At 38.0% G+C, this 72089-nt stretch overlaps 3 protein-coding genes and 1 pseudogene across 3 annotated transcripts; all 4 read right to left on the minus strand.

Moving 5' to 3' along the window:
* Positions 1-12028: 12028 nt before the first annotated feature.
* LOC126067648 (olfactory receptor 2T11) lies at positions 12029-17501 on the minus strand. Its single transcript, XM_049869751.1, has 3 exons — positions 17431-17501; positions 15487-15592; positions 12029-12991 (listed from the first exon to the last, which is right to left on the minus strand). Exons 1-3 carry the CDS (start codon positions 17499-17501, stop codon positions 12029-12031), a joined length of 1140 nt encoding a protein of 379 aa, XP_049725708.1.
* Positions 17502-21891: 4390 nt separating this feature from the next.
* On the minus strand, positions 21892-22830 carry LOC126067656 (olfactory receptor 2T35-like; annotated as a pseudogene).
* A 12442-nt stretch (positions 22831-35272) lies between these two features.
* On the minus strand, positions 35273-36208 carry LOC126067667 (olfactory receptor 2T27). Its single transcript, XM_049869774.1, has one exon. It carries the CDS (start codon positions 36206-36208, stop codon positions 35273-35275), a length of 936 nt encoding a protein of 311 aa, XP_049725731.1.
* Positions 36209-58721: 22513 nt separating this feature from the next.
* On the minus strand, positions 58722-59885 carry LOC126067674 (olfactory receptor 2T1-like). The gene has a single exon (XM_049869785.1). It carries the CDS (start codon positions 59778-59780, stop codon positions 58722-58724), a length of 1059 nt encoding a protein of 352 aa, XP_049725742.1. The 5' UTR covers positions 59781-59885.
* Positions 59886-72089: the final 12204 nt, after the last annotated feature.

A 72089-nucleotide genomic window follows, 5' to 3' on the forward strand; every position in this document is an offset into this window, starting at 1 on the left:
TTTAAACACTTTTAGAAAAGCCATTCTTTTGAATATAATTTAGTGCTTTGTAACTTTCCACCTTAGTAACAAAATGTATACAAGTTTTATTTAAATGTAGGCACCCTGTAATTTTTTTTCTAATTTAAAATAACTTAGATAAATATCTGTGTAATGAATTACATGATTCTATAAGGTTGCTATGAGTCGGAATAGACTGGACAGAAGTGGGTTTGGTTTTTTATCTGTGATCACAATTTTTATTTTTTAAAATAAAATACCGGTAGTCCCTGACTTACAAGGTATTCGAGTTATAATGAACTGCACTTAACGACTATCTTTTTTTTTAATACGACTCATCATTAGTAATATGTACTACATACAATGTTGCAGTTTGTAATTTGCTGATGTTATTTTAAGACGTTCACTCCTTGATGTTCAATGTTCCATTTTATTGTTAAAAAAAAAAAGAAAAAAAACTGCCATATAGCAGGCAACAACGACAACTTAAAAAACAGCAGCAGCAACAACAACAACAACAACAACAAAATGAGTTATGCGACTTATGTCAGAACAGACTTACCATGGAGTTGCCTGAAGGGAACCCCATCACGAGTGGGGGACTACCAGTAGTGTACATTTGGGTTCTTGTATTCAGGTTGCTTTCTGTAAAGAATCTGCGACTGACCTGGGAGCGTCCTTTTAGTTTACTTGCAACACCAGTGATAACCATCCACTTTTCTTCTCTGCAATTCATTAAGTCAAACAGTGGGGACTCATTGAGGATTTAATTTTCATTTTTATCATTCAAGTATTCATTTGCATTTACTGGTCATCTACAAATACTTCTTCCCTGAAATGTCTACTTGTGCCAATTTTCTCTTTTTAGTTGATAGGCTTATCTTCTTCGCACTGATTTGTAAGAAATCATTATACATTACCGAACTTTAGCCTTTGATTTCTCCTGTCACCCACATAAATTTCCCCATTAAAAAAATTATTTTAATATGGTTTATCTTTACATATTCTCTTCAGAGATTTTTTCCCTTTTTTTCAAATCCTTATTTATTTTCCATCACATTTTCTTTATTGTATCGTTCATAATTTAGATAGCTCTTTATTCATACCTTTGTCTTATTATTTTTTGGTTTTATTTTGTGCATCTAAACCTTTAATCAATTTGAATTTTGGTTTTGTTTTTTCAGTGTGAGAACAGGATAGAAAATTTATTCCTAATTTGTTTCTAAGCTTTCATAGTTATTTAATGAAGAATCCTTTCTCAGTTCAACAAACGGAAATGTCAGTTTTGCTTCTTGTCATATTCAAATGTTAGAATTCTGCTAGATGCAAGGCAATATGTTACAAAACAATCCACTCCTTGACCTTTTACGTCTTTCAATATGAGAAGTTTTTAAGTTTCACTGCTGTGATATGGGAAATGAAATGGTTTGCAGTAAAATTCTATAATAAAACAGTCATAAAAACATTTGTATGTGTGTGTTCTAACATACATATTCTACAACCAATTAATAGCTCTGGGTCCTTGAGGCTAAACAGAGAACAATGATAACTTGCGCTTCATAAAATACATTCGGCTTCATGAAGTTCCAAAGAATTTAACAGAAATTCTCCTCAAGTCAGGGAAATATAATACCTAATGAACTTATGAATTACTGACCTTTTAAATAAAACCTTTTTGGCCTTTCCACCTTAGAAATATAAATAGCTTATCTGGTTTGAAAAGCTGGTCAGTGCCAGAGTTGGCAAAACCTAAATTCACCTCCCCAGGGGTCATTTATAGAGTGACATTTGTGTCTGCTCTGCAATGGCAGTTTTATGTCAGGATCTCCCACCTACAGTGACTTCCCAGTTAAATGCATGGTGTTGTGTAGACTTGAGGAGATGGGCAAAAAGGCATGACCATTTTTATTCCATTGAGGGAAAGGGCATAAAGGGCACAGATGGAATTGGGCTTCTCAGGAGATCCTTGGGGCTTTCTATCCTTGTAGAAAATTAGCTGCCAAACTTGGAATGTCACAAAGTTCCTAGGGAATGAAAAAAATGCTTCTTTTATTTTTAATAAATGAAGTGAGCTATCACTTTTTTTCAGTTGACTCTTTTAAATAGCTTCCCAAATTAACATAATTAAACAATCAATGTATTGATTATATAAGCTAAAACTTTTGTCAGTTATTGGTTTATTTATCATTGCACAAATGTTTGCTGACCCCCTGCTGCCTAACTATCCCTGTTCTAACCATTGGAGATACAATAAGGACAAAGGAAAAATCAGAAAAACTTAAGACAAACATTTTCTTTGTCAACTTTGAAGAACTCAAAGCAATGTTTACAAAAGAGAAAAGAGATTCTTAAAATGAGGTTTTCATGCTGAAAGATGAACAGAAGATAAAAACCACTAAGTTTTATCTCAGGCATGCAACTATGGATCATGTAAGTGTATACAGGACTATAAGTCAGAATCAACTCAATGGCAGTGGGTTTGGTTTTGGTTTGGGTAGAACATTTCACTAATTCTGTTCTACGAAAATCTGTGTAACAAATATGAATGATCTAAAAGGCTTTAAACACAATTCAAAACTAATTTCTGAATTAAAAAAAATTGATAACAAGGGATAGAAACACACTTCTTTAAGTTATTTCACTTGAGCCATCATCAAACATCACAAGTAAAAATAAATAAATAGAAAATGACAAGAAACAGAGAAAAAAGTACAATAGTAAAACTATACCATGATATCTACAAAGATCATTAAATGAAGTAAAAATGTAATCAAACGTATTTCTGTAAAAGGGAATTCAACTACTAAATATGAGGTGTCAAAGGAGTAAATATAAAACAAAAATAGAAATTAGCAGTTAGCAGACAAAGCCCAGGTAATAAATAGAGGTGAAAAATAAGAAAATCATATTAGTAACCAGTAAAGAGGAAAAACCAAAAAATTAAACCCATTACCATCAAGTCAATTCCAACTCATAGCAAAGAACAGAAATAGCTAAAAATGGTTAAAGACTTGAAAAAATATTGAGGAAAATAAAACAGGAAAAATTAAAAGATTAAAAAATTTGGAAACCAATGAAAGATGTTAAACATAAGATATAGTTACCATTATTGAAATATATCACTAAGTGAACAGACCAAAAAATATACTCAGATATCATTTTCAAAATATGATCTGAAAGACAGCAGGAAAATCTCTAAGCACATGGGAATTAAACAATAGGAAGACTCAAAGAAAATTTTTGATAGATTAAAACTATCAATTCCTAATTTCAAACCCAGCTAAGCTATTATTCAAAAATTAGGGCAAAATAATTTATTTTTTTAAATAAGTAGGAAACAGAGCCACTTTCAGATACAAAGACTGAGTGTTCACTGCTCATTGAAAAAGGTGTAATTTTAAAACATACATACACAAAGACCAAGACGTTGGGAGAGACGACAGCAATAAAATTTTGGAACCTGGAAATTAAATGAGTAACCACTTTCGACTTACTAGGACCTAAAAAAGCTGAAAACTAAGTTGCAATGGAGAAGCTCAGTGACAAGAAGAATCATGGTGAAGAACAGCTCCAAGGCTCAAAGTAGGATTTACTAGGTATTTCTAAAAGAGGGGTTGCAAGCGGAACTGCAAACAGAAGGCTTGTTTGAAAATCTGTATGAAAAGCTGATAGACCCCTAATCTTTTCACCCGGTTCAGATAGCTAGACAACCCCTCCACCCATATCTGGCAAAACAGTAGAACTTTACTTTATGGAGATATTGAGCCTCAGGGCTCCGGACTTGGAAAAATAGGCATAGCAAAAAGAATAGAGTTGGAAAGCATACATACTGACTTGTGGGACACCTCAGCCCTTTCCCTGCTACTTTGGCTCTCAGAAAGCTGGCAGACAGTCTCATTTTCCCACTGCAGATAGATTCCATTAGGAGGAAACAGACCACACCAAATAAAATGCCTATAGATACTGAGAATTAGGGGTTCTCAAGTGAATGAACCAGTTACATTACAGTACAGTAAAGCCTACCAGTTATTAAGCCTTGTTTGTGCCCAGAAATCTTCCCTTCAGTAGATAGCCAAGTGTCACTAGACTCTTGAGGAAAGTTTTGAAAGTAGAAGACAGAAACCAAGATAATACAGCTGGGGAGAGGGGGGTGAGAGAGAGAGAAGTATAGTGTACAGGTAACAAAAGAACATTTTCCAAAAAAGAACTGTAATTTATCTTCTCAGAGAGATAAGAATATAAAAACAGATATTAAATTAGAATATGATGCTATAAAAGGAGCATTAGTAGAATAAGAAAGAGTTCTTAAGCATATAAACATAATATTCCACAATATTACAGTGGAAGCATAAAGCAGAACAAACAGACAGAGATGGGAAATAAGGTACAAAAGACAATAAACCGAGAAGTTCAGGTTTGGAGAGCCAAGTTTCAGATGGTATGAATACCAGAGGAAAATAGTAGAAAAAATTGAAATGGAGAAAAATATTTAAGTACTATTTCAATAAAATGTTCTGGAATTGAAAGACTTGAGCTTCAAGATTGAAAGTCCCCTCAAGTGTCCAGCGCAATTATTAAGAACCTATATTGACATGTCGATACGCAACTTAAAAAAAATTTTTTTTTTTTAAAGCACATGCAAATTGAAGAACTTAAAAGCCTCCAGAGGAGGTCCTAGCCAGAGCAATTAGGCTAGATAAAGAAATAAAGGGCATCCAGATTGGCAAGGAAGAAGCAAAAGAATCTGTAGTTGCAAATGACATGATCTTATACACAGAAAACCCTAAGGAATTCTCCAGAAAACTACTGAAACTAATAGAAGAGTTTGGCAGAGTCTCAGGTTATAAGATAAACATACAAAAATCAGTTGGACTCCTCTACACCAACAAAAAGAACATCAAAGAGGAAACCACCAAATCAAAAACATTTACACTAACCCCCAAGAAGATAAAATACTTAGGAATAAATCTTACCAAAGATGTAGAAGGCATAGACAAAGAAAACTACAAGACACTAGTGCAAAAAACCAAAAGAGAACTACTTAAGTGGAAAAACATACCTTGCTCATAGCTAGGAAGACTTAACATTATAAAAATGTCTATTCTATCAAAAGCGATCTACACATTTAATGCAATTCTGATCCAAATTCCAATGACATTTTTTAATGAGATGCAGAAACAAATCACCAACTTCATATGGAAGGGAAAGAGGCCCCGGATAAATAAAGCATTACCGAAAAAGAAGAACAAAGTGGGAGGCCTCACTCTACCTGATTTTAGAACATATTATACCGCCACAGCCGTCAAAACACCCTGGTACTGACAACAACAGATACAAAGACCAATGGAACAGAACTGAGAATCCAGACATAAATCCATCCACATATGAGCAGTTGATATTTGACAAACGCCCCAAAAGAGTTAAATGGGGAAAAGACAGTCTTTTTAATAAATGGTGCTGGCATAACTGGATATCCATCTGCAAAAAAATGAAACAAGACCCATACCTCACTCCATGCACAAAAATGAGCTCAAAACGGATCAAAGGCCTAAATATAAAATCTAAAACCATAAAGATCATGGAAGAAAAAATAGGGACAACATTAGAAGCCCTAAAACATGGCATAAACAGTATACGAAACATTACTATCAATGCAGAAGAAAAACTAGATAACTGGGAGCTACCAAAAATCAGACACCTATGCTCATCCAAAGACTTCGAGAGAAGAGTAAAAAAAAATTACCTACAGACTAGGAAAAAGTTTTTAGCTATGACATTTCTGATCAGTGCCTGAGCTCTAAAATCTACATGATACTGCAAAAACTCAAATACAAAAAGACAAATAACCCAATTAAAAAATGGACAAAAGATAGACATTTCACTAAAGAAGACATTCAAGTAGCAAACAGACACATGAGGAAATGCTCACGATCATTAGCCATTAGAGAAATGCAAATCAAAACTACAATGAGATTCCATCTCACTCCAACAAGGCTGGTTGCTAGATTAGTGATTTTTTGAGTGTTTGCTTTGTGATGATTATTAAGCTGTAAGTTTTTATTCTGGTACTCATATGTTTTATGTCACATGTCATAACATAAAGGGATAATCAAAACTGTTAGAAACAATGTGATCATTTCTGTCTGAAGCTCTGCTTTTGCCTCTCTCCTTAAAGGATCAAAGTCAATTAGCTTCCTAAAATCCCAATAAAATAATTGTTGGCCTCAAGGAACCTGGGCTGTCAAGCTAAAAGGGCCTTTGCACACCTGACCTGGTTGGCCCTGTCAGTTGAGCCTTAACAGGTGCATCTTGTCCTCAGCCCATCCCTACATACCCGTTTCTGGAAGCCATTGTCCTGATCCTGGAACTCTTGTAGCATCAGGGACAAGAAACTCGGGGACCGAGGCGCTTGCTGTACAGTATTGTGCTTAAGTATGATATATTAATTCATGAAAAAATATTTTATAATTTAAAAGGATCATAAAAAAATCTGTGATATTTTAATGAAGTAGACTTTGTCATGAAATGGAGTAATACGCATCCACGTGAATAATTATAAAAATGTTTAATGGCAGCTTAAATTTACTTGCAGTTTGTTCTTGACTACCAACCCACCCAGCAGTGTTACAAAAGAAAGCCTGGGGATCTGCTTCCATAAAAATTATAGCCAAGAACAGTCTATGGAGCAGTTCGACTTTATAACATATGGGGTTGCCAAGAGTTGGAATCAACTCAAGAGAAACTTCTTTTTAATATACTTGCTAGAAAAATAAACAGGAAAAAAGCACGTGAAGCATTTATATGTATGTGTATATATATATAATATATATTTTTTTTATATATATAATAGCTACAAAGAAATGTGCCCAAAGAATTCCTTCGGTATAGTAGCATTTTGGATAAATATCTTCCTTCAGTTTTATAAGGTAAAAGGAAGAAAAATTGCCTAAGAAATACATTTAAGGCAATAAGCTTCTATTCCTTGATAATTATAAAAATGTATCTGGAGACAAATGGGAAAATCTACATTAGGTAAATTTTATTTTAGCAACAAAACAAATCGAATAATGATATCTATGGGATTTTCATATGGTTTACTGTGTTTTTCTATTCTTTTCTAGAGTGGTTGCCGAGTATAAATGAGATACAGCATGAAAAGTACTGTATCTGGTAGATTGAGGGTAGTGCCAAACAAAGCGGCTCAGAGGTCTTACCCAAAGCCAGGGGAGAACATCAATGTTTCCAGTACCATCCAATTAAATAGACACTATAATGACCCAAATTGCATATATGAGAAACCCAGGCACTGTGATGGTAACCTGCCCATGTACCATGGAATTGACACTCATGTGCTGTGATTCTCAACACTGACGCCTTAATCAGGAATGTACCCCCGGTGATGGGGTTGATAATAATGAACGTGCTGACAATAACTATCACAAAGAACTAAAACCAATTGAGTTGACTGACCACAAAGAACTAGGATCCAGGATAGAGCTGTGCATATATTAACATAGTGAACGCTCACACAAGTGAAGAAGCTGTGGCACAAAGAGGTTCAGTGAATTGCCTGAGGCAGTAAATGCTGGAGCTCGGGATGAAAAACAAACAAAAAAATGAGACCCAGCTAATTCGTGCTCTTAAACACAGCACAACTCTACCTCTGATAACGATGTTTTTGTTGTTAGCTACCCTTGAGTCAGTCGCCCCCATGACTGATTTTGTGAATCAGGTTTGTGATTCATAGTGTTTTCATTGACTCCTGGGTGCAGTGGTTAAGTGTTTGGCTGCTAACCAAAAGGTTGGGAGTTCAGTCCATCAGCCACTCCTTGGAAACCCTATGGGGGCAGTTCTACTTTGTCCCATAGGGTCACTATGAGTTGAAATCAACTCCAGGGCAATGATGTTTTTCTTTTTGGTGGGGGGGCGGGGGGGGGGGGGGACTAGGGTTTATCCGAATCAGATCACCGGGCCTTTCTTCTTTGTCTTAGTCTGGAAGCTCCACTGAGACTTTGTCAGCATCATAACACACACGTCTCCACTCATAGAGGGGTAGTAGCTGTGCCTGAAGCGCATTGGCTGGGAATGGAACCTGGGTCTCCCACAGAGAAGGCGAGAATTCTACCACTGAACAATCATTGCCCCTACTCAATACAGAAGTTGAAAAGAAAAACTAAAACCATCAGCCATCCTTCACAGGTACCCCCAATAATATTTCGGTGTATACCTATCTTTTTGTTGTTGTTGTTTTTGTTTGCTGTTTTATTTCCCTAATAATACATATTGTTTCAGAAAATATAGCTGCTTTAGGAGTCTGTCATTTCAGCCATTAGCCACAAGGTGGCAGAAGGAAGCAAGTAAAATAGCCCCATAGCAATTCTTGAAACCCTGATCGCCCAGCGATTAAGAGCTAAGGCTGCTAACTTAAAGGTCAGCAGCTGGAATCCACCAGGAGCTCCTTGAAAACCCTATGGGGCAGTTCTACTCTGTCCTATAGGGGCGCTATGAGTCGGAATCAACTTGACGGCAATGTTTTTAGCAATTCCTATAGATAGAATCTCGAAATTATCACTTAGGTGTTTGTTTTTGTTTTTATTTTAATGGACTTTTCTTCCTCAAAGAGACACAGAGTCCTTATGAGTCGGAATTCCAAGGATACTGTTTCCCCAGGTTGCTAACCGGGGACCTTTCACGTGTGAGGTGAACATGATAACCACTACACTATGGAGACTAGTTTTTAATTATTTCTACTTTGTTTCCCCTTAACACCAAGTCTTAAAACCACTCTAATTTGACTATTTCAGAGTCAAATTAGAGTGGTTTTAAGACTTGGTGTTAAGCCCACTGGAGTTTGAATCCTGGTTCTGCTATTTCCATGCTGTGTGGCCTTGGGCATGTTACCATCGAGTCCTTGGCAACAGGTTTGGTTTTTTATTCTGGCTCATAGCGACCCTATAAGAGAGAGTAGAACTGCCCCATAGGGTTTCCAAGGAGCTCCTGGTGGATTCGAATTGCCAACCTTTTAGTTAGCAGCTGTAGCTCTTAACTACTACACCACAAGGGTTTCCTGTAATTAAATATAATAGAAAAAAATGTATAAAAGCCAGTTTATCCAACAACTGAAAAATCATTTAGTGAGTTTACACAAAGATAGGAGATGAAGCATTTTAATAATATTTATTGTAACATAATAGGGTATTATAACAAACTCAGTGAGTCCACCTTTGGGTTCAGAGCAAAGAGCAAATAGAAACTCAGCTTCTTACCAGAGAAGCAATCACAAAGCTCACATTAGAAGCATGATGTGCAAGATGTCCGGGTGCCTCAGGAGGACCTAACCAGTCTTCGATTCCTAATTTGTCACCTTATGATGCCAAGTGACACCACACTATACATGAAACTTCACAATGGTAGTAATAATGCTGGTTCTACTGCCTTTAACTGTCCGAATAGACCAATTCATTTAAACAAACAGCTTTAGAATACATATTACATGCTGCAAAGTACAACCCAAACAAAAAAATCAACCCGTTGCCTTCAGGTTGATTCCAACTCTTAGTGACTCTATAGGACCCTGTGAAACTACCCTACTGGATTTCCAAGGAGCTGCTGGTGGATTCAAACTGCAACATTTTGGTTAGCAGCCGAGCTCTTAACCACTACAACACCAAGGCATAAATGAGTATGACATGTTTTCCTCACATAAATAATGATAAATCTGTAATATTAGCCATAGTAGTTGCTGTTGTCATTGTTGTTGCCATAATTAATTGTAGTTAATATGTGGAGTGTTTTCTATTTGCTAGGCATTGTGTTAAGTATACTTCATGGATTATCTCAAAAACATTCTTTTATTAAATTCATATGTTCTGTCCCAAGGGGGTCAAAGATCTGTCCTACAATCCTAACATTTCTACATATTCAACTCTCCTGCTTTCTAACTATTCAAGCCTTTCCTCTCTTCTGAAACTTTAAACAATTCCTCCCTCCTCCTAACTCACAGGTGTTCCCCTAGCTTCTTGCTGAACTGCGAAAGTAGACTCTGCCAGAATCGAATCTACTTGTATCTGTTTTAGCTCCTGTTTCCTCCTCCTACAGTTGACAAACTCATCATGCTTGACATTTTCACAACCAGTCTCAAAGGCCATTCCTTTTGAAGTTCCCTCCATTTCTCATCCATCATCAATTTTCACTTTAGATTGAAATGTTTCCTTGAACATACAAACATATGCAATATCTCACAACTAAAAAAAAATAATAAGCACCAGTGATACCATGTCATCCCAGCTCTTGCCCCATTTCTCTGTTCCTTTTTGCAAATATACCATTCTAAAACTTTTTTTAATACTCTATGTCAACTTCCTATCCCTCCATTTTCCCCTGATTGCTTTCCAAGCACAATTCCATTAAAATTGTTGTTAGTAGAGGTCACACCTTATCTCCATGTTGCCAAATTAAATTGTCAAGTCTCATTTCTCACCTTAGTACAACTATAAATTGTGTTTGTTGTGGTTGATTATCCCCTCTTTCTTTCAACATTTTATTCACTTGTGTCTGAGGTGCCACCTCTTCTTACCTCATCAGATCCTCTTTCTTATCTCATTTGCCTCCCTGACTGCCCCAAGGCTCAGTCTGAAACCTTTCCTCTTACCTAAGTAATTTCAACTAATCTTATCTGTTTAAATACTTTTCTACTCCGAAGACTACCAAATTTGTACCTAAGCCTAGAACTATAATCTGAACTCCTGGCTGCTGACTTTTTGAAGTATCAGTTAATTATATAACAAACATTTAAAACTTGCCTTGTTAACAACTGAATTCTTGATTTCTCCCACTCAAATCTGCCACTCTAACAGTCTTCCAAATCTCAGTAAATAGCAATTTTTTTTTCCATCCACTTGGATACAAACCATTGAGTTATCCTTCATTCCACCTTCTCTCCCAACATACTTGCAATCCATGAGCTAAATCCTGTTAGCTAGTCCTCCAGATCATTTCTAGAATCTGCCTCTACTACTCTACTCTACTCCATGCCATCTTAATTTTTCACCTTGGAAATCTCTTACGTTGTTTTCCTTTATCCACCATGCTCCCTCCTCTATTCTTCACACAATAGCCACAGTGATCCTTTAAAAAATGAAGATCTCATCATGTCACACCTCATCTGAAAATTCTTCAATGACTTCCCATCTCACTCAACAAAAAGTCAAAGTGCCTTCAAGTGTGTTGTGGGATTACACAGAGCTGTGAAATAATGAAGTCCTTTTCCAGGGTGGGCCCTTGCTTCATCTGCTCTCCTACTGTTATAGTAACACAGAAGGTGGCACAGTGCTTCTCTCTGATGTTAAATATTAGACAGAGTTTATCCCTTTGAGTAGGTGTCTGATGCTTGGTCACCCATACATTCAGTAGGTTCAGTTCAATTTGTCCACTACTTATTGTGGTCTGGCATTTGTCAGTTGCTATATTCAGATCAGGAAATGCAAAGACGGTCTCAGAGGTTTGCAAAATTTCAACAATAAAAGAAGTGATTAAAATTTGTGTGGTTCCTGTTCTTTGTTACACGCAGGTTGCTATGTTATACTTTATTGCTATTATAACAATCACATAGATTTTGGCACCAAAAATTCAGTAGTGTTGGAGGGGATTTCTGTTTGTACGTTTAATGCTGAGTCAACTATGAAGGAGACATGGTTCGGTATAAAATGTGATTCTATAAATTCTAATATTTGTTTTGTGTATGTGTGTGTTTTGCTTTTTCCTCCTGAAGGCAAGAATCAACACCAGATTAATCCTTTAACTTACTAAGTGGGAAACAATTTTTTATAATTATCCAAAAAAAGTCCCTGCATAACTGATGAAACATCTTTCTACCCTAGGATAATCCAGACAGGATGAATTGTCTTAATTTCCAATACTAAGTACTCTTTGATAAATGCCCAAATAATCTGTGAAGAAACAGGGTACATGGAGGTGATTCTTGGGGGAAAAAAAATCATGATGAAAGACCATCCCTCTTGTTGAATCTCTAAGCATCACTTGTTGCTACTTTCTGAGCAGCTGAGCATCGCACAAATACCTTTTTAAATGCCTCCATGACATCCTTGTTCCTGAGGCTGTAGATCAGGGGGTTGAGCACGGGTGTGATGATGGTATAGAAGGCTGACACTACCTTGTCCTGCTCGGGGGTGTGGAATGACTGGGGCAGCACATACGTGTAGAAGGCAGCCCCATAGAAAATGCTGACAACAGTCAAGTGGGATGAGCAAGTGGTAAAGGCTTTTCTCTGGCCTTCTGCAGAGCGCACGCGGTGGACAGTTAACAAGATGAGAGAGTAGGAAGCGGAGATGATGGAGATGGGGATGAGCAGCATGAGTACACAGCAGATGTACATCAGGGTCTCATACAAGGATGTGTCGGCACAAGCCAGCTTGAGAACAGCAGGGATCTCACAGAAGAAATGGTTGACACTGCGGGGGCCACAATAGTTGACATTCATAGTGATGGGGGTGAGCAGAAAGCCATCAAGAGAGCCACCAAACCAGGCACCAGCAGCCAGAAGGAGACACACCTTGCGATTCATCAAGACTGGGTACCTAAGGGGGTTACAGACAGCCACATAGCGATCATAGGCCATGAGGCCCAGAAGAAAGAACTCTGAGCCAATCATGGTCAGGTAGAGAAAGATCTGGATGCCACAGGCCACAAAGGAAATGGTCTTCTCTTGGGACACCATGTCAGCCAGAAGCTTTGGGACAGTGGTACAAATGAAAAGGGTGTCCATGATGGACAACTGGCTGAGCAGAAAGTACATGGGGGTGTGGAGGTGGGAATCCACCTGAATCAAAAATATCATGACCAAATTTGCAATTACAGCCACCATGAAAATAGCAAGGATAACTGTGAAGACAATCCCTGCAGCCTGACTGTTCACTAGAAGCCCCAGCAGGATAAAGTCAGAGGATGAAGTGCTGTTCTTCATTGCCAGAACCTAGGACAAATTCAGGTGAACAGGAAGTCACAAAATTCAGGAAACAAAGTGGGATATTCAGCATGGAAGAAATGCCCAATAGAAACGACACCTCAGAAGATACTGGTCAAGATAAAATTTTCCAGGGCAGAATGCTAGAGAAATCGAACAGACTAACAAACACTCGCGTCATAAAACTGACGATGGTTCAAGTTCTCCTTATTGGGGAAGGACCATTTTTATAGTGTTTTTATATTCATTCTTTTGAAAGTAGGTTATGATGATGGTGTTTTCTATAGGTGCAATAAAGACTATATCTGTCCCGTTCACTCAGCAGTTCTAGAATTGAGAAAGCTGCCCAACCCACAGTAGGTCTTAGTATATACTGGTTGGAGAAAAGAATGAATGATTGATTCATTGATTGGTTGAATAAAGGTGAGTGAAATGAATAAATTAGGAAATGAACAGTTTTGATATTTGTTGTGGCTTCATCAATAAAATTTTTCTTCTCTTTCCATTCTTTTTTTGTTTTGCTAGCACCTAAATTTGGATCATTTAACTGTTGCTTGCACTGCTTAGTTATTCTCCTAGCTTATCTTTCTACAAATAGTTTCTTTACTCTCTCATTTACTTGTAACACGCTTCCAGAATAAAATTCCTTCAACGAAAGATATGATCATGCCACTAAGCTGATTCTCTGCATTGTTCCCATTGCTATAGTGTGTTTGGGGATGGAGACAGAGAAGCAGTTAGAAATAAAACTTTTTCAACTTAAAACCATTTAACCAAAAGACATACAAGAAGAAAAAATTAGCCAAGCCTGCCTGTCAATATTTATCTGTACTTTTAGGCCAAAGTTAACCACAGGATTAAGATTCTGTGGAGTAGATTATAAAATGGAAATAATGTGGCCACAATAGGCCACAATTTAGGAAGTGATTTTCATCCCTATTCATACCAGATGGACTAAAGATTTAAATGTTTACAAAGAATCATAAATACAATAATGCACACCCCCCTAAAGGTAGATCTTACTGACCTGAGCATTTAACATTTATGTGTGTAAAAAGGAAAGTCCCATCAAGGGGCAAGCCCAGAGGAACACTGCAATTTAATTTTCTGTGCCATTCCTAGAATGACTGCTAAATACTGTATGCCTCGCTATGTAGGGTTGCCATCTACAGCAAATAAAAATACAGTGTGTAAGGTTTGTTTTTATTTATTTTATTTTTGTATAACTATGGCCTTGAAAGACTGGCAGCACGCTTACAGTGAAAAAAAAAATACTGTTTATACAAAATCCAAATTTAGCTAATACCATAATAGAAAGTCATGCTCGCTTTCACAAAGATAAAAGAATAGTAACAACAGTGAATAGTGACCAATAGAAGCAGCAAAGTCTAAGCAGAAGTATCTAAAGCCAAAAGTTTAATTGATAAAATTGCTATTGTTGTTGTGTGTCTGTGAGTTGGCTCTGACTCAAAGTAACCCTATAGGAAAGAGTAGAACTGCCGCCATAAGGTTTTTAGGCTGTAAATCTTTATGGCAGAAGATTGCCACATCCTTTCCACCACAGAACAACTTGTAGGTTTGGGCCAGTGACCTTTCGGTTAGCAGCCAAACATAAAAATAAAATTGTCTCATTCCAAGTTTCCCTCTGATTGGCATGTTCAAATTACTCTAAAAAAAAAAACAGCACAAAGCTATTGTTCCATTTGTCAGGTCTTCCTAAATACCCTGTGGGCAAAACTCTAAAGTCAGGTGGCAGTGAATGTTAGGTCATCTAGCCTGGTGGTCCTTTCACTTAAATTCCATTCCATTTCCCAAAGACAGTTGAAAATAAACATTGTCTAATAATGTATTCCTTACTTAATTTCAAGTCCATTGATTTAAAAGAAATTCACTCTATTTTAGTCTCCAAAGACATCCTAATAAAACTAACCTACACTAATGGGTTGGGGTGCGGTAACTCTTTCCTTTGTCATATCCAGGAAATTCAAACATTTTACCTAAAAGTGTAAACCAGTTTAAATAAGTGCCTATATTTCTGACCACATCCTCAGCTAGTAGCCCGGTTCATGCCATCGTTGTACTTCACCTGGGATGTTCCAATAGCTTTCCCTCTATCCCCCTGCTCTCCCTTGTGTGTGGTCTCAGCACAACAATCAAAGTGGTCTTTGGAAACCTTCCTCTCAGACCAAGTCACTCTATGTTCAAAATCTGAAATGGCAGCTTCACTTCCCACTTTAAGGCCTGGCTTATTTGACCCTTTTGCCCTCTGAGGTTATCTCCTGCCCCTCTTGCTTGTTTGCCCCTCTGCTGCTGCCTCAGTGGCCTCCTCGCTAATCTTCATCCAAGCCCTGGACTTTTGTCTCAGGTGTGCCCCCTGTCTGGGGTTCCTCCCCACATCTGTGGATAGTCATCCCCACATATTCTTCAGGTCTTTGCTCAAAAGCCACCTTCTCAGAAGGGCCAAGGTTGTCAGCATAGTTTAAAAAACTAAACGAGAGACTCACCGCTTCCTCTCTCTTCCTAATCTGCATTTGCTGTGATAGATCTTCATTCAGGTAGGTCCCAAATATTGCATAAAAGATTACTGTTGCTTCAAATGTTATTATCCACCTGGGATTTTATTATAGATATTGATAATGTAGTTTAAATTCACCCTACATTAAATAGATAAAAAAGAAAGAAAATCATTACATGATTTGTCTCCACATGAAGTTCCCATCTGCCCTCTATTATCAGAAAAAAAATTGCATCCTAAAAAAAAGTCATATGGCTTATTATTAATTTTTTTTATTTCATTAAATTTAATAGGGCTGTAATGGACTTAGCTCAGTGTTAATTAAAACCAATTGTGGTAGGCAGAATATTGGCCCCCCAAAAATGTCCTTGTCCTAATCATTGAAACCTATGAATATATTACTTTACATGGTAAAGGGACTTTGTACCCAGACCCAGTGCCGTGAAAAAGGACTTTGTAGATGTGATTAAATTAAGAATCTTGAGATGGGGAGATTGTACTGGATTATCTGGGGGAGCTCAGTGTAATAACACAAGTGTTTATAAAGGAAAGAGGAAGGCAGGAGGTTCAGAGAAGACGTGACAATGGAAGCAAAGGTAAAAGTCATTCCAATGAATGTGCACCATCTCTGGAAGCTGGAAAAGGGATGGAAACTGATTCTCCCTTGGAAACTTCAGAAAGACTTCAGCCCTGCTGACACCTTGATTTAGCCCCAAAGACCCGTTTTTGACTTCTGACCTACAGAACTATAATACATTTATGTTGTTTTAAGACATTAAGGTTGTGGTAATTTGTTACAGCAGCAATAAACAAGTAAAATACATCAATACACACTTTTTTTCAGTTTTTGAAAGTAATTGAGACAATTTGCTAATGATAATTCACTTCTACAATGCTTACTGTATGCCAGGAACGCTTCTGTACACTCCAATGCTTTGACGCAGTCACTCTTCACAGTACCTCTGTGAGGCAGATTATTAAAATTAACCCCATTTTACAGTTGGAGAAATTGAGGCACAGAGAGGTAGAGGCGGAAGTGGGGCCAGGCTTGAGAAATTTGATTTTGTTTTCTGTGCTCCCAGTCACTATGCTCAATTTCTCGCTTAAGGCACAGTATTTTTTTTTTTTTCCCATGGAGTTGGTCAAAGTATACATAACAAAATATATGCCATCTCCGCAATTTCTACATGTACACGTACAATTCAGTGACATTGATTACATTCTTCAAGTTGTGCCAGGATTCTCCCTATTCTTTTTCCAAATTTCTTTACCATGTACATGAACTCAATACCCTCATGCAAAAACGCCTCCTCTGCCCTCCCTCCCACCTGTGGTAACCACGAATAATCTTAAGGGTACAATATCTTCTTAAGCATCAGTTAAGCTTATCTTATAACCAGCTTAATAAATATAGGCTATGAGCCCCTAATGCATTTCTGATCAAAAGATGTTAACAAAGTAATGAAGTAACAAAGTAAAGTTAATTATTTTCAAAAACCCGAAATTCTCCCTAACCTTTGGACAATTCTTAGTCATCATATGTTGGTAGGAGCCTGGCTTCATATTGAAGTTCAAGGGGAGAGAGAACCTCCTCATCAGGTGAACCCTTGAGCAAGACCTTGCAAAGACTTACATCATATTCCCCAAGGCGAGATTTACAAATTTCACTGTGGATCACACCACATTGAAGGCGAATGCCTTAACACCAAGCAGACAAGATAGTGCCCCATCTTTTATGCATGTCCCCAGGCTCACCACCGTTATGTGACCAGCTGGTATTGATTTTATGATACCCCTATTCCTTGTTTGGGAATCTGAGAATTAAAGGAGGTTCACTGTAATGTCTGTAAAATTCTCACATCTAAATTTTTCTATGAAATATGGAAAAAAGCATTTTTTTTCTGTTTCCCTGCCAGCTTGAGCAAATACCTACTTGTGGAACTTGCTTTCTGTTCGTTCCAAAGGAAAAAGAATATCTAAGGTGAATCCAGCAAAAAGCAACATTTCCTCACAATTTTACCATACTTAGTAGAAATTAGATAAGAACTGACAAAGTTGGAAAGAATTTATGTACAGTTTTGTTGTTTCTAACTTCACCCTTGACATGTAATTCTATGTGAGATTGCAGAAGTCATCTACTTTCTTGGACCTTCAGCTTCACCCTAACTCTTCAACACTGGATTTCCGGGAAAAAGACAATGATAACAATAAAACACTGAACCGTGTGTTTTCTAGTTCTAAGCCATCTAAAAGGAAACAGTGTTTATTCATTCAACTGATATTTGTTGAGCGCATTTTATATGTCCGGAAAATTTCTAAGCACTTGGGATGCATCACAGAACAACAACAGCAAAAAAAATATATATATATATATATATATATATATATATATATATATCCACCTGCCCTTCGTTACGTGTTGAGTAAAATCTGATGAAATCAAGAAAGTTTAACAGGCTACTCAGGAAAAAAGAAAGCAGTATCGGATAATCACAGCTGATGCTATGGGTTTTTGCTTATTGCCTTTATATTCTTAGTTAGTAGTGCAAACCAGAGGAATAAAGTAGAAATAGGAACCTTAAGAGTTTTTTCAAACTTTGAGTTTCTAAGATTTTGAAGGAGGCACTCACTGAAAAAAACTGAAGCATATGGTAATTGTATGACAAGAACAAGGGAGGCATTCAGGCTTAGCAAGATCTATTCTCAACAAAATCCCAGCTGAGAATGACTTTTAAAACCTCCCTGGTTTTAGCTAATTATATTTCTGAATTACATTTGTCTATCAGCCTGTTTGTTTTTTTAAACTAAATAACCTATCAATTCCATGAAATTTTCTATGATTACGTTTTCCCTGCCTCGTGTAAATACCTTCTATATTTCAGACATTTTGTTTTCCCATTGCTGACAGACCTCTTAGTAGAACTTTGCTTTATTTAAGATCACCTAATTAGGCAGTTTTGTATGGTCACTTTCTAGGCAAAAGTGGCCTGCATTCTCCTCTCCATGTTAAATAGCCATCTAATATTTCCAATTTCTCCTACCTTCCCTTCCTGTCTGAAACTTCCTTGAGTATTTAATAAAGCATTTAATAAGCAGGTTTTGTGCTGTCTGCTATTAAAATTTTTATACTATTATGAAATAAATATACAGAAGCAAGGGTTCAGTTAATATATAGCATTCATATCTGTCACCTGAGAAGACTCCACAGGGGGTCCGAGTGCCCCTCATCATGAATTCCCAGGTCCTTGGTAGACCAGCCCAGCTGGTATCCCACAGCAAAAGTGCAGGAGTTTTATCAGCTTGCTGCTCCCAGAGAAACCTTTGTCCCCAGGCCATTAGGATTAACAAGCTGACAGCTCCGCATTGTACAACATTCTTCTCTCTGGAAGTTTTCGATCAACTAAAAGCAAGGTTTGGCACCAAAATGCTGACCCAAGAGTCAGAAGACATGCTTCTGAGGTCCTCATCTGAGCAAAGAAATAATCTCTGAACATCAGCTTATTCATCTCCCATGGGGCTAATTCCTTTCCTAAATATCTTGTAAGACTTGGTGAGGATCAGAATCAAAACGAGATAATGCAGTTTATATGCTTGAAAAATGGAGACTGTTTTCTCTGTATATTTTCCCATAATCTAGAACAGTGCCTGACATTAGTAAAAAAAAAAAAAGTAATTACAATTAATGATTTTGATTAATTTTATTATAGTTTATTGTAACTTACAATGTTCATTCCCAAGTTAATGCATTATATAAGTTTTAGCCAAGCCCTGATGGTGCAGTCGTAAAGAGCTCAGCTGTTAAACCAAAAGGTTCGCAGTTCAAATCCACCAGCTGCTCCTTGGAAACCCTATGGGGCAGTTCTACTCTGTCCTACAGGATCACTATGGATTGGAATCAACTTGAAAGCAACAGGTTTGGTTTTTTTTTTTTTTTTTAATTAGTTTTAGTGAAAAGGAAAAATGATGACTCCAAATTTTGTTATATAAGAATTCAGTAAGGAAAACAAACAAACAAAAAAACCCATCACCGCCAAGTCGATTCCTACTCATAGCCACCCTATAGTAGAAAGTAGAACTGCCACACAGAGTTTCCAAGGAGTGGCTGGTGGATTCAAACTGCAGACCTTTTGGTTAGCAGCCAAACTCTTAACCACTGTGCTAACAGGGCTCCAGAAAACTATTTACTCCCTTTTAGGATGGAGCAGATCCTATGTGTAAGGGGAGTAGTACCTACCATATGGGTGATGAATTAAAAAAAAATTTTTTTTAATTGTATGAAGTATAGCACACATACACAAAAGTGCACACATCATTGGTGGCATGTTTGATAAGTCATCACAAAGTGAACACACTCATGTGACCACCACTGAGGCTGAGGAATAGGCTATAAACAGCATGCCATTCTTCCCCATCCTAATCACTAACTCCTATATATCACTGGGACTACTCTAAATGTACCTTCCTTACCTGTTGTTTTTCAGGTACTTTTGAAATATCTATCAATGTTTGTGTTAAATCCCCTCATTAAATATATAAATGATTTATTTTGGCCTTATAAGAGAGACCTATTAAATATTAATATATAACTACCCAGTTTCATGCAGGGAAATGACAAAGAAGACAAAAATGCTCAGTGTAGGAGGGAAATGTGAAGCATGAAGTAATTTTCTACAGGGAAAGACCAGGAGCAGGGGTCTGGCTATAGGCTGGGGAGGGAAGAGGGAGAAGGCATTAACAAGAATACAGAAACTCAAAAGGAATTGAAAAGTGAATGGAACCGAACTGAAGTCGTATTGAGTATATATCATAACTCAACTCTAGTCTTTGTTTCTTCAGTTGAAGAGATTCAATTCTCCAGGCTGTTTTTCTATTTCCTTAGTTTTTTTTTGGCTGCCTCTTTAAGAGGAAAGATGAAACTCTTAGGAATCTTATGAGGTAACACTAACCTCTTGATTAGCATATTGAAGGGGATACTTTTTTTACCTGAATCAACATTGATTAAGGAAATGATTTTCCCTCTATGCTGACGTTAGACTAAGTAACGTAACAACATGATACAATATAATACCACATAAGGCTGAATAATATCTACTTAATCTTTGTCAAATGTGAAATCACTTAATTGTCCAAAATTCTCTTTTCAAAGCCTTCTATTGATATAAAAAACACCCAAAAATGAATCAAAACTTCTTTTATTTATAATATTTCAGAACTTTATACACATAGATAATGTTGAGTAAATGAATGGTGGAAACCTCAGTGTGGTCTTTGTTCAGTTAATATTTTAGGCATTTGCATACAAGTTCTTAGTTACTACCAAAACACAATACCTCACCCCAACTAGTTTAAAAGGGAAATCTTTGTGTACCCACACATCAGACGGATAAGTTGAGAATAAGAAAATTGAGCAACTTAAATGAAGGGAGCTAAGTATGCTAATGAAAGTATTTTGATTTATTCATTATATTCCAAGTCATAGAGACCCTATAGGACAGAGTAGAACTGCCCCATAGAGTTTCCAAGGAAAGTCTGGTGGATTTGAACTGCCGACCTTTTGGTTAGCAGCCATAACACTTAACCACTACGCCACCAGCGTTTCTTATTCATTATATTCTTATCTGTTATTTATTTAGGGAGATCCTTAACAAGATGGATTGGCACAGTGGCTGCAACGATAGGCTCAAGCATAGCTACAATTGTGAGGACCCAGCAGTGTTTCGTTTTGTTGTGCATAGGGTCGGTATTAGTCGGAACTGACTCAACAGCACCTAACAAAAACATTTATTTATTAAAGTATAAATGTAAGTCATTGTAGAGTTGTAGCAATGTTATGATTTTAACGGCAGGAACCAAAGCCGTTATAAGGCACATATGAGACTCTATGTCTTATAAAGACATGGTAACTACATGCAGTTTATTTTACGTGGTAAAAGAATACAGATGTGCTGAATGGTAACTAAGAATAAAAAAAAAAAGATTTTTTTTTACAGCACATAAAATACAGTCTTATCATGCTCATAAACACTTCTTAAATAAAACAGCTATGCTATTGCCATTAGAAAATATCAGCTTGCAATTTTCCATTCAAAAGTTGGTCAGCAATACAAGCACAAAGGACACACAAACACATATATAAAAATATTTATTCAGGACTCTTGAATGTTTCACCTCACTTGGATGATTTAGGAATAGTGTTAATGGGGAATGTTTAACTGTGGAGACAAGTTCAGTCTTAGCCATTGTTTTTAAATGACACTTGCAACAGAAGAATCTGCCTGTTGATATCTCAGGGTTGTTCAAATGACACTGAACATTTTTCAGAACGAAGAACATGTTTTCTTGGAAGTCAGTGTGTAATTGGCAATGGCAACAGAGATGTTTGTACCTGGGCATCCTAGTATTTCCTAGATACACATCTCTCCCTGATTCTTTGTGAGGAGGCCCATCTCCCCAACACTTTTCTTAGAGCTGCTGCCACATATTTATTCCTCAAACTGTAGATGAATGGATTGAACATGGGAGTGAGGATGGTGTAGAAGGCAGGCACAACCTTGTCTTTCTCTGGTGTGTGGTAGGAATGGGTAGCACGTTGGTGTAGAAGGCTGCACCGTAGAAAATGCTCACCCCCATAATATGGGAGGAACAGTTAGCAAAAGGCTTTGCGCCGGTCCTCAGCAGAATTCATCCGATGGACAGTAATCAGAATCCGTGTGTAGGAGACAGAGATGATAGATATGGGGATGAGCAGCATCAGCACACAGCAAGAATACATGAGAGTCTCATACAGGGACATGTCCATACACAATAGCTTCAGCACAGCTGGAATCTCACAAAAAAGTGATTGATTTCTTGGAACCCACATTAGGGAAAATTCATGGTGACCGGGATCAGCATAAATCCATCCAAGGAGCCACCAACCCAGAAGCCCACTACCATAAACAAGCGAATCCTGTGGTTCATGAGGAGAGGGTACCGGAGAGGGTTGCACACAACCACATATCTTTCATAGGCCATGAGGCCCAGCAGGAAGAATTCCCCTCCAATCAATGTCAGGTAGAGAAATATCTAAACTGCAGTCAAGGAAGGAGGTGCTCTTTTCCTTGGACAGAAGGTCTTGCAGCATCTTGGGGACAGTGATGCAGATGTAGACTGTGTCCATGATGGAGAGTTGGCTGAGCAAGAAGTACATGGGTGTGTGGAGGTGAAAATCTACATGAATGAGCAGAATCATGACCACATTGGCTATTACAGCCACCACAAAGATGGAGAAGATAAACTCAGGGAACAAGGGATGGGTGATGAGGCCCAAAAGGATGAAGTCAATGGAGTTCCATGTTCAGATCACATGATAGCTCCTAGACTATTGAAGCAGAAGGATAGTCAGTTAAGCAATAATCAAGTATTTAGGCAGAGCCCACCATGAATAGTATGTTAGAAGTAGTGTAGAATAAAGGAAATAACATCAACTTTGGCGTTATTCAGAACCACTCTGAAATATGGTTTCACTATTAATTGTCTCTACGACACTGGACATATTAATTAACCTCCTAGCTAACTCAGTTTCATCATCTGTGAAGAGGTCATCATAAGTCTATGTGTTTATACTTCAGACTATGTCTTCAGGCTGCATACCAGTGGTAACTGGAATAATTCATGAAGTCCAAGGTTCAGAGTGCTTTATTTTTATCCTGAGCTGTCTTTTATGTACATTTTCTAACCTTATCACTTAGGTTGAATGTTTTCTGAGATTGTTGTCTGTACCTTATTCCCCATATTTGCCTTGCAAACTACATATATGTGTTGATCAAATTTAAATTGCTTTCTGCCGTTACATTGTTAAAATCATACAAAGATGCCTATGAGTGCTTTCTTTAATAAAGTGACAGAATGTAATATGGAGTCAATAAATCCATGTAATTTTAACTATTTTTGGCTAGTGTTATTATTAAACAACTTTGTGAATGGTTGGATCATCAAGGATTAAGCAGGTGGTACTGATTATTTGAGGGTCAGGGACCACCGTGCCTTGTGGTCAGATGTTGTGCAGCAAAGGGAGCTCATGTTTCAGACATAGATCATTTTAGTTAAACACTTGAAGCCTATTTTTTTCTCACAGGGTAAGTTGAGTTATAAAGCTTGAATGAGGACTACGATGAAGTCTACTCCACAAGCAGGGCTTTGGCTGGATTCATCATCATGGCGGTCTTTCTGATTGATGCCACGGAGCCTGCTGAATTTTGTGATTTGGACTGCCTAACATCTGGATTGGTTAATCGTCTGGCTGCTAACCAAAATATTGGCAGTTTGAATTTACCAACTGCTCCTTGGAAACCCTATGCGGCAGTTTTACTCTGTCCTATGGGGTCACTATGAATCAGAATTGACTCGATGGCAATGGATTTGGTTTGGTTTTAACATAATTCAAAGGAGCCCTCGTGGTGCAGTGGTTAAATGCTCAGTTGCTAACCAAAAGATCCATGGTTCGAACCCACCAGTGGCTCCATGGAAAAAAAGACCTGGCAATTTGCTCCTGTAAAGATTACAGCCTGGGAAATCCTATGGGTAATTTCCACTCTGTCCTATAGGGTTGCTATGAGTTGGAATCAACTCAAAAGCACACAACAACTACACCATTTAAAGGAGCCATGGTGGCCAGTGTTAAAGAGCTTGGTTGCTAACCAAAAGGTTGGCGGTTCAAATCCACAAGCTGCTTTGCAAAAGAAAAATGTGGCAGTCTTCTTCTGTAATGATTGAATCAAAACATACCATTGTCATTGAGCCTATTCCATCTCACAGTGACCCTATAGGGCAGAGTAGAACTGCCCTACAGGGTTTCCAAGGCTGTAAATCTTTATGGAAGCAGACTGCCACATCTTTCCCCCGGAGAAGCTGATGGGTTTGAACTGCCAAACCTTTGGTTAGCAGCAGAGCACTTAACCGCTGCATCGCCATGGCTACTCTGTAAAGATTAAAAAACGAACAAAGAAAACCAAACCCAGTGCCGTCGAGTCAATTCCAACTCATAGCGACCCCATAGGACAGAGTAGAACTGCCCCATAGAGTTTCCAAGGAGCGTCTGCTGGATTCAAACTGCCTACCCTTTGGTTAGCAGCCGTAGCACTTAACCACTACACCACCAGGGTTTCCTTGGAAATCCTATGGGGCTGTTCTACCCTGTCCTATAGGTTCGCTGTGAGTTGGAATTGACTCAACGGAAACAGGTTAACATCATTCAATTACGCCCTAAACTTCTGTTACATTATTGTTCAGCCAAAACTTTAACACAATTTCTTTCTCTGACAAGGTGGCTTCTGAACCTATTAAAATGTTTTATTATCCCAGTGATCCTTTGCTAATGTTTCCTTTCCTTATGTTTCCTTTTTTACTGTGTTGGTGTTTCTTTGTGTTTATAAGATAACTCGAAATGGGAAAGAATTACTTACTTTAGGTGGAAAAAGACACACTAGTATTAGACTTCCCTGGAACTAAATGGAAGCTAGAGAGATGAGGCAAGGAGACTGAGAAGGGATTCTGCCAGGGTCTTCATAGGGTAGAAGCTTTGTGTGTTCAGGGAAAAGAGACCATAGAAATCCAGGCACAGCTTGTGACTCTCACAGCAATTTGTAAGAGGAGACCTCCAAATCAGATCAGTCAATATGCTACCATGGGAGCAGGACCTGCTCAAGATTGAGAGATCTGAACCAACCCTTTGTGACACACCTTCTCGGGAAGCCAGCGCTACCACAGGTATGAGAAGTAAGCTTCCAGTGACCTTTCTGTGGCAATAAGGCTCCTAACCTAAAATGATCGCCTCCACCTGAGGCATGGTATTTGTTATACCTTTAAAAAGGGAGGAGAGATAAAATCTCTCAAGAGCAAACACATTCTATGATCAGACATTTTACCGTGTTATAGGCTATACAAAAATTAACAGTGCCTGCCACTACCATTAAGAAGCATATGATACAGTCTGAGAAATACTATATATAACAAAAAATACTTATGATAAAATCAGATTATAATAAAACTAAGTGGAGATTTCTAGGGAAGGCAGAAACACATTGCACTGGGGACTTTTGGTGTCTTTTAGCAGAGATAACATTACTGTAGCTGCTCATGTAGTTGCCCTTCCTGGAGTTACACAACAGGAACTATTCATGTAGACCTGGGGATGACATGCACAGAGGTGCTAATGGCAGCCATAAGTCAAAGGACACCCAGGAATGCTTATTTTAGGAAGTGAAAATTACCTCCCTGGACCTCAGATTTCTGTCAGTTAAGGATGGGATTGTACCAGCTAAAGAAACATATCATATAGCTCTAGTATTCACAGATTATTGGTTTCTGGATGTGGAAAAAGTGACCAAAGATGACATATTGGGATATCTGCTTTGGCTGAAGTTTATGAAGAGAAGACAACCAAAAATGTGAAAGACACCAGGAAAGGTCCGAGGAGGTATGGGAGGTTTCAGGGTCCCCCAAACCATAAAAGGTGAAAGTGCTTGCTGCATGCCAAGCAGTTTATATGTTTTTCATACACTTAATCATAGTAAACAATCTTTTTCAAAAATATTATTTTCCTCAAACAGCTTACACTATAGCTAGAGACCAAGATAACCTCAAAGCATGGAACAGTTAAAGAACACAAAAGAGATAACCACTTTGAAAATATTACTGATACAAACCAAAGTCAGTTTGGTTAGTGCAAAGAGTTTGATAGAGATGGAAATTGGTCTGTTTAAAATTTTAAAAAATTAAAAAATGTGAGGTTTAGAAAGAAGAAGGTAGGACAAGATTGCTGGCATTGTAGACACTATCAGGAAAGACTCACAGGTAGGAATCAGCAGCGTGTGCAGGATGAAGCAGGTCAGGGAGAGTTCAGCGCAACTGCAGCTTAAGGTCTCCTTTGAGAGCTAAGCTGTGTAGAGTAGTGTGGGGCTGGGACACGCGGGGGCTGAAGAGTGAAGGCTGAGAGATTTTGACTCAAAATATCTGGAAATAGAGTGCAACTGCGAGTTGTTTGAGAAGAAACATTACATGATATAATACTTAGTTAAGAAAGATATATCTGGCAGTTTTATTCAGAAAAATCTTTCACAGCAAGTTGATTAGTATTAATTACTGTTAATTAATTTTCTTGAAGCCACAATGGGTTAAGACCGGCTCATCTCCTTTCTTCTCCTTCCTTTACATATACTCACTAAACTTGCCATCCTTTATATAAATTAGGAAATCATTTGGACACTGCTTCAGGTATTGAATAATTATGCATTTCTTTTTTTTCCCTATGGCAATTTAGTATCCAGTGATATGACTTTGTCTCTTTGCCTTAACACTATCTCTAAATTCCATGGTCATGTATTTCCACAGATATTTCCCCCGCCTGTTCTATTCATTTGAACAGTAACTAATATCATTAGTGAAATGGGAATGAATCTTCTACTTCTTCTCTCCACCACACAGGCAATTTGGACATTTTTTAAGTGCAAAATTAAGCATAAAAAAAGCATATAAGAGCTTTCCTTACTTTAAAACTGAGCAGTGTAATAAAATTTAGATAACGTCTATTGAACATCTACTGTGCCAGGAATTAGTGCCTTTGAAATAGTCTGGATTGAAATACCAGATGTCAATTTATTCAAAAATATGTTAGCAAGGACACCATCATTAAAAAAAGTACCTCCCCAGGTATTGGATAAAATGCCCAAATTCCAAGGTCCCAGCTGTCAGAAGGATGCCTACTATTTTGACTCATGGAAACATCATTCTGAACAGCGATGTCAGACAGTTTATGTGGTGACAAATAGAAAGCAAAGAATGGGGCATAGTACTCACCAAGTGTACGCCACTAATGCTGTAAAGAAGAAAATACAAGGCCAGAAGAAAGGAATGATGACACATGACCAGCAGTGACAGAGCAGGTGGTTAGAAGTCAAGATCTCCAGCTCTAAATATAACGTGTTCACTGTTGCACCATGCAATCTAACTAGCCAACGTTTATATACAATCCCTTCCTGCTTCAATTACTCAGTCCAGTGGGCTTTCATATACCCATGCAAGGAAAATTTCAGGGAATTCCTTTAAGAAACAATTATCTTTCTTTAAAAAACAAAAACAAAAACTCTATTGGGGGTCCTGAAAGTGTACTTGTAAGTCTTAGGGAGTGAGAAAAGGAGAAAGGGGTTCAAATAATAATAATAATAAAAATAACATATCTTAATCTCCTCCAAAGCATGCAGAAAACCTTCATCCACACCTGACTACATACAAAGAAAGCAATCATTGTCTTAAATTACAGAGGGCAATCATGTTTCTCCCTTAGTAATGAGCATCCTTGCCACCTACCCATTAAATCTGAAAATTCCCATTAATATTTGGAAATTTCTTATAATGAGTAGTAAGTGAACTCTTCCAACTATCAACTATTATTTTCCCTCTTCAGTAAATCCATTTAGCATTTCTTAACTACTATTAGATGCCTTTGGCTTCCTGTATTTTGGGCTAAATTATTCCTTTTCCAATAGGCTGGCTATCAAAAAGTGAATGTTTGCATCCACACTTCTTAATCTTGAAGAGACCACTGTGTCAGCCATTAACAGATAATGTCACAGCAGGGTGTCTTTTTAATAGTTACAGAGTGATGCTGAAGAAAATATCCTAGTATTTGGGGTTCCATGAAAATCTAAGACCCTACCTCAGAGCAGCTGAGTCCAAGTCTTAGTAAGGCAACAGTACAACGACAGACTTCTTAAATAGTCTGGTATGGAGGTGGGGCTTGGTCGAAAGAAGGCTTCTCATATGTAATGGATTGGTGTTTCCAAATCCCTTAGGAGGAATCTTCTGGAAGCAGTTAGTTCAAGCTTATTTGGTTTGCCTTGTGCATCAAGGGAAGGTCAGTCAAAGCCCATTCCCTCTTTCTGAAGAATGCATTCTTTTCCCAAGTGAAAAATTCTAATCATTTCTTGATATTTCATCATAATTCTGGCATCTCTTTAGAGTAATAAAAAAAAATGAGCTGGGAGTGAGGGACGGACCCCCCAAAATATTTAAAATTTCTAAAAGGGGCTGTAGTGATAGATTAAAAGTTGTACTGAATTAGAAAAAAAAAAAATTCTATTCCATGTCACTGGTTTATTTTGTATAGAGGAAAATTAATTTTATGAAAGAACATATACTTGAAAGCTAAAGAGTGTTTTTCAGAATTATTCACCTAGTGATTAGTGGAGAAGGAAATCAAATTCAGTATATATATATATATATATAAAAACATGAGAAAGAGAGAACATAGAAAGGGAGAAGATAAAGAAAAAAGAAAACAAGGAGGAAGAAAAAAAGGAAGGAAACAAGTGTTTGAGTAAAACAGAGGTCATATATTTTATGAAAACCCTTTTGCATAAGTATTTATGTGTAGGTAAGAGATTTATACATGTGAGAAATTGGGCACTTAAATTCATTTTATTTCTCTAAAGATAAATACAAAGAAGGAATTTACCTTGTTTGGGGGGGAACAGCAGCTTTAAAACTAGTAATAAAATACTACTTCTAATAATAAATAGCATAATTGCATAATTTTCATACACTAGGCATGGTAATAGGCACCTCACTTATATGCTTTCTAATTACACAAAATCATTAGACCTACACTTCATGCAACCTACAATACAAATGAAAAAACACAGATTTCCAGCCATCAAAATGATCATACCTAATTCTTTCTAAAGAATTTGTTATACGAATAGTGAAAACTACAAAAGCTCTTCAATTAGATGCTGAATCTACTTAAATAGACTTTTCCCTCCAGTGTGATGTGTCTCACTACAGAGTCACAAATGCGTTGTACCAAATATTAACCCTTTTGGTCCTGGATTGGCCTGGCAGTACCTGGGCTGGCTACAGACACTAGGGAGTTGACTTTGCTGTCAGCAACCATCTCAGTTTACCCCAGTGTGCCACACAACTGCCATTTACTTTGATTTCCCTGCCATGAAAATGGTTGAGAAACCCTATTATAATAATTTGGTCATGTCTTTATAATTAGTTTCTATATAAGTTTGTTAATAAAAATAGCTCAAACCCTTGGCATTATATTGATTAGCAGGTCCCTGACTGTTATGTCACAATTATCTTTTCATTGTTGAACTTAGCTGTCTTGCAAATATGGAAAAAAAATCCAAATTATTTACATTATCATAGAGATTTTTTTTGACTCATCAGTTTTTCTTCTGATTTTTCTTGTCCATCTTTATCTTCTTCTCCTCCTTCCTTGTCCTATACCGCCTTCAAATCTTTTTTCAGTAATCTCCCTTGCATAGCGATAAAAACATGTATGGCCCCTGCAAACTAAGACAATGATTCCCAGTGTTTGGGGGTTTAAATTCCCAGCACTGGATTTGATTTCAAATAATTCTATATGCCCATCACAGTTCAATGTGCTACCTGACATTGAGAGTAAATCCTCATTGAAACAAAACCCTCCTATTTAACATTTTAAGACCCGAATGATTTTTTGGGAGGAAGGTATTTCTAAATTTCTAAGATTTTAGCTCTTTACTTATATCGCTGAAAGACAGAGACACATATCAATAGGTCCCTAGTTGGAGCTTCAAAGATGGTCAAATAAAGCACGAAAATAGAATCCTGGGAGAAGAAAATATCATAGCTGACAAGATATTGGATCTAAAGATACCTCAGGTATCATATAAGTCTAAAATCTCATTTTAGGAATGACTAAAAAGGCCCTGAGACAGAACACCTTGTCAAGGAAAATGTTAAAGATCCCTGAACTTGGGATAAGGACACCTGGGCTGCAGAAACAGTTTCGCCATTTCCTATGTGTCCTTGGGCATGGAATCCCACTCTCAGAGGTTGATCTTCCATCTATTAAATAAAATTTGATGCAGTCATTTCTGAGAATGCCTGAAGCTTCAGTGTTCTACTTCAAGCTCCAGTGTTCTACAATGCTAAGCTTAAATGTTGTCTCCTTATTTTCTGTGTTGTGATTCTTATTTTTTTAATAATGTTTTATTATGTTTACTTAATAAATAAGAATCTTAACACTATTAGCACTGTTGACTTAATACATTTATTTGCTACCAAAAAACAAGTGGAGAAAAATCATGGTTGGAGATGTCTCTTGAGATTATTGAAGGGACTCTGGGATACCACTAAACAAAGACTAGGAAGTACTGAGTTGGAGACTATATTCCAAGGCAAAATGTGTTGCTGTAAACACTGAAGGAATAGGCACAGACAACTGAATCTATCCAGACAGCATGTGAGGTGATCAGACACCCAAAAAAGCAAAAACACAAAGTGAGAGCTTCGGAATCTGGTCTCTGCCCAGAGTTGGAAACAAAATTCTCTCCACTTATCTGACTCACTACAAAGCAGGTAGAACCTTATGCTGTTGCAGACTGAAAATGATTTACATTGGTACATCGGAACCAAAATGGCCCGTTGAGTACAGCATTAAGGAAGCAGATACAGATTTCCCTACATTTTTCACTATGCAAAACACTCTATTGACCAAGATCTAAGTGTATGTGTAGATCTGTGTAAAATCTACATTAAATAGTTTCCTATGCAAGTCTGTCTACTTTACTCGCATCTATTTCCCACACACACTATTGCCAGTACACTTCAGAAGCCTATTTTAAAAGGTCCTGACATTCCTCTGTCCCTGGATAGTCTGATAATCTAGGATAATTTGGGATAATTGAAAGCTCCATTACCACTGGAGAAAAACAGGATCACTACAAACCCATCAGTGGATCTTGGAGCACAGCAAAAGGGTGGAAACATGGGAGCAGAGTTAAAGAGCAGGAGAGAGAAAAAGCAAAAGAGGTTTGGAGGTAGAAAGGAAGAATTGTAAGAAAGGGAATAAGGAGGGAGAGAATCAGAAAATAGTAATGGAACATATGCCATAGATTTTCAAACACTGCTCCAGAGGATAGAGAATGAGGTGATAGGTGTACCGGGTGTTTGATCTAAAAGAGATTTTTGTTTTGTTTTTTTTTCAACTCACATTATTAGAGTACCAACTGCGTGTCAAAAACTAAACTAAAAACAAGTAAACACACAAACACTTACGAGTTGATGTGCCTGGAGGCATGTGGTCTCTTGATTTATTGGTTTGGGAATGGAAGGGGTCAAGTCCTACAGAGTTGATAGAAGGGTTTCCTTCCAACAGGAAACATTCTTTATGTTAGGAATGTATTAGTTTCCTAGGGCTGCTGTAACAAGGTACCACTAAAAGCGTGACTTAAAACAACAGAATTTTATTGTCTCACAGTTTTAGAGGCCAAAAGTCCAAAATCAAGGCGTTGGCAGGACCATGTTCTCTCTAAAGGCTCTAGAAGAAGAGTTTTCCTTGACTCTTCCTAGCTTTTAGTGGTTTCTGGCAATCATTGACATTCCTTGGCTCACAGATCATCACTCTAATTTCTGCCACCATCTTTACATGGTCTCTTCCCTCTGTGTGTCTCTCTTTGCCTTTTCTTCTTTTGTATAATGCCACCACTCATATTGGGTTAGAACTCTTCCTATTCCAGCATAAGCTTATGTTAATTTAACAAATGACATCTTCAAAGACCCTACTGCCAAATAAGGTCATATTCACAGGTGCTGGGGTAAGGACTTTAACTTATCTTTTGGGGGAATACAGTTCAATCCATTGCAGAGTGTTTTGGCTTATTTTATATCATTTCTGAAGTTAGGGGGAAATCAGTGGCAAGTGACCTCATATCTTAACCCCTCATGACTGATACACTGGAGAGGCAATGGCTATTATTTTTATCACAGAAGGTATGTGATGGTTAGCCAGACACCAACAGTCCTTGAAACATATTCTGTTTTATTAAAGGTCTTGTGTTGGAGTTGGAAAGGATTGATACTCTCTGTAGCCTTGTCTGTACACGAAAGATTTCTGCTTTGAGATCAGTGCTGGACACAGTATCATCCCTGTAGTAGAAGTGGACAGGGGAGGCAGGTTTCACTGCACCTTCTCTATGTTGGTGAGTTAGCTAAAATAATACTTTATGGTATATAGCACCTTCCAAAGCTAAAATTGATTTTGCACCAGTTATCTCATTTTTCCTCTGAGATAAGAATTAGAGTAGAACATTGTAATTTTATACATTGCGAAACAAACTGGCTCAGGTTGTTAACTTATTTTGTTCAACCTGGAACAGTAAACTTATCGATGACAGCTTACCAAAACTATAATGAATTTTCTTCTTTATAATAAAAATTTAATTTTCTGAACATCACCATTGTTTTCCTATTCAGAATCTACTTGTTAGGCATGCTAAATCAGAAAATATTTCTAAATCAGAAAATAGACAAACCTTCTAATTCTGATCTAGTGCATTCTCTCCAGGTCCCTGATGGAGAAAATAAGACCCAAAGAGGATCAGAGACCTGAGTAGTCCTAGATGGTCAGGACAGAATGGAGTCTAAAATTTGAGTCCCCAACTTCTGGTTCCAATTTGGGTACTGTTGAAGGAAAACTGGACAGGGTGCCTACATTTAAGGAGAAGGACCAATGTCATCTTCCACCCATCTATCCTCTTTGGAAATGCAGTACAGAAACATAATGTGCCTTTGAATGCTCTATAAAGGAACAGCTTCCCTTTTTCTTTTCCAGGATTGGATTTTCTGAAATATATATTAACTCCCAACTGACTTGTCTACACATGTTTATACCACAGAACATCAATAGGCTAGAAAAGTGGTCTTATGGATAAGTATATTTTGTTCTTTGTAATGTAAAAAACCTCTTTCTTTAATAATGAAATATAAAACAGTTAATACGCAAGATATAAAAGTAAGAAAATGCCAGAAGTAGAAGTTAAAATAGAAAGAGTTTTAGTCAAGTGGGGAAAAGGAAAGAAACAAGAAGAATTAAAAAAAAAATACTGGTTAATATACAATAACCAAATAAATATAATATGATAAAGTATTATGAAAATAGAGAATGCAAGAAATACAAATTAATTTCCAAAAAAATAAATCAGCATTTCAACCTTAAAAGATTCCCATACTTTTGCAAAATGAAACATTATATTATGTTGTTGTTGTTGTTGTTAGGTGCCGTTGAGTTGGTTCCAACTCATAGAGACCCTATGCACAACAGAACGAAATGCTGCCCGGTCCTGAGCCATCCTTACAATTGTTGTTATGCTCGAGCTCATAGTTGCAGCCACTGTGTCAATCCACCTCATTGAGGGTCTTCCTCTTTTCTGCTGACCCTGTACTCTGTCAAGCATGATGTCTTTCTCCAGGGACTGATCCCTCCTGACATGTCCAAAGTATGTAAGACGCAGTCTCGCCATCCTTGTTTCTAAGGAGCATTCTGGCTGTACTTCTAAGACAGATTTGTTCATTCTTTTCGCAATCCATGGTATATTCAATATTCTTCAACAACACCACGATTGAAAGGTGTCAATACATTACAACTTCATTTAAATCTAGTAAAAATGGTTTAAAAAATCAAATATAGTAAGAAATCTTCTCTGTTAGTTCCTATTATTACTAAGAGGTCAGGGGCAATGAGAGATATGGAATGTAGGGATCATTCAAGTTTACTAGCTCCTACAACCGCCCCCCACTACCTTTTTTTTTTAACATCCAGTCCACTGTTCTGGGATGAATTTTGGAAAATATTACAAAAAATAGGTACAGATAGACATCATAGTGTTGGTTTCCTCCAACATTTGATCTGTACAATTAGGACTGGGCAGTGTTTTGTTCTGTAGTGCATAGGGTCGCTATGAGTTGGCACCTAATAACAACAACAACATTATGTCTATAGGCCGTATTAACTGGATTCATTGAGAAAATTAATTGAATACGAGCAAACTTTTTTTTTTCTTTTTAAACAAATAATGACACCAATCCTGGCTTAACTGAATGAAATATATCTACAGAAGACAAAGAAAAAAAAAAAGTCACTTGAAGAAAAATAAATTATACATGGAAATAATATCCAAAATACAATTTGGAAATGAAAAATGGTAATAGTTGCAAAACATAATGAATACAATATCACTAAATTGTATATGTGAAGAATATTGAAAGGACAAATGTTCTGTTACATATATATTTATCACAATAAAAGAATAAATAAAATAATATTTGACAAGTATATTTCACTGAATTGGCCAAACTGTAGACTGTCTAAGGAGAGACAGTGCTGAGAAGTAGCTGAAGATGAGCATCTCCTTTGCTATGACTGAGTGTAGCCAGAAGCTGAGTGAATGCTTTGTTAAAAGCAAAGGGATGACTACTATAACTGACCTCTATTCTCACTCCATCCAAAACTGTCCATTCCTCAGATGCCTCAGACCTTTTGAAAAATGGCCAAGCCCTCAAAATCCTACAGTCAGCTTCCCAAATCCCATGAATGCCCCACAGTTGCTGGCATGTGGGTGACTTAAGTTTCCAGACAATGCATAGTCAAATCCAAAGACGATGATAAAGCCCCATATCCTTGTACTCAAGCCTCTAACAGTAGAGAGAAGTCACTGAGTGTTGTAAATGGTTAATATACTTTGCTGCTAACTGAAAGGTCAGAAGTGAAGTCCACTCAGGGGCACCTTGGAAGAAAGGTCTGGCAATCTATGTCCAAAAAATTAGCCATTGAAAACCTTTATGGAACACAGCTCTACTTTGACAGGCATGGGGTCACCAAAAGTTGGAGTTGACTCACAAACAACTGTTTATTTATTTTCCTTTTTTCAGCAGTAGAAGCATACTCATTAGAAAGCATTTACCCTTTACAAGGAGAAACCTCTCTCCAGGGCCTTCTGCAAAACCCCTGTGACATCCTTGTTCCTGAGGCTGTAGATGAGTGGGTTGAGCATGGGAGTAAGGATGGTATAGAAGGCAGATACAGCCTTGTCCTGCTCAGGGGTGTGGTAAGAGTGAGGCAGCACATATGTGTATGTGGCGGCTCCATAGAATAGGCTGACCACCACCATATGTGAGGAGCAGGTGGCCACCGCCTTCCGCCTCCCCTCTGCCTCACTCATCCCGTAAACAGTGATGAGGATTCTGGTGTAAGAGGCAGAGATGACAGAGAATGGAATGAGAAGCATCATGATGCAGCAGACATACATGGCTGTCTCATAGGCTGATGTGTTTATGCAGGAGAGCTTCAGAAGGGCAGGCACCTCACAGAAGAAGTGGTTAATTTCCCGAGATGCACAAAAGGGGAACTGCATGGTGACTGGGGTGAGCAGGAATCCATCCACAGACCCTCCCAGCCAGGCTGCCACCACGATCAACAAGCAGACTTTGCGGCTCATGAGGACAGGGTAACGAAGAGGGTTGCAGATGGCCACATAGCGATCGTAAGACATGAGTCCTAGGAGAAAGAACTCAGCACCTGCCAAGGTTAAGTAGAGGAAGTGCTGGGCTGTGCATCCTGCAAAGGTAATGGCCCTCTGTCCCACCACCTGGTCAACCAGCATCTTGGGTACAATGGTGGAAATGTATAGGATGTCCATGAGGGAGAGCTGGCTGAGCAGGAAGTACATGGGGGTGTGGAGGCGGGAGTCTACGTGGATGAGAATGATCATGATGGTGTTGCTGGCTATGGAGATCACAAAGACAAGGAGGATGAGAGCGAAGAGGAGCCAGGGAAAGCGAGTGTTGCTGAACAAGCCCAAGAGGACAAAGTCGGCATACATGGAATAATTCCCCCACTCCATAGTTCTGCAGGCTGCATAAAAGAGAGAGAGGTATGAGATGTAAGGTTTAGTACAAAGGAAAACTATCTGGTTTGCTTAAAGCATTAAAATGTGGACATGGACAAATCATCCTTGGAGAAATTAATGACATCTCATTGTGAACTTACCCTCTTTTTTTAATACTCTCTGGAGTTGATTACAGTTAATGGATTGCTTTGAGAGATTAGTCTTTACCTTTGTGTCCTAAGTGCCACTACCATTCATGAAGCCCCAAATTTTCTATATCCTGGAAAAACAGACAGAGCAGGATGCCATATTGGAACATCATGCCATCATTCCTGACTTGCTGACTACTGCTTCTTAACTTACAAGTCATCATGGGATGATTTTTGTCAGTTGGCTCATTGACATTTAAATATTTTTGGCATAGAACTCTTTGCTCAAGCACAACCTTACACAAAGGAAGATATACAAAAAAAGAGATAAAAATGCAAGGAGCATTATTGAATTGTGATAGAGTGATGGGTAAGAAAGGGAATATCCTACCCTTTCCCCCCTCTCATTCCATAAAGCTCCAGTTCTCACACTTGGACTCTAGTTTGAATATCACATACCAAGAGCATATTTTTGCTTAAGAAAGAACAACCATATTGACTGAGTTTACCTAATTTACACCATTCTTGACACATTTATACATTATAAAATTTGTGTGCTTAGCTTATGTTTAATAGGATTACCCAGAAAACCAAAACCCAAAAACCCAGTGCCGTCAACTCCGACTCATAGGTATTAGATATTTGAAAATAAATATTCCATGTGGAGGATGAAGCTGCTGAAGATTTCTGAGCTCTGAGAAGCAACCCAAAAATTAGTAGAAAGAAGGCGATCAAGGGAAAAAAAAATGTTTAGGGTCAAGTGGTGTTTATTTTCATTCTTTTAGCAGAAAACTACTGATTAATAACATTCAACTCATTAACATGCTTAAGTGAAACAGGGTCAATGATTAATAGTTTTTTTTTAATAGAAAATTAAACCAATTTAAATAATATTGGAGGACACTCCAAATAGAAGGTGTTTTCTGCTTAAACCTGAAGTCAAGGTATGCATATATAACTTTTTCAGTTAAACAGTATTTTACAACACATTTGAACAGGTGAATGATTTGAATAAGCCATTTCTCTCAGGGTCTCATAGATCCACACTGGTCAATATGGTGACAATGAGCCACATGTGGTTACTGAGTACCTGAAACATGAGTGGACAGAATTGAGACATGTGCCAGTATAAATTACACTTCAGATTTCAAAGACTTAATATGAAAAAAAGAATACAACATATCTCATTAAAATTTTTATATTGATGACATGATGAAATAATGTTTTTAATATATTGAGTTAAATAAAATAGATTATTAAAATTAATTTTATCTGTTCTTTTTACTGGTTTAATGTGGGTGCCAGAAAGTTTAAAATTACTTCTGTGGCTCTCATCAGATTTCTACTTGATTGCACTTTTCTAGGGGCATCCCTTTCCCAGAATCTGACAACTCCAAATATGTTAGTCCAACCAAGTTCCCCAGAACTAAATCGTCACAATGCCCCAAATAGAAAGAACTAAGCAAAAAATTCAGGTGCAATAACTACAACAACAATAAAAAAGCATACTGATATTAGGAGTCCCTGGTGGTGCAAAGCAGCCCTTGACTGCTAAACAAAAGGCTGAAGGTTCAAGTGTACTCAGAGGCAACTTGGAAGAAAGCCTTGATGATCTAATTCCAACAAAAATCAGTCATGAAAAACCCTGTGGAGCACAGTTCTACACACATGGAGTTGACTCAGTGGCAGCTGGTACTGGTAATGCTGTTACCTGTATATACATTCACCAGTAAATAGCAGTAAGAACATATTAGTAGCAGAATACTTAGTGTTTCACAAACATTATTTCATTTACTTTTCCCAACAACACTATAAAATATTGAAAATTGCTTTCTCCATGCTACAGATGAAAAAAAAAAAGAGAGAGAGAGAAGGAAAAAAGAAGCTTAAAGAAGTTAAGAAACTTCCCCAGGGGCACTTGGCTCTGGTTAACCAGTGACAATATAATGCTTTTTGCTGTTTTCTAATAAGCCTAAAAAAAAAAAAATAAATAAGCCTAAGCAGACATTAATTCATTCCAAATATTTCCTGAGACATGCTGTATTAGTCAAAGTTTTAAACTCTGAAAGGATCTAAAATAATGTACAGGACATGGCCTCTGCCTTCAAGGAGTCTAGAAAAGAGACAGGTTATAAGCCCTTATGTATGTATGGCCACAGGTGTGCTTTAAGAATGACTTTAAGACCTCCGGGATTTTGACTTCTCCCTAGTTGGTGTATAATGGAGAACATGAAAAGGGCAGTAAATTGTGAGAAAAGGAAGATGGACGCCGTGGAAACTGAAGTTCAGCAGCAGGTACATGAGAAATTGGCACCAAGTCTCTTATGGAAATTTCGCTACAGCTATATTATGATGGATGGATCTACAACTACGTAAAATAAGTTTCGGACAGGCTTTTACTAATAAGACCTACATTACATCTTCATAGATATTCCAGCTTTTCATTCTTGAAATATTACCAACTTTATGTCAGTGTTTTTCATGGGGTGTTTTCCTAATACTTGCCCTTGTTCCATTTCTATCTTTTTTTTCCCCATTGTGTTAAAGCATTAAAAAAAAAAAAAAAGCCTTCAGTTCTGACTCACAGTGACTCAATAGGACAGAGTAGAACTACCCCGCAGGGTTTCCAAAGCTATAATCTTTACAGGGGCAAATTGCCATATCTTTCACCTGCTGTTAAACCACTAGGGAAATTAAAAGCAAGCATTCAGCAAAAGTCCACATTGTGGAACACAGAGACATGCTCATCACCCTAACCCTGACTAGCTAGTAAGAATGAGCTCCTCCCAGTGCTCCACTCAATATTTCACTATAAATTCAGAGGCTGGGAGATGGTTAGTGAAGAAGACCAAGCACAGGGACTGCTATTGGCCCACGGGGAATGTTAAAGCCCAAAACGGACAGATGGGCACCAAAACCTTCCTTTCAGACCATGGTGTCCCCAGCCCTGACCAGGAATATTCCTGGTACTAAAACTCACTAATGAGGCCCTTGAGATCTCCCCACCATTGCTCACAAAGAAGAAGGGAGATTTGGCTGCTCTGTAACTCCTCGGATTTTGACAGCATCTGCTTCCCACTCTGTCAATGGTGACTCATGCCCTGCATTAAGAAATTTACAAATCATATAGCAACAGTAAAGCATATTTGGAAAATAAGAGAAGGGAATCTGTTAGAATATCCCATGCCCATATAAGTATTGTCATGTATATGAGTAATTTTTAATTTCAGTACACTTTCAACTTTTTATAACATATATGTGTATATATAGTTGTATATAACATATTATGTATGTACATAAATTATAATATTTAATATACCTTTCTCCATGTAGATGCACAGCCTGTACACAAAATATCATGATAGTTGAATGATGTGACATCCACTTAATTGTTTCTCAGTGGTTTGGCATCTACTTGCTTCTAAGTTGTGATGACTGGTTTTTGTGTTTTTTCTATATATGGGATTAATTTTCTGGGATAGGCCCTTGGAAGGTGAATTTTCCAGAATCTGAAGCCCATCACCAAATTGTTGACCACTGGTATTAACAAGAACAACAGGCAGCACAGTGCCCACTCCAGCATTTACTACTAGTTCCTGAATCAGAAAAATGACTATCGTTAATATAAATTTTGAACATATTATTAGTATATGTATGTTTTGTCATTCTATTATTTATTTATTTATTGATTTTCGTTCATGATCTTTACCTTTTTTACATTGGGGATTTCTCAAAAATGTGCATGTTCTCTTTATCCAAAAAAAAAAAAAAAAAAATGGATATTCTTGTGCCTGTAGTATTTATTGCAAATACTTTCCCCAAACTATTCTTTGTCATTGTAACTATATTTGATTTTTAGGTCAAAATTTTAAAATACATATGTACAAGAAGCTGGACTATATGAAGAAGAATGGGGCATCAGGATTGGAGGAAGACTCATTAACAACCTGCGTTATACAGATGACACAACCTTGCTTGCTGAAAGTGAAAAGGACTTGAAGCACTTACTGATGAAGATCAAAGACCACAGCCTTCAGTATGGATTGCATCTCAACATAAAGAAAACAAAAATCCTCACAACTGGACCAATGAGCAACATCATGAAAAACAGAAAAAAGATTGAAGTTGTCAAGGATTTCATTTTACTTGGATCCACAATCCACAGCCATGGAAGCAGCAGTCAAGAAATCAAAAGACGCATTGCATTGGGTAAATCTGCTGCAAAGGAGCTCTTTAAAGTGTTGAAGAGCAAAGATGTCACCTTGAAGACTAAGGTGCACCTGACCCAAGCCGTGGTATTTTCAATCACATCATATCCACACGAAAGCTGGACAATGAATAAGGAAGGCCAAAGAAGAATTGATGCCTTTGAATTGTGGTGCTGGCAAAGAATATTGAATATACCATGGACTGCCAAAAGAACAAACAAATCTGTCTTAGAAGTACAACCACAATGCTCCTTAGAAGCAAGGATGGCGAGACTGCACCTTACATACTTTGGACATGTTGTCAGGAGGGATCAGTCCCTGGAGAAGGACATCATGCTTGGCAGAGTACAGGGTCAGTGGAAAAGAGGAAGACCCTCAACGAGATGGATTGACACAGTGGCTGCAACAATGAGCTCAAGCATAACAAGGATTGTGAGGAGGCCTCAGGACCAGGCAGTGTTTCGTTCTGTTGTACATAGGGTCACTGAGTCAGAGCCGACTCATCGGCACCTAACAACAACATATACTTAAGACATTTATTTTGTTCTTTTGTACTCTGACTTTAGTTTAGAAAGTTATTCCTCATACGGATCTGTGATTAATATGTAATTCTATTTTAGTCTTATCATAATTTTTAAAATATGCAATATTTATTACATCTGAAGTCTATGTTGATCTTTGGTGAAAATTATGGGGCTATGGGTTTCTCTACAAGGCCAAACATATATAATTAATCTATCCTTTCAGATCATGCCAATTAACCTTAATTCTAGTTCTTCATGTAGGCAAAAGAGATCAAGTGTGGATGAAAATAGGCAGAAATTTCTCACTGAGGTCCACCACTTCTCTGTTGATACGGGGAACATATTAACATGAATTGAACCTAATTTTTCACTCATGTTGTATGTTTAAATTCTGGTATGAGGTGTGGATACAAAAAACAGAGAAGAATCAGGTTTAGCCTTAGACAAAATGGTACTGTAAAATACAATGGCAATGTTGTAAATGTTAAATTCCAGAAAAAAAACCCAGGGCCTAGCACTTTTTAATTTCGGAACCTCACCCTATACTTTCCATATTTTTTCTTTCCAGTAATAACAGATGGAGGCAACCAGTGTTCTTTGTCATTGTTGTTTGTTTTTATACTGCAATTCTTCTAACAAATACTGCTGTGTCAAAAATTAGCTATAAACGATGTAGCCATCTAAATAAGAAGATAGTTGAGGGTGCTAGAAGACCAAATCAGACAAGACCTTAGGGCAACCAACATGAGTCAATATTGTCCTGGGCAAACAGGGATGGAAGGTAATCCTTGCTCTAAACCATTTAATCCTATGCATAATCTAACCCATTGTGTTTATACTCCAGTGGTGTTTGTATATTAAGCCTCGCCTCTGTGGAATAAAAGGCGTGTTCTAAAGTAAAATCATTTGGAGAATCAATCTTAAAATTGTAGAAAAATTTTGGTTAAAGTAGATGGACCTTCAGTCATTCTGAAAGCAGAGCAAGGGCATGATCACCCTTTCAGCTACATATCAAGAGAAGCTGAACTGGGGTCTTCTGTTGTCTATTCCTGCCTTCTTAGTTAACTAGTGCTGCTATAACAGAAATTCAACCATTGGCTGGGTATAACAAACAAAAATTTATTTTCTCATAGCTTAGGAGGCTAGAAGTCCGAGTTTAGGTGTCAGCTCTAGGGGAAGGCTTTCTCTCTGTTAGCTCTGGGGAAGGTCCTAGTCTCTTTAGCTGGTTTTCCTGGTTCCTTGGAGATTTTCATTTGGCTTAGCATCAATCTCTCCCATCTTTGACTGCTTGCTTGCTTGTTTAATCTCTTTTATATCTCAAAAGAGATTGGCTCAAGATATACCCTATATTAATCCTGACTCATTAATATAACAAAGCCATTCCATTCCCAAGTAGGATTATAACCATAGGCATAGAGGTTGTGATTTACAACACATATTTTGGGGGGGACACAATTCAATCCATAACACCACTCTTCAAACGTATTTATCCTCAGCATTTTTCATATAGTTTGATGAACATTACACCAGGTTTGGGATCAGAAACCCTGGTTTCACATCCCATCTTTATCATTTATAAGCTTTACAAGCCTGATATGCTACTCACATTTTCAGTTCTGTCTTGCAAGAATTTCTAAGTTTACATAAGGAAGTATGGATGGTACAGCTTCTTGGAGCAGGATAGGGAGATTTTCTTAACTACACCATCTTTAGAGAATTTACTAACTACCTTTGAAAGCAGGGTAGTACAAATTGGCTTAGCTCCTGTCCCTATAAACATTTCTAGGTCATATAAGTGAATATGCTTCCAAATGATGAAATCTTTGTTGAATCTTTGCATTGACATAAATTTGTTATTTTCCTGACCAGAGAAACCCACAAGATTAGGCTATACACATTAGAGAATCGAATCCATTAACCAGCTGATGGAAGAAATGAGGTCAAAAGATATAAAATTTACATGAGTTTCATAGATTCACAAGTACCTATAATTAGAACTTTCCGACACATCAACTTCCATATTCCCCAATATCACCCAGGCTTGAACCAACTTCCAAATAACTAAATACAGAATATGATATTTTAACTCTATGATTGGTTGACATAAAGTCCTCAAGTTACTTACCGCGAGCTGTAGCTTCCCAAAATCTTGTGATCTGAATCTGCAGAACAAGTGCCTATTTTTCAGAGAAAATCTTACAGAACTACCATATGAAATAGAATTGCTCAGTATTTCTGTTCTCTAGCAAGTGTGGGCAGGTGAGAGGCATGAATGTAATCTTCCAAATATAAAAATTTCTATATTTCAAAGCTAAGTAAAGAGGAGAAAAGAAAATTGCAAGGGAGAGAAAGGAGGACACAGGGCAATCTTTCTGATGTGGCATCAAGGCAGGAGTTGCTACGCATTCAAAGAATGAAATGGTGCAGTGGCTTGAGCAGGGAATTATATCTTGCTGGCAAAAGGAGAAAAGTCAGTCCCTAACCAGTGTGAGACCCTTTAAACTTAACACGGACAGGCAAATAGATTGAGGACATAGAGACTGATCAGCCTGAGTCCTCAAATGCCTAATAAAGATGGTGCAAGGCAAGCTGGTACCCACTACATTACATAGGATGCTTAAAACAAAGAGATAAAGTGACTTAAATAGGACAGCTTGCATCATGGTGGTGGAGGAATCCTCTCCTTTGAAAGGAAATTGACATCAGAATATCACTCCCTGGGGCTCTCTGTCCCCAGCCTGCAATTACACAGTTAAAATAGATATGACAAGTTCCTTCAGCTTCCTTTATTTTTTAATTCAGGAAAAAAAAAAGCTTTAATCTATAAAGAATTACAATAATAATTAAACTGTTCCTAAATGAATCAGGTGTGAGCGCCTGCACTCAAATTATCTTTTTTTTTCTCTTTTACTTTGCTCTTGTCATTGCCCTGTAACTTTCCTTCCCTTTTTGCATTACCAGTTCTTATGCATGCCTCTCTTAATGGTTTAAAGACAAACCTACCCCTTTTAAGAAAGAGCTGCTTTGCTTTACATACTAGGTTTTAGGCCCCACCTCACCAATTAAGTATGCAAATAGCATATATCCACCTTGCCTGTGTTACAACTTGCAATAGTTCCCAGCATTGTAATGCATTCAATATATACAGTGAAACAACTAAAAGAAATAAGAAATGGAAAACTTTGTGTTACTCCAAGAGCAGTAAAATCCGTTTTTCTCTTCTTACTAGTATTTTTACAAATGCCCACAGTTTACTCCCAAAAAAAAAAAAAAAATTCAGACCATAGGGCTTCTCTGTACTGCTCTCTCTCTTTTATCTCTTGGCTCATTACCATGAACTGCATATTTACCTCCCCAGGGGTGTGCGTGAGTGTGGGTGGAATCCAGGTTTTCTGTGGCCTAAAGTTTATGTTCCACTGCTATTCATAAGGTTTTTACTAGCTAATGCTTTTCAGAAGTAGACTGCTGGGTCCTTCTTCCTAGTCTGTCTTAGTCTGGAAGCTCAGTTGAAACCCGTCTTCCATGGGTGACCTTGCTGCTATCTGAATACCAGTGGCATAGCTTCCAGAGTTACAGCAACACGCAAGCCCCCACAGTACGACAAACTGATGTGCATGTGAAAGCTGGAGAATGAATAAGGAAGTCAGGAGAAGAATTGACGCCTTTGAATTGTGGTGTTGGAAAAGAATATTGAATATACCGTGGACTGCCAAAAGAACAAACAAATCTGTCTTAGAAGAAGTACAACCAGAATGCTCCTTAGAAGGAAGGATGGCGAGGCTGCGTCTTACATACTTTGGACATTTTGTCAGGAGGGATGAGTCCCTGGAGAAGGACATCATGCCTGGCAGAGTCCAAGGTCAGAGGAAAAGAGGAAGACCCTCAACGAGGTGGATTGACACAGTGGCTGCAAAGATGAGCTCAAGCATAACAACGATTGTAAGGATGGCTCAGGAGCAGGCAGTGTTTCGTTCCGTTGTGCATAGGGTCGCTATGAGTCGGACTCGAAGGCACCTAACAACAACAACAAAGGTTATGTAATTGGGGGGGAGGTGAGCACTCCTGGGTGTCTCAGATAGTTAAGAGCTAGATGAAAAGTTAGAGGTTCAAATCCACCCAGAGATGCCTTGGAAGAAAGGCTTGGCAATCTACTTCTGGAAAATCTCCCATTGAAAACTTTATGGAGCCCGGTTCTATTCTGACAGACGTGGGGTAACCATGAGTCAGAATAGGTTCAAGGGCAACTGGTTTGTTTTTGTTTTCTGTAAAAAAAAAAAAGGTTACAGAGTCATGACTGGCTAATTAGATACGAAGAATAATCACTTAAAATGAGAAAATAAATCACAGAAAATTAAAAATTTAAAAGAACTGACAAATACCAAAGAGAAATGGTGGGGGGGGGGGGATGGACAACATAATATTGTTATTATTTAACTGCTTGACCAGCTGAAAACCAGTTGCTATGGAGTTGACTCTGACTTCTAGTCCCCCGATGTGTGTCAGGGTGGAACTGTGCTCCATAGTATTTTTGTAGTGTTTTCAATGGCTGATTTTTCAGAAATAGATTGCTGCTTTACTCTGTGATTGCACCTTATGAGGCAGTTATCATTTTCTATAGAGAAAAGTAGAAAGATAATTTAATCTTCTATTTTGTGTGGTTAGCTGAGATGTTTTACTATTTTTTGAAAGCTTTGAAAAGTTTCTTTCTGTGTCTCGTATATTTTTAGGATTGAGATTCCAATTTGAGAAAACTGCAATTAAATTACTTTCATATGTGGCCTGCCTTAGCCTGATTTCCTAGCAAGTTGAAGTAAAAATTATTCAACTGGAAGTGTTTGCTTGAGAAATGTGATCCAGGGAGCCCAAAACAAGGAAAACAGGGAAACAAAGCCAGTGCTGATGCGTTGTTGAGGTGGCTGTCTTCAAGTCTGCCTGGAGGCTCCCTCTCAGGGGTCTGGAGGATCATTTCATATGCATCCCAGCGTTGTTTGCCAGGAAGAAAGGGGGTGGCATCCATTAACCAGCTACTGGCCCATTTTTGAGGTGCTCCTTCAGGCCGCATTCACCTGAACTCAGAGGGCCTTTTCAGGAAGGTACCTCCATGATGGCCACTGTGCTGAGAGAGAAGTCAGGAAGGGGGAGAATTCTGGCCTGGCCAAAATGAGGCTTTGTCACGCTCACCAGCATGAAGCTAGTTGGCCCCAAACAAAACTATCACTGTGGAAATGATGGGAGAAGAAACAGCTGAGAGTCCTCAAGAATCTATAGGACATCCTAGTGGTGTCTGATATGTGTGCTGTAAGATTCTGGGGCATTTCAAGTTCTCTTGTGCAGTGACCTTTCTTAAGTACTTTTGGAATTGACAGCATAATGAATTTTATGTTATCCTCATACATGACAGTATTTTCTGACAAATCGAATATAGATGTATACGTACGTGTGTCTATATTTTTACCAATGTGCTTGTATGTGTTATATGTATATTTCCCTAACTGGCATCAAAAATCCCGAAAGGCTCTTCATTATTTCTATTCAAAATATTTTCCCCAATTTATGTATGTGTGTTATATGTTTATTTCTCTGCTTCAGATGGGTTTCAAAAATTCCAAGGGACTATTCATTATTTCTATTCAAAATTTCTTTTCCTCTTGTAAATATTTTAATAGTTTTTCTCAATTATAGAGCAATTTCTACAGATATTTAATAATTCACATGTATTGCTTTTATTTAGTAATACATATATTTTTACCTGAATTTTCTCTCAATTATTCAATACATAAATTTTAAAAGGAAAAAAATAATTACCCTTCTTATTTCTCCAGTTTAGGAGTACATACTTTCTTACTTGTTTATCGAAATATTCCAAAACACCTTTCCAGATTGCAGTTAAAATGATGTTGTCAGTGTTTTCAATAAGCTATTTGCATAGAATTTGTGTTCTTTTTTATCAACTGATTCTACATAAAGAGTGTTCTGGAGTTATTAGAATGATGCAATGGTTGTGTTGCAAAGATTTAAAATAGAAAGACATTCCTCTAGAATCTTTATAGAAGCATAGAAGTAAGCATGTGTGTTAAAAGTACTTCATCTACTCAGAAGATGCTAAAAAAGAAATTAGACCAGTGGCAGAATACCAAAGAAGTCAGTAAGTTCAGGTCCTGGAGAGGCAATTTTTTTTCTCTGATTATGGGATTCAGTATTCAAGGCACATATGTTGTATACTTGTTAACATTTTTTTTTAAATAATTTTTATTCTGCTTTTAGTGAAAGTTTACAAATCAAGTCAGTCTCTCACATATAAACTTATATACACCTTACTACATACTCTGAGTTACTCTCCCCCTAATGAGTCAGCCCTCTCCCTCCTTCCAGTCTCTCCTTTCGTGACTGTTTTGCCAGTTTCTAACCCCCTCTATCCTCCCATCTCCCCTCCAGACAGGAGATGCCAACATAGTTTCAAGTGTCCACCTGATGCAAGTAGCTCACTCCTCATCAGCATCTCTCTCCAACCCATTGTCCAGTCCAATCCATATCTGATGAGTTGGCTTCAGGAATGGTTCCTGTCCTAGGGCAAGAAGGTTTGGGGACCATGACCGCTGGGATTCTTCTAGTCTCAGTCCGACCATTAAGACTTGTCTTTTTATGAGAATTTGGGGTCTGCATCCCACTGTTCTCCTGCTCCCCCAGGGGTTCTCTGTTGAGTTTCCTGTCAGGGCAGTCATTGGTTGTGGCCGGGAACCATCTAGTTCTTCTGGTCTCAGGACGATGTAGTCTCTAGTTCATGTAGCCCTTTGTGTCTCTTGGGCTTCTAATTACCTTGTGACCTTGGTGTTCTTCATTCTCCTTTGATCCAGGTGGGTTGAGACTCATTGATGCATCTTAGATGGCCGCTTCCTAGTGTTTAATACCCTGGATGCCACACTTCAAAGTGGGATGCAGAATGTTGTCTTAATAGAATTTATTTTGCCAATTGACTTAGATGTCCCCTGAAGCCATAGTCCCCAAATCCCTGCCCCTGCTCCTCTGAACTTCAAAGCATTCAGTTTATTCAGAAAACTGCTTTTGGTCCAGTCCAGTTGTGCTGACCTCCCCTGTATCGAGTGTTGTCCTTCCCTTCACCTAAAGCAGTTCTTATCTACTATCTAATCAGTAAATAACCCTCTCCCATCCTCCCTCTCTTCTTCCCCACCCACAAAAGAATGTGTTCTTCTTAGTTTATACTATTTCTCAAGATCTTATGATAGCAGTCTTATACAATATCTGTCCTTTTAGAACTAACTTCACTCAGCATAATGCCTTCCAGGTTCCTCCATGTTATGAAAGGTTTCACAGATTCATCACTGTTCTTTATCGCTCCATAGTATTCCATTGTGTGAATATACCATAATTTATCCACTCATCTGTTGATGGGCACCTTGGTTGCTTCCATTTTTTGCTATTGTAAACAGTGCTGCAATAAACATGGGTGTGCATATTTCTGTTTGTGTAAAGGCTCTTATTTCTCTAGGATACATTCTGAGGAGTGGGATTTCTGGATCATATGGTAGTTCTATTTCTAGCTTTTTAAGGAAATGCCAGATAGATTTCCAAAGTTGTTGTACCATTTCACATTCCCACCAGCAGTGTCTAAGTGTTCCAATCTCTCCATAGCCCCTCCAACATTTATTATTTTGTGTTTTTTGGATTAATGCCAGCCTTGTTGTAGTGAGATGGAATCTCATGGTAGTTTTAATTTGCATTTCTCTGGTGGCTGATGATCAAGAGCATTTCCTCATATATCTGTTAGCCACCTGAATGTCCTCTTTAGTGAAGTGCATGTTCATATTCTTTGCCCAATTTTTAATTGGTTTGTTTGTCTTTTTGTGGTTGAGTTTTAGCAGAATCATGTAGATTTTAGAGATCAGACACTGGTCAGAGATGTCGTAGCTGAAAACTGTTTCCCAGTCTGTAGGTGATATTTCTACTCTTTTGGTGAAGTCTTTAGATAACCATAGGTGTTTGATTTTTAGGATCTCCCAGTTATCTGGTTTCTCTATGTTATTTTTAGTAATATTTTGTATTCTGTTTATGCCTTGTATTATGGATCCTAAAATTGTCCCTATTTTTTCTTCCATGATGTTTATCCTTTTAGACTTTATGTTTAGGTCTTTGATCCATTTGGAGTTAGTTTTTGTGTATGGTGTGAAGTATGGGTCCTGTTTCATTTTTTTGCAAATGGATATCCCGTTATGTCAGCACATTAGTTAAAAAGACTATCTTTTCCCCAATTAACTGACACTGGGCCTTTGTCAAATATCAGCTGCTTATCTGTGGATGGATTTACATCAGGGTTCTCAATTCTGTTCCATTGGTCTATGTGTCTGTTCTTGTACAAGTACCAGGCTGTTTTGACTACTGTGGCTGTATAATATGTTCTAAAATCAGGTAGAGTGAAGCCTCCCACTTTCTTCTTTTTCAGTAATGCTTTACTTATCTGGGTCTTCTTTCCCTTCCGTATGAAGCTGGTGATTTTTTTCTCTATCACATTAAAAAATGTCATTGGAATTTGGATCGGAAGTGTACTGTATATATAGATGACTTTTGGTAGAATAACCATTTCTACAATGTTAAGTTTTTCTATCCATGAGCAAGGTATGTTTTTCCACTTATGTGGGTCTATTTTGGTTTCTTGTAGTAGGACCTTGTAGTTTTCTTTGTATAGGTCTTTTACATCTTTCGTAAGATTTATTCCTAAGTACTTTATCTTCTTGGGGGCTACCGTGAATGGTATTGATTTGCTAATTTCTTCTTCGGTGTTCTTTTTATTGATGCACAGGAATCCAACTGATTTTTGTATGTTTATCATATAACCTGAAACTGCTGAACTCTTAGTTTCAGTAGTTTTCTGGAGGATTCCTTAGGGTTTTCTGGGTATAAGATCATATCATCTCCAAATAGAGGTACTTTTACTTCTTCCTTGCCAATCTGGATGCCCTTTATTTTTTGTCTAGCCTAATTGCTCTGGCTAGGACCTCTAGCGCAATGTTGAATAAGAGCAGTGATAAAGGATATCCTTGTCTGGTTCCCGTTCTCAAGGGAAATGCTTTCAGGCTCTCTCCATTTAGAGTGATGTTGGCTGTTGGCTTTGTATAGATGCCCTTTTTTATGTTGAGGAATTTTCCTTCAATTCCTATTTTGCTGAGAGTTTTTATCATGAATGGGTGTTGAACTTTGTCAAATGCCTTTTCTGCATCAATTGATAAGATCATGTGGTTTTTGTCTTTTGTTTTATTTATATTGTGGATTACATTAATGGTTTTTCTAATATTGAACCAACCTTGCATACCTGGTATAAATCCCACTGGGTCATGGTGGATTATTTTTTTGATATGTTGTTGAATTCTATTGGTTAGAATTTTGTTGAGGATTTTTGCATCTATGTTCACGAGGGTTATAGGTCTGTAATTTTCTTTTTTTGTGGTGCCTTTACCTGGTTTTGGTATCAGGGATATGATGGCTTCATAGAATGAGTCTAGTACTATTCCACCCTTTTCTATGCTTTGAAACGCCTTTGGTAGTATTGGTAGAACTCTGCAGTGAAGCTGTCCAGGCCAGAGCTTTTTTTTGTTGGGAGTTTTTTTTATTACCTTTTCAATCTGTTTTTTTGTTATGGGTCTATTTAGTTGTTCTACTTCTAATTGTGTTAGTTTAGGTAGGTAGTGTGTTTGTAGGAATTCATCCATTTCTTTTAGGTTTTCAAATTGTTAGAGTACAATTTTTCATAGTAATCCAATATGATTCTTTTAATTTCAGTTGGGTCTGTTTTGATACGGCCCATCTCATTTCTTATTTGGGTTATTTGTTTCCTTTGCTCTATTTCTTTAGTCAGTCTGGCCAATGGTTTATTAATTTTTTCAAAGAACCAGCTTTTGGCTTTGTTAATTCTTTCAACTGTTCTTCTGTTCTCTAATTCATTTAATTCTGCTCTAATTTTTATTATTTGTTCTAATTGTTCAAGTTGTAGGGATAGGTCTCTGATTTCAGCTCTTTCTTCTTCATGTACGTGTGCATTTATCGATATAAATTGACCTCTGAGCACTGCTTTTGCTGTGTCCCAGAGGTTTTGATAGGAAGTGTTTTCAGTCTCGTTGCTTTCTGTGAATTTCTTTATTCCCTCCTTAATGTCTTCCAAAACACAGTCTTTTTTGAGCAGGGTATTTTTCAGTTTCCAAGTGTTTGATTTCTTTTCCCTGATTTTTCTGTTATTGATTTCTACTTTTATGGGCTTATGGTCAGAGAAGTTGCTTTGTAATATTTTGATGTTTTGGATTCTGCAAAGGTTTGTTTCATGGCCTAATACGTGATCTATTCTAGAGAATGTTCCATGTGCACTAGAAAAAAAAGTATACTTTGCAGCTGTTGGGTGGAGTGTTCTGTATAAGTCTATGAGGTCAAGTTGGTTGATTGTAGCAGTTAGATTTTCCCTGTCTCTATTGAGCTTCTTGCTGGAAGTCCTATCCTTTTCTGAAAGTAGTGTATTGAAGTCTCCTACAACAATTGTGGAGGTGACTATCTCACTTTTCAATTCTGTTAAAGTTTGTTTTATGTATCTTGCAGCCCTGTCATTGGGTGCATAAATATTTAATATGGTTATATCTTCCTGGTCAATTGTCCTTTTAATCATTATATAGTGTCCTTCTTTATCCTTTGTGGTGGGTTTAACTTTAAAGTCTATTTTGTAGAAATTAATATTGCTACTCCTGCTCTCTTTTGCTTGTTGTTTCCTTGATATATTTTTTTCCATCCTTTGAGTTTTAGTTTGTTTGTGTCTCTAAGTCTAAGGTGTGTCTCTTGTAGGCAGCATTTAGACGGATTGTGTTTCTTTATCCAGTCTGAGACTCTCTGTCTCTTTATTGCTGCAGTTAGCCCGTTTACATTCAGCATAATTATGCATAAGTGTGAGTTTAGTGGTGTCATTTTGATGCCTTTTTTTGTATGTTGTTGACAGTTTCTTTTTTCCAATTACTTTTTTGTGCTGAGATGTTTTTCTTTGTAAATTGTGTGTTCCTCTTTTTCATAGTAGTTGAATTTATTTTTGCTGAGTTGTTATGTTTTTCTTGTTTTTTATTTTGAAGTATGGAATTGTTAGACCTCTTTGTGGTTACCTTAATATTTACCCATATTTTTCTAAGTAAAAACCTGACTTGTATTGTCCCATAACACCTTGTTTTCCTCTCCATTTGAAAGATCTATGCCTCCTGCATTTAGTCCCTCTTTTTTGATTATTGTAATCTTTTACATAATGACTTCAATGATTCCCTGTTTTGAGCATTTTTTTTCTCTTTTAAATTAATCTTATTTTGTTTTTTGTGATTTCCCTATTTGAGTTGATATCAGGATGTTCTGTTCTGTGACCTAGTGTTATGTTGGTATCTGATATTATTGATTTTCTGAACAAAGAATTTCCTTTAGTAATTCTTGTTGCTTTGGTTTGGTTTTTGCAAATTCTCTAAGCTTGTGTTTATCTGTCAATGTCTTAATTTCACCTTCATGTTTGAGAGAGTTTTGCTGGATATATGATCCTTGTCTGGCAGTTTTTCTCCTTCAGTGCTCTATATATGTCATCCCATTGCCTTCTTGGCTGCATGGTTTCTGCTAAGTAGTCTGAACATATTCTTATTGATTCTCCTTTGTAGGTGACTTTCCTTTTATCCCTGGCTGCTTTTAAAATTTTCCCTTTATCTTTGGTTTTGGCAAGTTTGATTATAGTATGCCTTTGTGATTTTCTTTTTGGATCAACCTTGTATGGGTTTCAATGAGCATCTTGGATAGATATCCTTTCATCTGTCATGATGCCAAGGAAGTTTTCTGCCAACAGATCTTCAACTATTCTCTCTGTATTTTCTGTCATCCCTCCCTGTTCTGGAACTCCAATCACACACAAGTTATTCTTTTTGATAGAGTCCCACATGAGTGTTTGGATTTCTTCATTTTTTTAAATTCTTTTATCTGATTTTTTTTCAACTATATTGGTGTCAATTGCCTCATACTCCAACTCCCCCACTCTGCATTCCAATTCCTTGATTCTGCTCCTCTAACTTCCGATTGAATTGTCTATTTCTGTAATTTTACCGTTAATCTTTTGGATTTCTGAATGCTGTCTCTCTATGGATTCTTGCAACTTCTTAATTTTTCCACTATGTTCTTGAATAATCTTTTTGAGTTCTTCAACTGGTTTATCAGTGTGTTCCTTGGCTTTTTCTGTAGATTGCCTTATTTCATTTCTGAGGTCATCCCTGATGTCTTGAAGCATTCTGTATATTAGTTTTTTACATTCTGCATCTGGCAATTCCAGGATTGTATCTTCATTTGGGAATGATTTTGATTCTTTAATTTGAGGATTTGTAGAAGCAACCATGGTCTGCTTTACGTGATTTGATATCGGCTGCTGTCTCCAAGCCATCTATAAGATTCTGTAATGATTTATTTTATATTTGCTCACCAAATCTTATCTTCTTGTTTTGTTTTGTTTCAATATACCCAGATGGGCTACTAGATTGTGCTGTCTTGATTGTTGTAGCCTTTGAATCACTTATGTCCTATTACCAGTTGGTTTGAGCTGTTAGCAGATATATAAGCCTAAGAGTCCATTCCCTATTCTTGAATAGAGTCAGCTTAGGTGTTCTGATTTTGGGTCACCAAGTGTGTGGTGTAGGCTGTCACCTATTTACTTAAAGTAGTAGTGGTGATAGTTGTATGCACCAGATTCTAATAGCGGCAGGGAGTCACACTCCAAGGAGAGCAGGATGCTGACAGCCTTCCTCCCTGTGCCAGTGAGGTCGGTGTGTCTCTATTCCAAGAGCACTTTGGTGGTTGTGCTCTGCAGCTGCTCCTTAGGCACCCAATGCTTGTACCTCTAAAGATTGGTAGGCGTCACTATCCTCAGACCCCTTTAGCAGGTGGCTAGTTAATTTGGGTGGAGCTTTATCCCTCAGCTCCCTGCTGTGGATCAGTGAGGGCTCTGTTTAATAGGTAGAGAATTATCAGACCTCTAAACCTTGTCTTTCCACTGCTCAGCTAAAAGGATTACAGTCAGATCTCTATCAGAATTGCCTTTGCATTATAATAGGTGCTTGGTTCCCTGTAGGAATGAAAACCAAAGACTGTGGATCTCTTATGCTTGGCTGGAGCTGGTTCTGTATTTTTATTCTGGCTTAGGAAAGTCAGGGAAGGATTTTTCCCCCTGGGTTGTTAATTGATACTTCTCTCATCCCAGGAGAATGGGTTAGAAAAAAAAAAAAAATACCTGCAGAGCACTTCACTCTGTGGCCCAGGAAATTCCGATGTTAATGAAGCCATCCGGGGCAGGGAGGGGAGGGGTCGTATAGATAGGAGAGAGTAGTGTGCTGGCAATATAGAGAAAGCTACTTATCTTGGTTGGTGAAGACTGTTTTATCTGAGATTCCAGAGGGGTATGTAACCTGTGTGTGCTGGCTGGGTCAAGTTTGCCCCCAAGGTTCAGGCCTGCATCCTGCACTTACGCCATCTCAGGAAGCTGTGATCATGTCCTCATCTCCTACTCCTAAGCCCAGCACCAAGGCTTTCTGGCTGGGATGCTGGACTCCAGGCTCCAAAACCAGTTGCTGCTTTCCCATGATTTCTCCTTCTCCTGTCAGCTGTGTCATTGTGCAGCCTGCGTGCGCTGGCTGGGTTTCCACCAAGGCTACTTCAGGAAGCTAGGGCTGTGTCCCATGCTTGCGCTGTCTCAGGAAGCCGTGATCAGCTCCTCTGTGCTTAGTCCGAAGCCCAGCGCCAAGGTTTTCTGACTGAGACGCTGGCTCCAGGCTCCAAAAACAGTCTCTGCTTCCCCGTGGTTGCTCGTTCTCTTGTCAGCCATGTCGGTGCGAAGCCTGCTTGCTCTGGCTGAGTCTCTAATGAGGTTACTCCAGGGGGTTAGGGGTTAGAGCTGTGTCCTGTGCTTGCCACGTCTCAGTAAGCTGCGATCAACCCCACCATTCAGGCACCAGGGGACCGTGAGGGTTCGAGGCTGTGGCACTGGACCCCAGTTCCAGAAGTGGTCACTGCTTCAGGGTGTGGCTTTTTGCCCTCTGTCACTCAGGTTAACTCCTTAGTTCTATGTTTGATGGTCAGGGTTCATAGATTGTCATGTATATGATTGATTCACTTGTTTTTCTGAGTCTTTGTTGCAAGAGGGATCTGCAGTAGCATCTACCTAGTCAGCCATCTTGGCCCTGTCCCACTTGTTAACACTTTTAAAGAATGCTTACAGCCTTTGTCTTCACCTTTCCCAATAGCAGGGGTGCCATACAATTATCTTCCAATGTTGTTTAATAACATCCTTCCCCTCTTGGGAGGTGGCATTGTGTGACCTTGGGTATTTTTCAGATTCCATTACAGGCCAAAGTATCTCATGTACAGCCAGCCACCAATGGTCTTGTCAGTGGAGGCTTGCATGTTGCTGTGATGCTGGACAGGTTTCAGAGGAGCATCCAGACTAAGATGGACTTGGAAGAAAGTCCTGTCAATCCATTTCCAAAAATCAGCCAATGAAAACCCTATGGATCACAACTATCCAATCCGGAACCAATCATGAGGCTCAGGACCAGGCAGCATTTTATTCCATTGGGCATGGAATCACCATGAATTGGGGACCCACTCAACATCAAACAACAACAACAAGGGATATAAAATTGGGGAAACTTTTAATATGGGCATACTGGAATATATTTATGTGGTTTTCAGTCTCTTCTATGTATATGTAAGTTATTGCTAGCCATGCTCTTGTAGGAAGGGTTTCTGTAATACACCTTCCATGCACTGTCAATTTACCTGTCTTTCTGATATAGTGGAAGTGTGCCTGGAGTTCCTAGTCACTTTGTGAATGTGAACAATAAGGAGAGTGGAGGAGAAAAAAGACTTGAAAAATCAGAGCCAAAAGCAAGTCTGTAGACAATTTCTCCAACCATCAGACATGCAACCTTTAAGTGAAGTTAGTCTAGAGTTAGAATATTTTCCTTTGAAAATTTCACAAAAAAGTATAGATACATGAACTCATTTTGAAGGCTCTTGTCATAGTCTTTAAATGATAAGGACTAGTAATTCTCCACAGCTGATAAAAGATACCAAAACACTAATGAAAGATACCCAGCAAATAACAAGCAGGATAAACAAAAAGATACAGCTAGAGACTTAACAGTGAGATTGTAGAAAACCAAAGACAAAGAAAAAATTAACTTTCCTGAACGCCATAGCTAGAGTAGCTCTCCCCCAATCTCTTACTATTCCATTGTGCTATTGTATTTCTTTACAGCGTTTGTCATTACATTGCAGTATGAGTTGTATTTTAACTTTTTACCGAAGCATAAAAAAAGTATAAAAAGTATTACAAATACAAAAAAGTATGAACTTTTTTTATTTTCTCAAACCAAACATTGGAGGTGAAATCAACATCCACATCAAGAAACAGAAAACTACCAGCACCCTAGAAATGATTCACACACCTTCCAAAGGCTCTAACTACCCTGAACTTCTAACTATAGAGGTTAATTTTGAGAAATTTCTGTTTTATATCAATGCCCTCTTTTGTTACTTGCTTATTTAGTTTAACACTGTTTCTAAGATTAACCCATATTGTTGCAAGTAGTTTTAGAACATCAACTCTAATTGTATGCATATGTCATAATTCATTTATCCATTTCAGCATCAGCGGGTTTTGGAGTAACTTTAATTTGTTTTTTATATTACGGAATGGCTTTTGGTGAACACTACATGTACATTTCCATTAGGAATTACCCAAGGGTGGCCCTGTTGGGGCACAGGGTATATATATGTTCAGCTTTAGTCACTACTGGCACACACAAAAAATGATAGAAATATCCATTTTTTGCATTTTCTTTGTTTGCTTTTTTTCCCTCATCTTTCCCATCACTGGAATGAAAATTTCATGAGACCAGGTGTTTTACTTCTCATCTTCACAACTATGATGGATGAATAAGGAAGCTGTATCTGAAGGATACAGAGTGCTATCAATCACATTCCTTGAAATCCTGGCATCTAGCACACTAAATTAAAGATGTATCCTAGAAAAGTCCCTTACTTCCCTGAGTCCCAGTGTTTTCATCCGTAAATTGGGACTCATAAGTGCTTCATTTGTTATGAGGTTCTTAGAGGGTGATGAACCTGACAAGGCACATATGTTGTTAAATTTTAGACAGGGATGGGCAAATAAATGATTATGATCATAATTATGTTCCCACAACAGTAATTCAAAATGGTGAATTAATAATTTAATAAAGCCACCCTTTCAATTCCTGAGTGAACTCCTTATGTAATTATATGGTACCCTGAACACGTGTCACATGCTTTCTGTCCTCAATTTCTGGGTCAGTGAGAAGCATAGGTATAAATCATGAGCTAACTGCTCTTACCTGGCTGACATATGCTTACCCTTGATGACCCTGTGGCATAATTGAAAAGTGATTTTAGTATCTGTCTTAGTTATCTAGTGCTGCTGTAACAGAAATACCACAAGTGAACGGCTTTAACAAATAAAAATTTATTCTCTCACAGTTTAGGAGGCTAGTTGTAAGAATTCAGGGTGCCAACTTCAGTGGAAGGCTTTCTTTCTCTGTCAGCTCTGGAGGAAGGCCATTTTCATCAATCTTCCCCTGGTCTAGGAGCTTCTCAGCACAGGGACCCCTGGTCCAAAGGATGCGCTCTGCTTCTGGCACTTCTTTCTTGGTGGTATGAGATCCCTCTCCTCTCTGATTGCTTCTTTCTTTCATACCTCAAAAGAGATTGACTCAAAATACATCCTAACCCTGTAGATTGAGTTCTGCCTCATTAACATAACTGCCTCTAATCCTGGCTCATTAACACCACAGAGGTTAGGATTTACAACACATAGGATAATCACATCAGATCATGAAATACAATGAGAGCCATACAATACTGGGAATCATGGCCTAGCCAAGTTAACACATAGTTTGGAAAACACACTTCAATCTGTAACTGTATCCTTCGAATGAACATTCCAGTAAATTTCTCTAATCTCCCTGGAAACCTCTTCAGGCAAACAAAGCTCTCATGTTGTTTCCTCTGGTAAATGTCCTTCGCTCTGAACCATCAATTTTAACTCATTCGACAAATAACTTACTAGTGCGTTGCAAGCTAACAAAGGTTAAATGCCACATTTTTACCAAAAGTGAAAAGCACTTACTGATTGTAGTGAGTACAATGACTGAGAAAACTACTTATGACTCTTCTCCCTGACAAATGGGAGCACGTACACCATTTCTCCTCTTAAAAGGATGGCATAGTGTTGCTCAAAAAAATAGAAAAGATGATATTTCTCTTACACTTAGATGCTGAGCTAGGTTTGTACAGTAGTGTCACAAATTCCAATGGTGCCACCTTCTCTCATTCAATATAGTTTACACAATTTAAAATAGAATGTGATTTATTTTACCTTTAAAAAGTAAAACTCCAGAAGATTTTTTTTTTTTTAATTATGTTTCTGGAGACCATGGGGCATTTATTTTTAATACAAGTAAACAGGGCATAAGAAAGGGAAATTAAAAAAAAAAAAAATGAAAGAAAGGATAAAGGAAGGGGGGCAAAGAGGACACATTTTTATATACTTTTTTTTTCAGCAGCCTTCTTCCCAGTTTAATCCTTTAATGACAGCATGACCATACTGACCACAGTCTCCCATTAACCACTCATATGGGAAACAGCCATAAAAGGCATCCCCTGACACTCTTTGTGAAGACTTGAACTTGCCCAAGGCCCGCCTCAGAGCCCCAGTCACGTCTTTGTTCCTCAGACTGTAGATGAGGGGGTTTAGCATGGGTGTGAGGATGGTATAGAATAAGGAGAAAACTTTGTCCTGAGCTGGTGTGTGATAAGAGTGCGGTAGCATGTACGTGTACATGGCGGCCCCGTAGAACAAGGTAACCACAATCATGTGAGATGAGCAGGTGGCAAATGCTTTCTTCCTCCCCTCCACTGAGCTCATGTGGTGGACTGTGGTTAGGATTCGGGCATAGGAGGCAATCACCACGGAGAAAGGAATCAGCAGCATCAAAACACAGCACACATACATCACTGTCTCATAGAGAGATGTGTCTGTACATGCCAACTTCAGGACTGCAGGTGCCTCACAGAAGAAATGATTAATCTCCCGGGAGTTGCAGAAGGGAAAGCTCATGGTGATGGGCGTTAGGAGGAAGCCATCCAAAGACCCCCCAAACCAGGAACCTGCTATGATCATCCAACAGACCTTGCGGCTCATGAGGACAGGGTATCTCAGAGGGCTGCAGATGGCCACATAGCGGTCATAGGCCATGAGGCCCAACAAGAAGAATTCTGCTCCCACCAAGGTGAGGTAGAGGAAGTGTTGAGCTGTGCACCCCACAAAGGAAATGGTCCTTTGGCCCAGCATGTAATCGACCAGCATCTTGGGCACAATGGTAGAGATGTACATCATGTCAATGAAGGAGAGGTGGCTGAGCAGGAAGTACATGGGAGTGTGGAGGCATGAGTCGGTGTGGATCAGGAAGATCATGACCCCATTAGCCATCAGTGCAGTGAAGAAGATAACAGTGACAATGGCAAAAAGAAGTCCTGCTGTATCCTTCCTGCCGAACAGCCCCATGAAGGTAAACTCTGTAGAGGATGTATTATACTCTTCCATTGATCCCACCATGGTACTGATATGCTCTAGAATCTTACAAATAAAAAGATAACATCCCCAGGGAATGAAGATAACAAAATGTAGATTAATTGTTAGGTAGTGAACTTCCAACAGTTGGAAGAAACCATCTGTGAATATTTTCTCAGTACTGATATCCAGCAACTAATCTATTCCAGAAGTTTTAAATGAAATTTTTCATTTAAAATCAATTATTCTTTAAATTCATTAAATACGAGGATATTGGCAGGTACTATAGTACTACAGCGATACACATAACACTTAAGGATGCACACCATGCCTTACCCATCACTTAAGAGTGTTTGGGTTAAACACCATTTAAACATATTCTGGTCTGGTGCGTGTGTGTTTGTGAATGTGTGTGTGTGCATGTGTGAGAGAGAGAGAGAGAAAGACATTAACAGAGACACACAAAGACAGACAGAGACAATATGAATAAACTACCATAGATGTAAATTTAAATCACTATTTTTATTAAACACATTTTTTTTTTTTATGATCAGCATTACCACCATCTTCAAAAAATTTTCAGACAGGCAGGGCCAAGAAGGCAGAGAAGTCGGATGCTTCCTGTGGTCCCTCTTACAACAAAGACCCCCCCCAAAAAAACCCCAAGTGAATCAATTATATATGACAATCTTCAAGCCCTGGACACCAAAGGCAAAGTTGAAGAATTGGGCTAAGCAGCACAAGGAGGGAAAGACAGTTCATAAGCAGCGAGGAGTTTCCATACCTGACCCAGTGAGGACCAGGACCCTGCAGGCTGAATCAGCTGATACAAGTAGTGAGACAAGCAATGACACTTGGGACACGTTTTCCACAATAAGACAGACTAAGAGGTGGAGAGTCTACTCAAGCCTCCAGAATCAGTAAAAAGTGGCACTCAATCAGCAAAAGATAAGTACATACGTCTAGCCTACAGGGCAGAACAAAATACACTCTTGGGAAAAACATCTTTCCCATTTACTTGCCCTCTCCCTGCTCTGCACTGGGTTCTGGGCCAGCCTCAGAGATTGCCACATCCCCTGGGCTGGAAGTAGAACTTGTCACATGTCCTGAGCCATTCTCCCTGCCTTGGAGAAGGAACAGATTAACAAACAGGAAAAAATAATAATAATAATCAGCCAGGTCCCCTAAGCTGGGAACTCAGGGCAGGCACAGATCCTTTGTCTAGGCACAGGCATAAGGGTTCCATGGACTTTGAATGCCTTTCACCCTTGCATAGACCTGTGCAGGCCCACTTCAACAGCATCAGCCCTCATTAGTATGGTACAACACAGTATATACCTGAAGCCTAACTTCAATTGTATCAGGTATATGGTGGAGTGGTAGGTGCATGATATTTGACACTGCTTTGCCTATTAAGCAGGGTCCTCAGTTACCCACATCAGAGGCCTGAGGACTAGTGGCTCCACCCATACAACCTAGCCACCTGCGACATGGGTTCAAGTTTAAGTGGTCCCTCCCAGTTCTACAGCTAACATCACTGGGAGCCCAGAGTCCAGCTATGAAACCCACCCACTTAGGCACTCTAGGGAACAAGGACGTACATTCCTCCCAGACACAAAGGGGCAGCTGTCAGCCCCTCGCTTTGCTCAGTGCATGATCCCCTTCTGCAGCCAAATACCTGTGCCTACACCAATCACCCCTGCCCATCTAGGACTGTACATGAGAACCTGGACCACACACTTGGTGACTGACTATCTGGACACCTGAATGGAATCAATACAAGAACAGTAAATGGACTCCTGAGCTCATTTACCTAGTAACAGATCTCACCACCTGGAGACAGGACATTCATGCCTCAAAGGCACCAGTAATCAAACTAGCTCACAGCCTTTTTGGCCATCTCAAAACAAAACAAGAAGCTAGGACTTAGCAAGCAAACATAAAATAAATAAATATAAATTATTGATGGCTTGGAGACAACAGTCAATATCATATCACATAAACAGGCAGACCTGATGGCTTCAGCAAGCTCCCAAAACAAAGAATCAAGAACTACTCCAGAGTGAGATAACTTCCTGGAATTGCCAGAAGAAGACTACAAAAGATTAATACACAGAACTCTTCAAGAGATCAGGAAGCTCTTAACACCAACTTGTTCAGGAAAAAATGAGACATAAGAATTTTAAAAAATGACGAAATGCTAAGAATTATGTGGGACTTTATGAAGAGGAATAACCTAAAAATGATTGGGATACAAGAAGAGGGCAAAACAAGAAGAGGGCAGGTAACAGAAAATACGGAGAGAATTGTTGAAGATTTGTTGGCAGAAAATTTCCCTGATATTGCAAAAGATGAGAAGATATCTATCCAAGAGGCTCATTGAACTTCACACAATGTAGATTCCAAAAGAAAGTCACCAAGACATATTATAAACAAACTTGCCAAAACCAAAGGTAAAGAGAATTTTAAAAGTGGCTAGGGATAAACGAAAAGTCACCTACAAAGGAGAGCCAGTAAGACTAAACTCGGACTACTCAGCAGAAACCATGCAGGCAAGAAGGCATTGGAATGACATATATAAAAGCCTTAAAAAAAAAGCCTTAAAGAGGGGGGAAAAAAAAAATGAGAGCCAAAAATTATATATCCAGCAAAACTGTCTCTGAAATATGGCAAAATTAAGGAATTTTCAGATAAATACAAATTTAGGGAATTTGCAAAAAAAGAAAAAAAAAAAAAACCAAAAAATTACACAAAATATGAAAGGGAGTCCTTCAGTTAGAAAATCAGTAACATTGGATAACAACCTCAGACTAGAACACAGGACAGAGCAACCAGATGTCAACCCAAATAGGGAAGTCACAAAAATAAATCAAAGGAAAACACTGAAAATAGAGAAACAGAAACGTCAATATGTAAAAGGTGATAACATTAAAATAAGAAAGAGGGACTGAAAAAGGTAGTCATAGATCTTTAATATGTAGAGGAAGTCAAGGTGATACAAAGAAATAACAGATTGACCTAAGCTTAGAAAAATAGGGGTAAATATTAAGGTGACCACGGAGGAAACAAATAATCATACATATCAAAATAAAAAACAAAACGAAAAAAAAAAAAACTTGAAGACTCAGCAAATACAAATCAACAACAATGAAAAAGGTTGAAATAAAATACATAAATAAAAACGACACAGCACAGAAAATTAAATAGAACAAAGAAACTGACAGCAACACACACACGCACAAAACACATCAAAATGACAGCACAAACTCATTTTTCAATGTGGCAATATTAACTTCTAACAAAACAGATGTTAAAGTAAAATCCACCACAAAGGACAAGGAAGGACACTATATAATGATTAAAGGGTTGATACACCAGAAGGACATAACTGAAATAAATGCTTATGCACCCAATGACAGAGTTCCAAAATACATAACACAAAATCTAACACCATTAAAAAGAGAGGTAGACACCTCCACAATAATAGTAGGAGGACTCGATGGCACTGGGTTTTGGGTCAATATACCACTTTCGGTGAAGGACCGAACACCCAGAAAGAAGCTCAATAAAGACATGGAAGATCGAAATGTCATAATCAACCAACATGACCTCATAGACATACACAGAACACTCCACCTAACAGCAACCAAGTATACTTTCATTTCCAACACACACAGAGCATTCTCCAGAATAGAGCACATATTATTAAGCCATAAATAATTTTTTTTAAAGCAAGCTTTAACAGAATTCAAAGCACCAAAATATCACAAAGCACCTCTTCTGACAATAAAGCCATGAACGTAGAAATCAAAAACAGAAAAAGCAAGGAAAAAAAAAACACAAGGAAACTGAACAACACCTTGCTTAAAAAATACTAAGCTATAGAAGAAAATAAGGACAGAATAAAGAAATTCACAAAATCAAATGAGAAAGAAAACACATCCTACTAGATCCTTTGGGACACAGTTGAAGCAGTGCTCAGAGGTCAATTTATAGGAATAAATGTACACATCCAAAAAGAAGACAGGGCCAAAATCAAAGATTTATCCCTACAACTTGAACAAAGAGAGAAAAGCAAAAGAAGCCCTCAGGCACCAAAAGAAAGCAAATAATAAAAAAAATTAGAGAAGAATTAAATGAAAAGAGAACAGAAAAACAATTGCAAGAGTTAACAAGGCCAAAATCTAGTTCTTTGAAATGATCAACAAAATTGGTAAACCATTAGCCAAACTGACAAAAGAAAAACAGGAGAGGAAGTAAATAACCTCAATAAGAAATGAAATGGGCAATACTACAACAGACCAAACTGAAATTAAAAGGATCATAACAGAATACTATGAAAAATTGTTCTCTGAAAAAATTGAAAACCTAGAGGAAGTGGACAAATTTCTAGAAACTCACTACTTACCTAAACTAACACAAACAGAGGTAGAACAACTAAATAAGCCCATAACAAAAGAAAAGATTGAAAAGGCAATTAAAAAACTCCCAACAACAACAAAAAAAGCCCTGGCCCAGATGGCTTCACTGCAGAATTCTACCAAACTTTCAAAGAGTTAACACCGCTACTACTAAAGGTATTTCAGAGGATAGAAAAAGATATAATACTCCCAAACTCATTCTATGAAGCCAACATAACCCTGATACCAAACCAGGTAAAGACACTGAAAAAAAAGAGAAAATTACAGACCAATATCCCTCACGAACATAGACAGAAATATCCTCAACACAATTTTAGCCAATAGAATTCAACAACCTATCAAAAAAATAATTCACCATGATCAAGTAGGATTCATACCAGGCATGCAGGGATGGTTCAACATTAGAAAAACAATCAATGTAATCCATCACATAAATAAAACAAAAGAGCCACATGATCTTACGAATTGATGCAGAAAAGGTATTTGACAAAGTCCAACACCAATTCATGATAAAAACTCTCAGCAAAATAGGAATTATCAAAATGATAAAAGGCATAGATACAAAGCCAACAGCCAACATCTTCCTAAATGGAGAGAGTCTGAAAGCATTTCCCCTGAAAAAGGGAAGTAGACAAGGATGCCTTTATCACCACTCTTATTCAACATTGTGCTAGAGGTCCTAGCCAGAGCAATTAGACTACAAAAAGAAAAAAAGCATGTCCAAATTGGTAAGGAAGAAGTAAAAGCATGTCTATTTGCAGATGAAACGATCTTATACAAAGAATAACCCCAAAGAAACTACAAGAAAACTACTGGAACTAACAGAAGATTTCAGCAAAGTATCAGGATACAAGATAAACCTACAAAAATCAGTTGGATTCCTCTACACCGACAAAAAAAAACATCGAAGAGGAAATCACCAAATCAATACCATTTACACTAACCCCCAAGAAGATAAAATACTTAGGAATAAATCTAACCAGAGACATGAACGGCCTGTACAAAGAACACTACAAGACACTACTGCAAGAAACAAAAAGAGACCTCCATAAGTGGAAAAACATACCTTTATCATGGATAGGAAGACTCAACATTGTGAAAACGTCTATTCTACCAAAGCAATCTACAGATACAATGTAATCCTGATCCAAATTCCAACAACATTTTTTAAGGAGATGGAGAAAAAAAATCACCAACTTCATATGGAAAGGGAAGAAGCCCCAGATAAGTAAAGCATTACTGAAAAAGAAGAACAAAGTGAGGGACCTCACAGTACCTAATTTTAGAACCTATTACACCGCCACAGTAGGCAAAACAGCCTGGTACTGGTACAACAACAGATACATAGACCAATGGAACAGAATTAAGAATCCAGACATAAATAAATCCACATATGAGCAGCTGATATTTGACAAGGGCCCAAAGTCTGTTAAATAGGGAAAAGATAGTCTGTTTAACAAATTTGCTGGCATAACTGGATATCCATCTGCAAAAAAATGAAACAAGTCCGATACCTCACACCATGCACAAAAACGAACTCAAAATGGATCAAAGACCTAAGTAGAAAATCTAAAACAATAAAGATCATGGAATAAAAAATAGAGACAATGCCAAGAGCCCTAATACATGGCATAAACAGTATACAAAACATTACTAACAATGCAGAAGGGAAAGTAGGTAACTGGGAGCTCCTAAAAATCAAACACCTATGCTCATCCAAAGACTCCACCAAAAGAGTGAAAAGACTACCTACAGACTGGGAAAAAGTTTTTATCTATGACATTTCTTATCTAAAATCTATAAGATACTACAAAACCTCACCAACAAAAAGACAAATAACCCAATCAAAAAATGGACAAAATATATGAACAGGCACTTCACCAAAGAAGACATTCAGACTGCTAACACATGTATGAGGAAATGCTCACGATCATTAGCCATTAGAGAAATGCAAGTCAAAACTGCAATGAGATACCACCTCATCCCAACAAGGCTGGCTGGCATTAATCCAAAAAACACAAAATAATAAATGTTGGAGAGGTTGTGGAGAGATAGGAACACTTGTACACTGCTGGTAGGAATGTAAAATGGTAGAACCACCTAGGAAATCAATTTGCACTTCTTTAAAAAGCTAGAAACAGAAATATCATACGATCCAGCAATCCCACTCCTTGGAATATATCCTAGAGAAATAAGAGCCCCCACATGAATAGATATATGCACACCCTTGTTCTTTGCAGCATTGTGCACAATAGCAAAAAGATGGAAACAGGGACTTCCGGCCAACATGGCTCCATAAACAGAAGCACCATGCCATCCCTCCACAGCAAAAAAGTGTGTACAGCAAAGACCTGAAAAACTAAGTAAAAAAAAAAAAAAGCAGAGACAAATGTCAGTCCTGGAACCCAAAGTGTGAAATGAAGAGATAAGCAACTCTGCTAAGCACCGAATAGAATAAGAAACTAATAGAGAACAGAGTGAGGAGAGATACGTGCAGAGGTCCCCTATCTGCTAATGCAGCACAGATTCACCATCTTGGGCCCTTGTTGGAGATCGGCAGACAGGAAGCATGGGAAAGCAGCTTCATGGAACTCCCAGCAAGAAGAGACAGAGCACTCGGTAACCAGTGATACACACTTTCCCACCCCCCATCCTCTCCCACTACTCTATCTCTGTGCTTCCTGGCTGGTAGCAGTGGTTTGGCTGGCCAGGAAGCGCAAATCTGTGCCACTTGGATTTGCCCCCCACACAATGGAGATCAGTAAACAGGGAGTACAGGAAGGCAGCTTCATGAAGTTCCCAGCAGGAGACAGAGCACCCAGTAACCAATAATATACACTTTCCTAACCCTCACCCTTTCCTCCACCCCTAGCTTCCTCTGTTTGCTACTGATCACAGCCTCTTGGTCCAGATGCAACTGCTTCAGCCCCAGGCCACAAGGATTCACCCTGCCCACACTGGCTGGCTCTCTGAGTGCCAATTTTCTGTTGTTAGTGGTCCTTTATTCCATTTCTTTTAGTTTCTCCTGTGCCTCCCACCACCTCCCCCTCCTTTGTCCCAAACGCCTGACTCCATGTGTCATCTTTGCTTCCTCTTCAAAGTCTTTGGAAAAAAAAAAATTTTTTTTTTTTTTTTGAAGCACCCCTCAAATGGGGAACTACTCCCCCATCCTGTGACACCATGCTGCTTGAATCACTGGGGCTTTTTTTTTTTTTTTTGGCTTTGTTTTGATTTGTTTCACTTTGTTTATTTGTTTGTTTCCTTTTTCTTTTCACAGCTTGGGAGCCCCTTCTAGCAGGGCTGCACTGCAACTACTGAAGAGACACTTCCCCAATCTGTGCAGCCATGTAGGTGGGATGCCTGGGGCATTTCTTTTTTTCTTTCTTTTTTCCTTTCTGTCTTTCTTCTTTTCTCGGTTCTCACCTCTCTATACTTACCTTCTTTTCCTGTCTCCAGAATACCTGGCACTGTGTGACATCTATACCCCCTCTAGCCAGGGTATACTGTGCAGTCCGGGAGCAACTGCCCCAGTCTTTGCAGCTGCACTGGTGGGAGCTCTGGGGCTTTTCTTTCTTCCAAATTATTATCTAGTTATTTTTTTTCTTTTTCCTTTATTTTCCTTTTTGTTTTTCTCCATTTCTTGATTTCTCATGTCTCCACTCCAATGGCAAGCTCCCTTCCCACTCTTTTCTTTTTGTTTGTTAGTTTTTGGCTCCTGTTTCTCTCTCCTCTCTCTACTCTTTCCCATACCCATATTAGCTCCTCACATCACAACCTCTCCCCTCCTTCCTGCCTACCTGCACCACGCACTGAACATCACACCCCTGAGCACCACAGGCACCTCCTACTGGAACCTGCCCAGCAATGATTCCTGGCCCACATGTTGGCCGTAGTACATGCTACAAACAACTGATCTCAGCCACTCCCCTTCAGCTGGAACTGTCCTGCTGCACCATAGCTGAGCAACTGGGTCTGCCCATTGGACAAGGAGGTGAAAAGTATCATGGCCACAAATGAGTAAACAACAAAGAATGCACAGTCCGTCTGCTCAGATATAACCAAATAAAGCAGAAATGCAGGACAAAACAAACAAAACTACAATCAATAAATAAAGAAAATAACTACTGGATTTCCTGAGGACAGCAGCCAATATCAAAACACATTAAACAAAACAAGACAGGGTGGTTTCAGTAGGCATCCAAAGTAAAACACCAGATGACTTTCCAGTAGAAGAAAACGCACTAGAACTACCTGATAGGGGATTCATATCTGTAATAATCAGAGCTATACAAGAGTTGAAGCAAAAAGCAGAGAAAAATGAGGAAAAAATAGAAACATTCATTGAAAAGGCAGACAAATTCATGGAAGATACAGACAAAAAATGAAAGAATTCAGGAAAATAATACAGAATCAAAATGTAAAATAAATTCAAAACTAGAAATACAAAAACAACCCAAAATCCAAAAGATAAACAACAAGATTTCAGAAATGGACAGTGTCATAGAAGGACTAAAAAGTAGGTTTGAAACGATGAAAGACAGGATCAGTGAAGTGGAAGACAAACACTTAGATACAACTCTGGGGAAAAATCAGAAAAAAATGAAGAAACACTGAGAAAAAAGCAAATATTTTTCAAGTGATAGGAGTTCCAGAATAGGGACAGAAAGCAGAAAACACATAGAGGATCATTGAAGAATTGCTGATGAAAACTTCCCTAATATCAAAGATGAGAAGCTGACCATCCAAGAAGCTCAAAGAACCCCGTATAGGGTAGATCCCAAAAGAAAATCACCAAAGCATGTCATAATCACACTCCCTAAAACCAAAGACAAAGAAAAATCCTTAGAGCAGCTTGAGAAAAACAAAAAGTCACATACAATGGAGAAACAATTAGACCAAGCTTTGATTATTTGGCAGAAACCATGCAGACAGGAAGACAATAGGATGACATATATAAAACCTTGAAAGAAAAAAAATTACCAAACAAGAATAATATATTCTGCAAAACTCTCATTCAAATGTGATATGAGCTTAGAACATTTCCAGATAAACAGAAATTAAAGGAATATGTAAAAACCAAACCAAACTTACAAGAATTATTAAAGGGTGTATCTCGGTCTGAGAACAAATAACATCAGACCTCAGCCTGAATCTAGGATGGAAGGTTGTACCAGCCAGATACCAATCTAAGAAATGAACTCTCAAGGACTACTCAAAACCAAAATAATTACAACAGGGAACCAGAGAGGTTGATCTGTAAATGACAAAATGTCAGAACTACAAAAGAGGAAATAAACAGTGTAGGTATAGAACTGCCTAATGGAGAGGAATGCAAGGCGATGCCAAGTAATAATAGACTGGTTCAAACCTAGGCAGATAAGGGTAAATTTCAAGGTAATCACAAAGAAAGTTAACAAACCTACTCATCAAAATAGAGAAGAAAAACAGTCTCAATAAAAACAAAATCTACGAAAACAAAAGAAATGAAAAAGAAATTCACAAACAAAAGGAACTCAGCACAGGAAAGTACGAGGAACAAAGAAAATGTTAGCACCACAAAAAAAAAAAAGCACTCAAAATGACAACAAAAATAAACACAACTATCAATAATTACACTGAATGTAAATGGCCGAAATGCACCCATAAAGAGACACAGAGTGACAGAATGGTTTAAAAAAACCAGGATCCATCAATATGCTGTCTACAAGAGGCACACCTTAGAAAAAAAGATATGTTTATTAAAAATCAAAGTATGGAAAAAATACATCAAGCAAATAACTACCAAAAAAGGGCAGGAGTGGCAATACTAATTTAAGATAAAATAGCCTTTAAAACAAAAACCATCATAAAACACAAAGAGGGACACTATATAATGATTAAAGGGACAATCCATCATGAAGGCTTAATCTTATCAGGGTGTTTATTATGCATATATGCACCCAGTGACAGGGTTCCACAATACATAAATCAAACTCTTAACAGCACTGAAAACAGAAATCGACAGTTCCACAATAATGGTAGGAGACTTCAACGCACCACTCTCAGTAAAGGACAGAACATCTAGAAAAAACTCAACAAAGACACAGAAGACCTGAAGGACACAATCAGTCAACTTGACCTCGTAGATATATATAGAACACTCCACTCAACAGCTGCAAAGTACATATTCTTTTCCAACACACATGGAATGTTCTCCAGAATAGACCACATCTTAATCCACAGAGCAACCCTGAACAAAATTCAAAACACTGAGATAATACAAAGTATCTTCTCTGACCACAAAGCCATCAAAGTAGATATTAACAACAGGAACAGCAAGGGAAAAAAATCAATTACGTGGAAACTGAATAACACCCTGCTTAAAAACCACTGGGTAATGGCAGAAATCAGATGTGGAATCAAAAAATTTCTAGAATCAAATAAGAATGAAAACACATCATACCAAAACTTTTGGGACCCAGCAAATGCAGCCCTCAGGGGTCAATTTATAGCAATAGATGCACACATCAAAAAAGAAGAAAGGGGCAAAATCAAAACATTAGCTACACAACTTAAAGAACTAGAAAGAGAACAGGAAAAGGAGCCCATGGCCACCAGAAGAAAGGAAATAATAAAGATCAGATCAGAAATAAATGAAATATAGAAAAGAAAAACAATAGAAAGAATCGACACAACCAAAAGTTGGTGCTTTGAAAGAATCAACAAAATTGACAAACCAGTGGCCAAACTGACAAAAGAAAAACAGGAGCAGGTGCAGATAACCCATATAAGAAATGAAATAGGGAACATTTCATCAGACCCAAATGAAATAAAAAGGATCATAACAGAGTATTATGAAAAACTATACTCCAACAGATTTGAAAACCTAGAGGAAACGGTCAAATTTCCAGAAACACACTACCTACCCAAATTAACAGAAAATGCTGTTGAAAATTTGAACAGACCTATAACAAGAGAAGAGATTGAAATGGCAGTAGAAACAAAATAAAACTACTCCCCCCCGAAAAAAAAAAAACCTGTCCCAGATCACTTCATTGGAGAAATCTACCAAACATTCAAAAAATAGCTTACACCAGTACTACTCAAACTATTACAGAACATAGAAAAGAAAGCTATACTTAAAAATTCGTTCTGTGAGGTCAGCATAACCCTGATACCAAAACCAGGCAAAGACACCACAAAAAAAGAAAATTGCAGACCAATATCTCTCATGAATATAGATGCAAAAATTCTCAAAAAATTCTAGCCAATAAAATTCAGTATCATATCAAAAAAATAATACATTATGACCAAGTAGGATTCATAACAGGTATGCGAGGATGGTTCAACATTAAAAAATAAATTAGCGTAATTCACCACATAAACAAAAGGAAAGAAAAGAATCACATGATCATGTCAATGGGTGCAGAAAAGGCATTTGACAAAGTCCAACACCCATTTCTGATAAAAACTCTCAAATAGGTATAAAAGGGAAATTTCTCAACATAATAAAGGGGATTTTTTTTTTATCATCTCTCTTTACTAATTTCAGAATGCTTAAAGTATATAGCGTTTCATTTTACAGATTTGTCTTATTTTTCTTTTGCCTTTTCTAATTCCCATTTACTGAGCCACTGAAATATGCTTCTCAAGGATAAATGCTGCCCAGTTTGTGAAGTAGCTTAAATATTGGTAGTATTTCTACTGCTTCCACATCTCCCACTATTTAGGGTTAACTGTTATCATGCTCTAAGACCCCAGTAAGAGAGGGAAAATTAAGTCAAATAGCTTTCTCTGGTCTATATGCATGCTAACTCCTAAATCATTTTTAATCTTCTGTTTCCCTACTTTTTTTTTCTACCTAGTCGTCTAGTCCTAGAAATAATAAAGGGAAATTCTGCAGGCTTCACCATTAAGTAGCTGGGTGGCCTTACCCTCGTGTTTTCATATAAAA

Source organism: Elephas maximus, chromosome 2, assembly GCF_024166365.1.
Source record: "Elephas maximus indicus isolate mEleMax1 chromosome 2, mEleMax1 primary haplotype, whole genome shotgun sequence".
Lineage (NCBI taxonomy): Eukaryota > Metazoa > Chordata > Mammalia > Proboscidea > Elephantidae > Elephas > Elephas maximus.

Excerpts from the sequence above, each read along its gene's own strand:
- LOC126067648 (XM_049869751.1), bottom strand. The coding sequence starts at position 17,501 with ATGTTGCTTTTTGCTGGATTCACCTTAGATATTCTTTTTCCTTTGGAA. Across the intron at positions 15,593-17,430 it reads ACAGAAAGCAAGTTCCACAA|GTGGATAATAACATTTGAAG; the intron begins GTAGGTATTTGC and ends ATAAAATCCCAG. Across the intron at positions 12,992-15,486 it reads TTAGGAAGAGAGAGGAAGCG|GTTCTGGCAATGAAGAACAG; the intron begins GTGAGTCTCTCG and ends AATTTGTCCTAG.
- LOC126067667 (XM_049869774.1), bottom strand. The coding sequence starts at position 36,208 with ATGGAGTGGGGGAATTATTCCATGTATGCCGACTTTGTCCTCTTGGGC.
- LOC126067674 (XM_049869785.1), bottom strand. The coding sequence starts at position 59,780 with ATGGTGGGATCAATGGAAGAGTATAATACATCCTCTACAGAGTTTACC.